At 35.7% G+C, this 54,479-nt stretch overlaps 4 protein-coding genes and 2 long non-coding RNA genes across 13 annotated transcripts; 4 read left to right on the top strand and 2 right to left on the bottom strand.

Annotated features, from left to right (window-relative positions):
- Positions 1-6,260: 6,260 nt before the first annotated feature.
- Positions 6,261-17,479, top strand: LOC147505878 (uncharacterized). Its single transcript, XR_015220699.1, has 3 exons — positions 6,261-6,399; positions 17,142-17,189; positions 17,319-17,479. It is a non-coding gene; the product is annotated as an uncharacterized LOC147505878 (long non-coding RNA).
- Positions 17,480-19,587: 2,108 nt separating this feature from the next.
- On the top strand, positions 19,588-26,574 carry LOC147505879 (PH, RCC1 and FYVE domains-containing protein 1-like). Its single transcript, XM_086558270.1, has 5 exons — positions 19,588-19,861; positions 20,318-22,303; positions 22,394-22,540; positions 24,896-25,365; positions 26,080-26,574. The coding sequence occupies exons 2-5, from the start codon at positions 20,429-20,431 to the stop codon at positions 26,276-26,278; spliced, it is 2,691 nt and encodes an 896-aa protein (XP_086414396.1). The 5' UTR covers positions 19,588-19,861; positions 20,318-20,428; the 3' UTR covers positions 26,279-26,574.
- A 144-nt stretch (positions 26,575-26,718) lies between these two features.
- LOC147505880 (mitochondrial ATP-independent inner membrane protease subunit 2-like) lies at positions 26,719-30,739 on the top strand. 8 transcript variants are annotated; one of them, XM_086558274.1, is made up of 5 exons: positions 26,719-27,161; positions 28,308-28,483; positions 29,593-29,776; positions 30,194-30,300; positions 30,397-30,739. In XM_086558274.1, the coding sequence occupies exons 1-5, from the start codon at positions 27,090-27,092 to the stop codon at positions 30,476-30,478; spliced, it is 621 nt and encodes a 206-aa protein (XP_086414400.1). In that variant the 5' UTR covers positions 26,719-27,089; the 3' UTR covers positions 30,479-30,739. The 8 variants fall into 8 exon arrangements, with proteins under 8 accessions (XP_086414400.1, XP_086414403.1, XP_086414399.1 ...); XM_086558277.1 differs by having other exon boundaries at positions 26,780-27,161; positions 28,223-28,483; positions 30,191-30,300; XM_086558273.1 differs by having other exon boundaries at positions 26,922-27,161; positions 30,191-30,300.
- Positions 27,577-28,104, top strand: LOC147505881 (uncharacterized). The gene is made up of 2 exons (XR_015193505.1): positions 27,577-27,696; positions 27,930-28,104. It is a non-coding gene; the product is annotated as an uncharacterized LOC147505881 (long non-coding RNA).
- Positions 30,740-31,189: 450 nt separating the features above from the next.
- On the bottom strand, positions 31,190-33,928 carry LOC147505882 (Tetratricopeptide repeat (TPR)-like superfamily protein). Its single transcript, XM_086558271.1, has one exon. It carries the CDS (start codon positions 33,809-33,811, stop codon positions 31,628-31,630), a length of 2,184 nt encoding a protein of 727 aa, XP_086414397.1. The 5' UTR covers positions 33,812-33,928; the 3' UTR covers positions 31,190-31,627.
- A 550-nt stretch (positions 33,929-34,478) lies between these two features.
- LOC147505883 (rho-N domain-containing protein 1, chloroplastic-like) lies at positions 34,479-37,066 on the bottom strand. The gene is given in 3 exon segments (XM_086558272.1): positions 34,479-35,524; positions 35,527-35,889; positions 36,923-37,066. Coding segments are annotated over 3 exon segments (1,224 nt in total). The 5' UTR covers positions 36,963-37,066; the 3' UTR covers positions 34,479-34,703.
- Positions 37,067-54,479: the final 17,413 nt, after the last annotated feature.

The following is a 54,479-nucleotide window of genomic DNA, read 5'->3' on the forward strand; positions in this document are numbered from 1 at the left end:
TATCTTTCTTTCTTTCTTTTATTATTGTTATTTTTTTATCATTAAATTTTAATTGACAGTGAACACAATTCCTTTTCGCTATAGATTGGTCATCTGTGGCTGTCTCTAAGAACGTACACTATTTAAAATCCTTAGTAACTTCAAGTAATTTAAACATTACATATCAAATCAGAGTTTTCTAATTCAAGTTAGGGTCTGTTTGTATATGTAGTTTTGGTATTTGATATTTGCATTGGCTATTGTTTTCGGTCGCCGTACCACACCATGCAAAAAAACGAACGCACCGTTCTTTACCTATACCGTACTTTAACTAGACGAAGGAAAGTATTATACTATTTTTTTTAAATCTCTGCTCTTTTTTAGACCACATCTTCTTAGATGTCCTTTTCATTTTATTCTTGTGCTACTTAAGGGCTTTGGTCAATTTTTATTTCTTTAATTCTTTCTTTGTTATTATCTTTTCTCTTTTCACTTTTTGGTTCATTGGCGTTCATTCTTATTTTGTGTCTCCTTACATATGTATGCTAGATCGCTTGGAATCACACACGGTCATAAAAGTCAAGGAGTCCTTTTGGGTGTGTCTAGATCGATTGGAAGCGCACACGGTCATAAAAGTCTAGGAGTGCCTTTGAGTGTGTTTTTCCTCCTAGATTTGTTGTGTGTTCATACGACTTTGTTTCTAAGCGTGTTTTGCGGTTGTCATTACATTTTCCTATTTAGTGCATCGTCAAGTTCTGTCGGGAGCCTATGCGCAGCAAAATTCGATCTCAGCTGCCCAAAGAAATTGAGAAGAATAACATTGTTGATAAATCGCTCTTCACACACGTTTATTGGTTTTCAGTTACTTATTTTTTTAAGTCCGAGGTCCACAGTCCAAAGTCCGAGGTCCACAGTCCAAGTCCAAAGTCCAAAGTCCAACGTCCGTATAGTCGTACGTTTTAGTCAAGTTACCTTACTCACGTGGGATTGGTAGGATAGGTCGAGCAAGGGATCGTCCAAACCTTAGGGCTCGGATAGGTTCACAACTGGAATTACAACTTGGTGAGTAGGATTTTTAGGTTTCTTTTTAGTTGGTTTTTAATTAAAATAACGGTAATGCAAATAATATAAATTACTACGGCGATTATATGTAGGTAAACAAGATGGAGAAACAGGGAGAGAGTTAATCATGCTCATGCAAGAATCATTTTTCAACAGTTTTTATTACCAAATCACTACATCTCTAGTTCGCCTCGTTTTTGAGACGGCGTCCGAGTATTGATCCCTAGTGCATGCCCACATCTCTAGGTCGCATTTCACTAGCATAAGGAGTTTCAATAATACCTCATCTATGGTATATTATTTAAGTTCCTGGCACAAGTTCACATCGGTGACCGAATTGGAGAGTTCGACGACACCCGGCCAGTCGCGCAGAGACATTTTAGGTCGTAGCGAGGCTCCCTGGAGCATCAGCGATCAACTTTGTGCGGTCTCAGTCATTTTGGGACCCGGATGTCAATTCTATGCCTAATTCCTAAGTAGTGATTCTAGAATATTAACGAAGTCAATCCGTTTTCACACGGCGGCCAGACCACTCCCCAGATTAGCTCATGGTCATAGAAGTAATAATAAAACTTGTTGTATACATTAAGTAAATAAATGCAGGGCAGAAATTAAACTAGAAAAGAAATGACTGTTATTAAGAGTAAAATAACTTACGATTATTAAAATTTCTTTGAAATGAAACCGGCGGAAGGTAAGTCTTGAAAAAAAAAAATAAAGCGTAGCTAAAAGCATTAATATCTTTGAAGCGGGGATATATGAAGGCCACCCCTCATATTTATAGGCATCATAGGATGACTATCCGTGAATTATTTAATTGGCTTTTGGCCTTATGCTAATTGAATGGTTCGAAACTTTGAGAATCAAAGTTTTGTTTTAACTGTTTTAACTTTTCGCCTTTTCTTTGTTTTTAAGTTTCGTCTTGTAGCTCATTTCAATTCAAACCACCTGGTTTGAATTGGTACGTGTCTTCTCTCTTGCCAGGTGGTATCAAATTGAAACCATCATTTGCCACCTGCCTATCCTGACTCATCATGCCTTACGGGCCCAGAGAAGTGTGTCCATTAATTTTGGCGTTTTACGACTTTTTGTCCTTTTTGGTACGAGTTAAATCGCCCGGTCGCTATGGCAGCTTCACTAGCCAACGCCGGCACCTAGATTTATCCGATTTGAGCTTCGAAGTTTCCTCGCTTCTTTATATGTGGGCTCGTTTACGCTGACTTTGTTCTCGTTCTTTTGGAAACTTCGGCTCTAGTCAGGCTTTGTTGGGCTTCACGGGGATTGAGTGGGAATTCCAAATATTCCCGTATTTCTGTACTTGGCAGCTTCACTAGCCAACGTCGGCATCTAGATTTATCCGATTTGAGCTTCGGAAGTTTGCTTATTTATATGTGGACCCGTTCCGCACTGGTTCTGTTCTTTTGGAAACTTCGGCTTCACGGGGGTCGAGTGGGAAACTTCAATTATTCCTGTATTCCTGTACTTCGATGCATGTTTTATCACTATATTTATTTTAATTGCGGAATCCTGCAAAAGTACGAAAATATAATTATTACATGATTATTAAACACATAATCGACCAAAATGCTACGTTTCTCGGGGTTTAATATTACAGTTTTGGGTGCTTATCAATTGTTATCAAACCCTTCTAAATGTAATGACTTTTTTTTTGCTTCGGCTCTGTTTTGGCTTTTACCGACCATGACTTTTCTTGATACACTTTAATTCATACGTTCCGTCTTTACATTTATGACATTTCGTTTGACCCTGGTGCCACCGGGGATTCTTTTCTTCTTGGTTGGTGGTTACTACAAATCGGTTTCTTTTGCTATTTTTTTTTAGAATTTGGTCCTTCGGCTGGTGGCACCACATTTCCTTGTTTGTTGTTACCACATTTATAACTTTGTCGACAAATTCGTCTCCATTACATTCCGATGGTGCTGATAGTTTAGGATGACTTTGGTTTCTTTCTCCTCACCTTTTTATTTAACTTATTTACTTTTTGGTCAGTTGTGATTAGATTTAATTATTACTTTTGTAACTTCTCAGAAAATCATGTAAGACTCGGCTGAAGGGCACAAGGTTCTTGAAATCGAGGTATCACGTAGACGGTGCAATTTTAGACCCTTGCTTTGTTATTAGTTCGAACAAATAAATTATTTTAATGCGTTTTTGAGGTTGTCCTTGCATTTTCACTGTGTAGGGGGGTGTGGAGATCTACCGGGCGACAATACGTAACCAAATTCGAAGTTGAATTGTCAAAGAAGTTGAGGTATGTGTGTAATTCTTATCTCCGCATTGTCAAGTGTTGTCCGATGCTAGCGTATCTAATCCCCATTACTAACTCAACCAATAAACTGTCTGCTTTCTTTTTTTACCGATAGTCGGGCTCACAAGTTCGTCGATCAGGGGCGTGGGCACAGCTTCGCACTAAAGCTGTTAACGAAATGAAGGTGCGTTTATATTTTTGAGCATGATATATTTTGCTTTTTGCTTATTCCCCGCACATGTATTTATTTAGTTTTCTTTTTCCCACCGTAAACTGTACAAGCGCAACACCCAATGGTGGGGGAGAACTTGCTGCCTTAAACTATTAATTAACCCATTGTGCGTGTGGCTTCCTCCCCGGCTTTTTAACAGACAAATAAACATTTGATCATTGTGTCGTTGTTAATACAATGTCTTATTACGACCATAGCATCTTTTATTTCGATCATAGCGTGCCGTTTTAACTGTGCTTATTTCGATTGATTACTGTTCAAAGCCCGGTGCAAACTCCAACGAAATGCCACGAGTGCAGCTCCAACGCCAACTTGCTCCAAGATCTGCTCCTCCTCTGCTTTCTCGCCGCACCATCGCACAACGTGCTCGGAGGGAAAGAGAGCGCCTTTCATCTTCATCCACATCTCAGGGAATGCAACTACCATCTAAAGATATTTGCATCCATTTGAGCCCAACTGTGACACCTAACCGAAAGACACTAGCGTGCCGTGTCCGAAGTGACAGGGACAAAATGGCCCGCCTTCCTAGCTCAACTTTAATCAACTCATTGGCCCCATTACTACGCACCTGTCGTTGAGGATTCCCCATCAGCGCAAAATGGAAATAAAAAAAATGGGAAGGACATCGTTTATGATTTGGCTCCGCAACCACGGCATTACACAATCACGTATTTGGTTGGGTCATCATCTAAAGGGGTCGCACACGAGAGAATAAAGTTCTTTTCCGAGAAAAAATTAAGGATGTTGGCACCTTTGATCCACCCCTGTGTGTTAGTCAAAGAAGATCATCCTCCTTAAATTCTTCAAGTACGTATTTTCTCTTCCGTTCGGATTGCCCCTTCAAAGCTTTATGCTACTTTGGAGAAAACGTATGCACTCAATACTTTTTCATGTGCAGTACCCGTCTGAGCGATGCAACGAAAGAGCCAATTGTACCACTGGAGATGCGTTTGGGGTTGAAATGTGACAGTAAGACGACAAACCCAATCAAATCTTAGTGCGTTCAATGTATACTTGGCATGACTATTTATAAGCATTTCATTGCTCTTTTAGTGAAGAAGTTTAGAGTTAATCACTCTCTTTCACTGTCATTGTTTGCAAATTAAAATCAATTCCCAGTGGTGGACTTCACATTCTCAACAGGTATTAACTCTTACATCTTCTTCTTCCTCAAATTGTGTTTTTCATCTTATGGGTGAATCATATTTTAAAAAAACTTTGGTTATCGAAATCGTATATCACTCTTTAAAACTTTGCTTAATAGTTCCTCCGAATAATGGCCCTTTTGGTCAATGTCTAATCCATACCAAATGGCCTTGGATTTTTTAGGTTTTGCTTTGTGTCTTTTTACATTTCATTTTTAAAGCTTTGGTTTTGAAATGCATACCAAATTCGCCTTGCTTCATTGTTGTTGTGTCATCATCCCTAATCATTTATTTATACCCTATACCAGTGCTTGGTAGTTCGTTTGATCGAATTGCATTTTCACATTTCTAACATTGTTTAATTATAAATTTTATATTTGTTTTGGAGTTTTGTAATGGAAAAGCATGAAGTTCTTCTTCCAGAATTAATTTGTTTCTTCTTTCGTTCTTATTGTTTAAGCGCAACACTTTTTGGTTGCTTTAAGTTTTTAACTTCAAGTATGCCGGAGCAAGTTGAAGCGCACAAGGTGATTGAAGTCATGGTATGCCTGAAATTGTTGATTGGTGTTACTATGTGCACATTCTTTAAAATGTGTTGTATATTTGTACATATATATTTATCGCTTAATGTGTTTTAAGTTTGTCATTCCATTTTACTCTGCAGAAATGTAGAAATGTATCGTGCAACAATTAAGTGACAAAGTTCGAACTCAAATAATTAGAGAACTTCGAGGTATGTGTATTATTCTTATCACCATTACTGTTTAGGAGGCATCCGCCAGACTTGCAACTTCATCAATCAACAGTCACACTACCCACCTTTTTTTTTAATTACACAAAGTTTGAGGCCGAAGTTCATCAATCAAGGTTAAGGAAGCAACTTCAAACTGAAGTTGTGAAAGAAATGAGGGTACAAGTATATTTTTGGGGTATGCGATAATTTTTTTTTTTACTAGCAAATTTGTTTTTGCAAAGCATGTCTTAATTTATTTTCTCACCACAAATCAAAGCATAAGTTCAACAAGCAATGGTGAGGTAGAAACTTCGACCCTCAATCTGTTAATGAAACCATGGTGCGTATATCTTCTTCCACGATTAAAAAATAATAATTGTGGATTTTTAATGAATCTTTATATATATATATATATATATATATATATATATATATATATATATATATATATATATATATATATATAGCAGCCCCCTTTGGAGCCGACCGGGGTGTCCATATCATAGGGGATTATGAGAAATCAGAAGAAAAAAAAACAAAAAACAAAACAAAATATATAGAGAATTCACGGCTAAAACCAACTGCACCTCGGCTCTTTCCAAAACCCAAACAATATTTAATCTTCTTCTCCCCTTCAAATTCTATTTTTGAAGTTCTTACAACGCCAATTATTTATAGCCTTATTTTGCAACTATTGCATAGGTTTGGTAGCACAACAGGTCATTAGTATTGTAGCTAGTATCCTTGAGTAAATTTTGTTGGCGCATCATCTTATAGTATAGGTTTGTTGCCGCAACATATTGGTCTTCAAGATTTTGTTCATGTATGCACTATATTGTCCAAATTTCTGTTTCATTTAATTTGGTTGTTTTGGCAAATTCACGAGTAATGATAGCAGCGGGATTTTCTTTAGATTTATGCACGTGAGATTCCATAGTTGCAATTTCTTGCCTCGCTTTGTTCAGTCCAGAAACGCCAGGTATTTTTTTTTTCTTGGAAAATTATATTAAATCACGCGCAGTTGTACAATCTATTTCATTCACCTTTATCTTCATATATATATGATCAAAACTAGCCTTTCCACCATTCCATTCACAAAATATGTATAGTTTTGATTAGAAATAGCAAATGGTTGAAATATTAAATATCGTTATGAAGATATAGTGGAATTTTGAAAAAGTATGAAATGGAAAGTTTCAGTTGAATAGCATGTGAATAACTAAGCATTTTGACTGTACAAAAATACAATGAAATTGGACATGATATTGTATCAGTTTACTACATAGATTTGTGTGAGATCATTTAAGGATAGTGATAAATATAAAAATGAATAGTTTACCTACGAAATGAACTACGAATCCAAAACGTAAGTAAACTAAACTTGGTACTTTTACGTGTCTATTATCAAAGCTTCTACTCTCAATGCGAATTGCACTAAATGGAGTGCGGTTCGTTCCACTCTAGTTCTCTAGCATGGATTGTTTTCTAAGTCTAACTAGTCGCTCTTAAGTCAATGAGAGCTTTTACTGAAGGGTGTTATACTTCACGATGAAACTAAAATGAGTCTACGTTGAATTTAACTACGAAAGTACTATGGAAATATGCTTGTTTTGAATCTAGATAAAGGATTAGAGGGAATTGAATCCACCTCGAATCCAACTTAATAACCTAGTATAGATTCTTGTATCTCGATTCTCACGTTCTTCTGACAGAGAAATTCGAGTTCTAATCCCTAGTGTTCATGGCATTTCTACCGAGTACTAACTAGCATGTGAAGTCGCCCACCCATTCTCATGGCTTAAACACGACTTTCTAGAGTGGAATAGATTCTACAACCAATTCTATACTAACCACTAAGTTTTCATCAAGGCTTCATCAACCCCTCTAATGGAGGTTTTAGCCTTGATTCATTAAACTAACATTTCCCATTGAATCTAAACTAGACATAATATAAAGATTCTAACTTTATGAAATTTAACTAATCTAAATTAAACAATAACAAAAATCTAATTAACAACTAAGCATTGAATAACAAGTAGTAAATGAAATTAGATCTAACAATTGTAATTGACAAATCGAAATTGAATCAAGAACAACTATTTTATTATCTAATTCAAGGGAGAACAATCATTCAATACTGAATTTAAAACAAGAATAAAACTAATTACTTTAATATAAAAACTAGATCTAGAACTAAGGTTTAATGGAGGCTAACTAATCTAATTTATTTTCTAACCTAACTATCTACCCTTAACAAAGACTTAAGCTTTTGTTCTTATACATTCAGATCCAAAATTCGTGCATGGGCTTGGAGCCATCTTTTGGGCCGAGAATCGTGCCCAAAACCCAATTCTTCAAAAAGGCCTCTTCAGCTGCAGTTGACTTCCACAGACTTTTCGTCCACTTCTGCTCCTCTGATTGGGTCAAGGCTTGGACCATTGCAAAGCTCTTTCCGAGCCGGTCGTTTTGACATAAGGTAGGCCTCAATCCGGTGGTCCGAGTCCAAAGATATGGCATTCGAAGTTCTCACGACTTTTGCTCCTTTATCTCGCTAAAAGTGGTACATTTACGCATTACAAATGGACTTTGAAGCCCTGAAATGCATAAAAACGCGTAATCAGTATTAACTCTTACTTATTATTCACATAATTGGTCTAACAAGATGATTATTAAGGGGTTAAAACTACAGTTTTGGCTCTTATCAAACCACCCCCAAACGAAGATTTTGCTTGTCCTCAAGCAAAGATGAGAAATTAGAATAAGTGACCAAAAATGGAGTTCTACTACTCGTTTATTTGAGTGCGATTGCATTGACCATATGCAACAAGGCCTTAAACCACTAGGAATTCCCTAGTGGGCCGAGTTATAACCTCGTGAGAGTTTTCCAGTGAAGGTACTCACAAACTTTATCTATACTACAACGACTAAGAAAATAAAAACTATTGTTTCCTTATTCATGCTCAACTATCTATACATCTCTCTAGCAATTGAATAAGAATAACCAAATCAAAACCTAAGTTAATATATGCATAATAATCTATCATCTACAATAAACATATACCTGATGAGTAGTACTATAAAATGTTTAGCGTTTTGTTTTACTCGGAACTTCGGAATAAGCGTCCTTAAGTAGGTTCTCACAATAATAGTCAAGAAACAACACTGATTTTTCCACTCAAGTTTCGCTACTCCGATTAATGCGACTGGGCACACTTTACCTTACAATCTCAATGACAACAAGGAAGCCGGGTCGATCAAACACATCTCCCACTTTACTATCACACTAACCTATTCCTAATTGAGCTAGAGGTCTTTATTAGGTGTTCACGGGGGATTAGGAGATGGTTTAAGAAGGAAGGAAATGGATATTCTAGAGAACAAGTCCGAGATAATAGAGTCTTCATATTATGTAACTAGAGAAAACCTTGTTATTTTCTTTTTTCTACACTTTGTTTCCATCCTTAGCCATATTTTTTCTTTTCTTTGGCCTTTGACTCCCTTTTTCTTCTATTTTTTGGAGTTTTATTTATTTTTTTTTTTCTTTTTTTTTTTTTTTTTTCTCTTTGGATGGAAACTTCTTTTCTTTATTTTCCAAGCAACTAACTAATTTTTGTTTACACGTGTTTTTCTCTTCTTCTTTCTTCCTCATTCTATTCTCGGACTTATTCTAAATTGGGTAGGTTGATTTATTCTTTTTTTTATTTTGTTTTTGTTTTTGTAACAGGGTAAAAGGAATTGTGGTGTATGGAAGGCTAAAGAAGAGGGCTCGAGTGGCGACTAGCGGAAAATAATTCATAGGTTTGAATTTCCGCTATATCGATCCAAAGAGCGCCTAAATTCTCACTTAGGATATGGTTTAGTGATCAAGCAAGTGGGCGTGTGATTTCTCTATCCGGATTTTACTTCTCCCTTGTGTCATTTCTCAAATGTTTAGCTCATATAAGGCTTTAGGCTATATTCTCACAGATTTGTAGAATAAGTACTCTAGCCTAGATTTGAAACTTTCTTGCTAACAATCATAGATACTCATGTAATATATTTATAGATAGATGCAAAGATTATTACCTACATATTAACCTAAGTTTCTAACAATTATTCCGATGCAAATGACTCACGTGAGACTTCTAGATTGTTAAGAGCATGGAGAAAAAAGAAAACAATACCAATATTCCTAAGTGTATAAAGCATACTTTTTATTTATATTTTTGAATTTTTGAAATTTTAACTAGAAAACAAGTGCACATTATACATATCTATATCCTAACAGATGTCTTAATTACACGCGTTTCTATGCCCCCAACAAAAAGCATGCTTTGTCCTCAAAGCATTTAAATAAAAAGGAAGAAAAAATACCATGGAAATGCGTGAAATTCGGAACATCTGCAAAACAAGGTTAGAATATACTAATATAGGAAATAAAAAAAAAAGGACGCTTTCTATAAGAGTTCCACCCATTATGGGGTTAACGGAATGAAATTGCTTGGGACATAAGCGCATACACTATGAGAAACTAAAACTTACCTCCACTCCCGGACATGCATATTATCTACCAATAGCATCATGGGTCTTGTATTTCAGGGCATGGCAAGTCCAACAACAATTGCTAGCAAGACCCATAAGCGGTTCCTAGCCTACGTGTGTGATCACCTCAAAACCAAGCACCATAAGTAGTGCTTTGGAACAAATCTTTGAAAGACTGTTACGGTATTATTATAGGAGATGTCATCTCAAAATTACGCCTCTGGAATAGCTATGAATGATCCGAAACTACCCGTGAAAACTGGAATTTTTCGGTCCACGGAAGTCGGTGGCTGCGCCAGATAGAGGCGAAATGCGCAATGTTAAATTCCAGTGTTTTAAGCGGGTCGCTTCTGAAGCGGGGCGCTTCTAGGTCCAGTAGATGAGGGCGGGTCGCTTCGGGCACGCGCGCCTTCGAAAGCAAAATTCAGAACAAAATATCTGAGGCCTTGAGCGAGTCGCTCTCTAGAAAGCCTTGAAATCGCTTCGGAGTTGCTGAAAATTGAAAAATGAGACGAAACGTGGGAGTGAAAGGTGAGTGATGGAAGTTAGGTGTAGTGTGGGTTGTGAGTGTAGAATGAATGAAGTTTATATAAAATCATCTTTGGAATAGATAACACCACCCCAAACAGTTTGGGAAGGTGGGATCAACATTAACTAATCACGCCTGAATGAAAATAACGACATTATATTCATATTGTCATTCAAACAACATTTCACTACAAAAGTCAAAATTAACTCACGGAATTTAACAACGTAACATCCTATCTACTAAAAATAATAAAAGACAACATCAAAACAACAAACAAGTAGAAATCTAGCTACTCTTCAAGGGGAGCGAGGTGGGGTAAGAATAGGAATTTAAGTGATCAAGAATGGAAAAACCAAACACCCCCAAAACAAATTTTTGAAAACAAAGGTTTGTAAAATTTGTTTTAAAAAAAGGGTCTTTTAAAGTCGATTCCCGACTTGCTAGATTACTATTTTTATATATCTTTAAACTTTTTTACTTTTTATGAATTAGGTTTAATATAAAGGAAAACAATAAGCAAGAAAGACATAATTCACACCATAGAAAACATGACTCAAAACCGAGAAAACATGCAAGAGTGGAAAAACGTGAATTATGTGAAGCGTGGGCTTAGGATCCGGTACTTACAGCCACACACTCCATAGGGAGGGCCGGTTACCTGAATGGTGCACTCAATAATATATTGAAATGAAAGGAAGTGCACCAAACACGAAAATTGAGTCGCTTTATAGTCGATACTTTCGAGACTTTATCTAAATATATGTATGAATATGCAGGTTTATCATATATCAACAACCGAAATAGTTGTGGATCATTCCATAAATAAATATCACAGCAAACATATCCAAACACAATCAAGCACCAAGATTTCCTAGGACCTGACCTAGTGGAATGAAAGCGAAAGCGGATAGACCTATAACATAACCCGAACATACACCTTAGGTTTCATCTTTGAACGAGAGGGTGTCCTAGTGAATAAATGTGGAAAAGTGAATGGTTGTGGAAGATATGGTGGATTGGGATAAGTTTTAGAGAAAAGCATGGAAAAAATGAGGATGTGGGTTTAGCACAAAACTCATTCATGGTGTAGTTAGGGGACCGCCTCAAGTATGAAAATGAAAGTGTCAAGTGGTTTATCCTTGGGAAGTATTTGTTTACTAGGTGGATTTAAAAATCATGAAGCCGCGGGAGAAACTAAAGGATCGAGTGCAAACTTCGAGGTTCCTTTGAAAAGGTGGAGGGTGGGGAATATTGGTGATGGAAGGTGAATGATTCTCGCCTAGAGCTCTCAAGTCCATATCATCGAAAATCTTGATATGTGCAAGACATTCCTCAATAGTTGGGTCAAAAGGATCACCGGGATAGAGATGGAAAAATTCATCTTCCGTCATAGTATCAAAGGATGTATGGTTGTTGGCAAGGGGACTCATGAAGTGGTAAAGAAGCGGTGCAAAAGAGTTGCGAAATTCTTCTTCTATTTAAATACTACCGTGGAGTCATTGTTAAAGTCGGAATTTCGAAGGAAAGGAATTTGTTAATCTGTTTCTCGGAAACATGTTTTTGAAGTAATCTTGAGCTAAGCTCTCGATCATGCTAACCTCTCCATTTGTAGATGAATCGGATATCGCGTGTCCTAGTTTTGAAAACATTTACCTCAACGAAAAGATGGCCAAAGGACAAGGACATCGAACCATCAGCGCGGTTTATGAGCCGCGTTGGCGATAACAAGAAAGGGCGCAAAAATGATAGGTACAGTCGTTAGTGACTTCGTGTCGAGGATAACGAAGTCGGTTTTGGGTAGTAAAAATTTTGGACTTTAACCAAAGACGCGTTCTCAACCACACCCCTTAGGATACTTAATAGGCCGGTCGATTAATTGCAATGTCATTTTAGTAGGTTGCATCTCCTCTAGACCTATTTGTTTATACAAATAAAATGGGAGTAAGTTAACACTAGCCCCCGTGTCTAATAAGCTGGCCGTCGTCGTGTGAGAATCTCCTAAGGTGCATTGTCGATAGGGATCGACCGGGGTCCTTGTACTTAACAATTCCATTATTTTTCGGATAAGCGTTGGGAATTGTTACTTTTTAAAAAGCGTCTTTTGGTATATTGGTCTTACGCCTAGTAGTACCTTTAACTCCTTAAGAAACTTAGCATGGTGTGGTAGCTTTTTAATAGCTTCGAGAAAGGGAAGGTTTATAGTTAGATTTTTGAAAACGTTCCTAATCTCCTCATAATTTGTATCCCTAGTTAACATGGCTAATTTTTGGGAAACGGTGTTTTCTCTCTATAATTAGCATATGGATCAACAGGATGTTTAACCTTGGCTTTTGTTTCTTAGGTTGTGGTTTAACCGGTACCTCTACAAAGGTAGGTTCTTCAGTTTCTATTTCGCATCTAGTTCAATATCCGGTGTAGGAGTATCTTGATGGGGTAACTATAGGCATAGTTACTTTGTTATCAACCACTCTTCCGAACAGTGGTGATGGCATTTTAGCTCACCCACGTTTGTAGTTTCCGTACTAATATTACCGTTTACCTCAAAGGTCGTGTTTTGTTGTTCTAGGGTTGGGTATCGCGGCCCGGAAACACGCCTTTTGGTTGGGCTTTCTCTTGGGCTAAACTGTTGGTTTAAATTATTAACAGATTGTAGAATGTGTTGGTTAAGATTGAGCCATGGTTTGGAAAAGTTGTTGGCTCACTTGTATGAAGGTGTCAAGACGATCCGGTTGTGTGGGTGTAATAGTCACGGGTGGTGGTGGATTGGCTGAACTATGTCGCGTTGATTATTTATAGCGGATTGTGATAGTTATTATTTACCTGAACGATACCTCTATTAGCATTATAATTATTATAACTATATTGACCTTGTGCTTGACCTTGTCGAGGTTGTGCTTGGTTGTTATAATTATTATAATTACCCTGACCCTGTCCTTGTTGTGGTGGAGCTTGGTTATAATTGTTTGCTTGCCTAACGTTTTGATTATTGTACCCTGGAGGTGTTACTTGTTGGTTATTTCTCCAACCGAAGTTGGGATTTTGTCTCCAAGGGGCGTTAGGTTCACTATTAATAGAACAAGAATGTTCATAGGCTATAGGACAGTGGGAGTCGGGATGCTCAGGACTCCAACAGAAACTACATGGATTTGAATTTACATTCATGACGGGGATAGGCTTTTGTTGTACCGAAATGGCCTCAACCTTTTTAGTTAGAGATTCGATTAAATTTTTAAGTTCTAGATCGGGTTTTATCTCAAACATACCGGCATAGCAGGCGGGGGATATCATGACTACCCCCCCAATTGTTATTACGTTTAGTTTGATCTTCTAAAAATTTGTAAGCCTCCGAGGCTCCTTTACTTAGGAAACTACCCCCATTCATTATGTCAAGGACTTCTTTATGATGATGTTGAAGTCCTTTGAAAAGGCGAAACTAACGTGTCTTTTGCTAGGTTATGGTGTGGACACTCTATAAGCGGTCGGTGAAACGATTCCAAGCCTCGAGAAAATGATTCATGAGGATTTTGGCCGAAAAAGTGAATCTTGGAAAGCATTTCATCCGTCTTTAGGGGTGGGTAAAAATGTTCCATAAACAACAACAAGTTTGGCCCACGAGTCCACAGAAGAATTAGGGCGGGGCGGTTAACCAAGGCGCCTTTATCAGCTAAGGTGAAGGGAAATACCCTCGGTTTAATGCTTTCCGCACCAACGGTAGGATGATGGAATGTTGTAAGGACTTGTTCAATCCCACGCGATGTGTTGGTAAGGTTTTTCATGGTCTAGACCATGGAAAACGGGTAACAATTAAATATGTTTGGGGAATTCAAAATCCCCGTTAGGGTCTGCTAGAACGATGCAAGACTTAGGGCTATCGCTCAAAGCTTTGTAGAAGTCGGAGAGGAGTCTCTCTTTCTTCACCATTATGTCGGTATGGTGTGTGTGATAGTAGTTAGAGGTGTAATGTGGGTGGTGTACTAGATAGACTTGTTTGTTGTGGTGTAATTACGTTTGTTGTTTTTTGTTAGACCGGACCTTAATCTCATGCAAGACTAAGTTGAGCTTAACTAACATGCAACACTCCAAACAATTCTGATATACTAGTATAAAACCTCTAACCGGAAAATCACGAGGTATGGAAGAAAGGAATACGATAGCGTCCTTGCTTCGCTTATGAATAAGCGTCTTGTGTAATGGCGTGTTCGGTGTATATAAGAGATTAGAACACTGAAAAACTTGACAACTTCGAAGTTCGAATCAAACCTTGGGAAATCCGAAAATTTCAAAAGGCTAAAGCTGGCGCTTCGGACTTAAGCGTGGCGGCTTCGGTTAAATTCGAAGTTCCATAACTTAGCGGGTCGGCGCTTTCTTTGAAGCGTGGCGCTGTAATAAGAAGAAAATTCCAAGAACTTAGCGGGTCAATCTCTTTTGAAGCGGCTGGCGCTTCGGTGTATTGTTGAAATTCCAAGAACATAGCGGCGGGTTGGGTTCGCCCGGTATTTTTCCCGATTTTTCGACAAAACGAATAACCACGGTATGAATCAAACAAGGGTGGGTGGGTTTAATGGGACTTAAAATGACTACTTCTACAAAGAAAACAATGCTAAAGTGCAACTAAGATGGCAGCGGCACCATTTGATAACTATAAAATGAATAGTTTACCTACTTAAATGAACTACTTAATCCAAAACGTAAGTAAAACTAAACTTGGTACTTTTACGTGTCTATTATCAAAGCTTCTACTCTCAATGCGAATTGCACTAAATGGAGTACGAAGTTCGTTCCACTCCTAGTTCTCTAGCATGGATTGTTTTCTAAGTCTAACTAGTCGCTCTTAAGTCAATGAGAGCTTTACGAAGGGTGTTATACTACGATGAAACTAAAATGAGTCTACGTTGAATTTAACTACGAGTACTATGGAAATATGCTTGTTTTTGAATCTAGATAAAGGATTAGAGGGGAATTGAATCCACCTCGAATCCAACTTAATAACCTAGTATAGATTCTTGTATCTCGATTCTCACGCTTCTTCGGACAAAATTCGAAGTTCTAATCCCTAGTGTTCATGGCATTTCTACCGAGTACTAACTAGCATGTGAAGTCGTCCACCCATTCTCATGGCGAAACACGACTTTCTAGAGTGGAATAGATTCTACAACCAATTCTATACTAACCACTAAGTTTTCATCAAGGCTTCATCAACCCCTCTAATGGAGGTTTTAGCCTTGATTCATTAAACTAACATTTCCCATTGAATCTAAACTAGACATAATATAAAGATTCTAACTTTATGAAATTTAACTAATCTAAATTAAACAATAACAAAAATCTAATTAACAACTAAGCATTGAATAACAAGTAGTAAATGAAATTAGATCTAACAATTGTAATTGACAAATCGAAATTGAATCAAGAACAACTATTTTATTATCTAATTCAAGGGAGAACAATCATTCAATACTGAATTTAAAACAAGAATAAAACTAATTACTTTAATATAAAAACTAGATCTAGAACTAAGGTTTAATGGAGGCTAACTAATCTAATTTATTTTCTAACCTAACTATCTACCCTTAACAAAGACTTAAGCTTTTGTTCTTATACATTCAGATCCAAAATTCGTGCATGGGCTTGGAGCCATGTTTTGGGCCGAAGAATCGGGCCCAAAACCCAATTCTTCGATCCAAAAGGCCTCTTCAGCTGCAGTTGACTTCCACAGACTTTTCGTCCACTTTTGCTCCTCTGATTGGGTCAAGGCTTGAACCATTGCAAAGCTCTTTCCGAGCGGTCGTTTTGACATAAGGTAGGCCTCAATCCGATGTCTGAGTCCAAAGATATGGCATTCGAAGTTCTGGCGACTTTTGCTCCTTTATCTCGCTAAAAGTGGTACATTTAAAATACATAATGGACTTTGAAGCTGAAATGCATAAAAACGCGTAATCAGTATTAACTCTTACTTATTATTCACATAATTGGTCTAACAGTATGATTATTAAGTGGTTAAAACTACAGTTTTGGGCTCTTATCAGATAGTTTCGCCAAGAACAACTATAATCAATTATGCCACCCTTTAGTTACCTACCTTCCCAAACTCCTTGCTATAAATGTTTTTTTTTCATGCGCTAGCTAACTCACTTTATACTATAAAAATGGGTTGCTTTATTATTCCCTAGAAAGACCTTAATTTCTTGAACGCCATTGAGAACATTTAAAAAAATTTCACTATTTTCTTAGTTAAGTGCATTGTGTATTCTTGAGTGATCTCTAATTTCCTTATACAAATTAATATGGGTTAAAATCAGTTGGTCATGAGTCCAATAATTGCAATAGAGCAAGCTCTACCATCCCTAAATGGTCTCATCTCTGTGCTCTTTGCACCCTCTCAATAGGAATAGGAAATTGGTTGACACTTTCTCCAAGCTTCTTACAGGTTACGTTTTGGATTATTTTTCTTTATTTCTAATGTGGTGTTTTCATTTGATAAAATTTTGTCAAGTCTATTAATATGATTAGGTTTTGAGGGTTTCTCATGTCCTTGGGCTGATATTTGTTCCTAGCTAAAGCTTTAATTTCGATTAAGTTATAGGCTTATAGCTCTAGGTAGACACGTCCCAAACATTTCGAGTGATTGCCTTAAGCACAAAGAATTGATCCTGTCTGGCTCAATGTGTCAGGATGGTGCCAAAAGAAGCAACGAATATTTCCTTGATAGAAAAAACAAAGTTGAGTTGTTTGGTAACTTATTGTTTATTCTTTTATGCAAATCTTTTTCTTTAATTTGAGTTATAAATTTAAATTTTATTATGTTAAACATCTCTCTTTCCCATCCCTCCCTCTATGTATTTTTGCAGCTATAGGGATGGTATTTGAACTCGATTGTGTTAATTGGTGGATTAATGGTGCTCTGCTATTTAGAGGGTATAAGGAATTTCAGCATGCGCTACGTATGTCAACTTGATAAGGCTTTCAAGTTTCAATGATGTAGTTTAGTAAACCATGTAGAAGTGAAAGGTTGAGCTTTTCTCAAAATGGAGAGTTCCGCTCAAGGTTTTAAAAATTGAAGTCTAAAACCATGAAGCTCCTACTTTGTAATGCTTATTATCTGGTATAAATAGCATATGAACCTTGAAAGCTATGTTGGCTTCTTTGAACTTGATATGGAACTATTTCCTTAACTATTTTCCCTCAATCCTTATATTTTAGTTTCTATTTATCCTAAACTTTACAAACATTTATTTTAGGTTGTATACATAATAATTCAAAGACTACATGCTTTCAAAGCATTTACATATTACCAAATGAATAGATGGACTTGCATAATCTTGTTTTTTTTTTTTTTTTTTTTTGATAAAGAATCTTACATCATCTTGTTGAACAACTATATTTGATCAGTTGATTAAAAAATGTCCAAATTAGTTCTCATTATCAAATTAGGCCCAAGTCGAGACTTAGCATAAATTTGTCGTGGATATATAATCTAAAATATTTCGTGCCGTAGGCACGGGCATTAACTAGTATATAACAAAACAAAACAAGATAATTTTTTACTTTCAATGTTAATTTTTTATAGTTTTCTCCATATGATAGTAGGGTTATATCAACTTATAATATTATAGAAAGCTAACAATTTGTTGAATTGTTGTAGATTATGTAAATAATTATCCATTGAACTTTGTTGAAGTCGACATCCCCGACCATATCAAAGAAGTCACTGAGAGTAAGATCCAATGTAAAGATTATCATGGATCTATGATTACTTTCTTTGAAACCTTGTTACGAACCCACTAAAAATCAATTTTTTTCTCAGAGACCATAAGAGGCATATTTCCAAAAATATTAAACAAGTACTTGTATGTAAATAGAACTTGCTCAATAAGAATATCATCCTCCATTGATTTTTCAAAATAAATGATGTTAACATTGAACTTCCTAATAAAAAAATGCAACCTTTCCATACAAAAAGTTTTGACTCGTTCATCATCAATTCGATAATGAGCAAACGGATCGTCACTACTATCATCACCACTGACCTTTGCTGAAATTCTATGTTGAATTGAGGACAACCTAATGAACTTTGTTTTAGAGTGCGACTAAAATATGTTTCATAATTTTTACCGAAAATAAATAAATAAATAAAGAGTAAAGCTCGAGAATGATTTTTTTTTTTACTTTACTAAATATTATGACTCATTTTTTTATGGGTCATCATAAAATAAGCCACAAATTTTAGAAGGGAACCACTTTTATAACTAAAAACAAACGCGCCCTCTAATAGTTATAAGGACGTACACCTCTGTTTTTCTTCCATTTCTCTCCGACTTCCCATAGATTATCATTGTCATTGTTATTGTTATTAATATCTTTTTCTATTCTATTTCTCACTCAACCAATTTCTCGGAAAAATCGCATAATCTCTAAATTACAAATTATTGTCAATGGCAATTTGATTGCAACCATAGGAGGTGAATCTCAGTTTAAACACGTTAGGCAAAACATTTTTGATTTATTTGAAAGTCATCATCAACCTTTTAATTAATTGAAATATTATTTTATTCTACATAAATAAAAACTATTTTTTTTCCCTTTCAATCGAAGGAAAGCATGATAAAGAAATATAGTAGTGGAGTTGTGGAAGCGAAAACTATAGCATTTGTTTGTTTGTTTGTTTTGTTTTTTTTTTTTTTTTTTTTTGGTGAGGTAGGGTGGTGTCTTTATTACTTTTAAAGGTATGTTTGTTTACAATAAGAAAAGTGGCGCTCTTGGAAAATTTGTGGGGGTATTTATGGAAAACCCTTTTTTATTTATTTATGTCAAGTATTGGCAATTTGGCAAACTTATGATAATTCTTTCTTTCTTAAGAATGATGCCACCCAGGAAAAATATCATCCACGGTAAAAAAATCATCACAAATAAACTTATAACAAATAATTTACCATATATTTTTTTTTCATAAAAAAATGGGAAAAGAAAAAACTTGTTTATCAAATTAAGCCCTGTTTAGGAGTGAGTGAAGTCAGCCAAAACTTCTCCCACGTATTATTTGGGCCTCTTTTTCTTATTCCCAACAATACCCTAAATGAGTTGCTGTAATTATAAAAAGCCATTAATAAAATAAAGACTGAAGAAAGGACAGTAATGTAAACTTGCTTTTCGGCTTGGCTTTGTAGGACCAAACACCTGCTCAAATCTCCTGAGTTGAGAAAAAGAATAGTCTCATTTTTCTCCATGCAAACTAATCATAATACTCCATGGAAGAAAAATGGCGTTTGATCTGAATGGAACATGTTGATTTGTTAGATCAAAAGTTAATACATTGCGGTATATTTTTATATTGGGTGCTGTTAGAAGTCATTGCAATTTGTTCTGTGAGATTCTGAACGTGATAATATAGCAAGTGAGTTCTCATTTTGTTTCTCTCATGTTAAAAATTAAATCTTTATTATGAATTGAGTTGATATTGTGATTTGTTAATGATGAACGTTATGTGTAATAGCATCAAATGCACATTGTCACCCAGTATATATGTACAAACTAAATCAGTGGAAATGAAGAAATGGACTAAATTCCATCAAGAATGGATATTTCACAAGGTGACTGCTGATAATTTAAGATTGGAGGAAGAAGAACCGAAATTCTATGATGGAAATAATAGTCTAGTACTTTATGCAATGACACCCTTCCATATAAAGTCATTTATCTTATTTTATCTCCACAACCACCACAGATTCACACAGTGCACTGAAGCCCCGATGAGTAATCACCAAAATCTGCTGATAATTGCAGTGTGTTTGTCTCTGAGTACGACTGCACTGTAGATGATTTAAGTTTTTTGTGCCTGTAAATTATTCAGGTCCTTGATGGTGGAGACATTCTTCAAAATGGTCGTCATTCCTAAGTCTTCCCTGTAGTCTTTAACACAAAGGACTTGACAGGCTCAGATGTGGGCTCAGTTCGTGCAAGTATGTCCAGAACAAGTACAGATGGTTTTCGCTTTAGTGTTTCAAGTCAAGGTTCAGGACCAGATGACACGGAGTCTTTGGGGGACGTGTATGTCTGGGGCGCAGTCTGGTCTGACGGGATAACTAATAATTCTGGGAGTCCTCACCTTTCAAAAACTGATGTGCTACTTCCCAAGCCCTTAAAGTCAAATGTGGTTTTAGATGTTCATCAGATTGCTTGTGGTGTTAGACATGCGGCTCTTGTTACAAGGCAAGGAGAGGTTTTCACTTGGGGAGAGGAATCTAGAGGGAGGCTTGGACATGGCATTGATAAAGATTTCAGCCGCCCACAACTTGTTGAATTTTTAGCAGTTAACCAAGTGGAATATGTTGCATGTGGTGAGTATCACACATGTGCTACATCTGTGGCTGGTGATTTGTTTATTTGGGGGGATGGTACCCTGAGTGCAGCTCTTGGCCATACCACTGACATCAATCATTGGTTACCGAAGAGAGTTTCTGGTCCACTGGAAGGACTTCAAGTTTTGTCCATTGCGTGCGGCACATGGCATTCCGCACTGGCAACTTCTAATGGAAAGTTATTTACATTCGGTGATGGAACATTCGGTGTTTTGGGCCATGGGAATCGAGATAGTGTTACATACCCAAGGGAGGTTGAAACTTTGAGTGGACTAAAGACAGTTAAGGTTGCATGTGGAGTATGGCATACTGCCGCAATAGTAGAGGTAATAGAACAAACTGGAGAAAATTCATTGAACAAATTGTTCACCTGGGGTGATGGTGACAAACACCGGTTGGGTCATGGAGACAAAGAAGCACGCCTGATCCCCACTTTTATTTCATCACTTAATGATTATAATTTCCAACAGGTTTCATGTGGACATAATGTTACTGTTGCTCTGACAATATCTGGACATGTTTTTACCATGGGGAGTAATGTATATGGTGAAGTTGGAAATCCAGCATGCGATGGCAAGATACCCTGTTTGGTAAAAGACAAATTAACGGGTCAGTTTATTGAAGAGATTTCGTGTGGTGCATACCATGTTGCCGTCCTAACAACAAGAAACGAAGTATTCACTTGGGGTAGGGGTGCCAATGGAAGATTAGGACATGGTGACATGGAAGATCGAAAAGCTCCAACTCTAGTTGAAGCACTAAAAGATAAGCTCGTGAAAAGTGTATGCTGTGGCTCCAACTTTACTACAAGTATATGCATCCATAAGTGGGTATCTGGGGCAGATCAATCATTCTGCTCTGGATGTCGACAAGCGTTTGGTTTTACTAGAAAGAGGCGTAATTGTTACAACTGCGGCCTAGTATACTGCCATTCTTGCAGTTCCAAAAAAACACTGCGAGCTGCATTAGCTCCAACTCCTGACAAACCGTACCGCGTATGTGATCCTTGTTATGCAAAACTAAAAGCAACTGAAGATGGTAACACCTCTGCTTTTACTAGGAGGAGTGTCACACCTCAACGATCAGTAGAAAACAGGGGGAGATTTGATGGGATTGATGCACGCTCTTCAAAAGTTCTATTGTCTCCCAGTGTGGAACCAGTGAAATACCTCGAGGTTAAGTCAGTAAAAGATGGGAAATCTGATTCTTTTTCCGTAATACGAGCTTCTCTAGTTCCATCGCTCTTACAGCTGAAAGATATTGCTTTCCCTAGTAGATTTAGTGCACTTCAAGATGCTTCAACACCGGTTTCTACTTCAATTCCTCAGCCAACACTGAACACAAGACCTGCTTCACCATACTCAAGAAAGCCAAGCCCTCCACGCTCTCCAGTTCATGCTTTTTCAAAGAGTGCTGTTGATACCCTAAAAAAGACGAACGAACTCTTGAACCTAGAAATCTTTAACTTGCAAAACGAGGTGAGTAACGAGATCTCTCTCAGAATTCTAATGCTGTTGGTTTTGTCTCTCTAGTCTTTATTGATTGCGTATTTGTGTTGTTATCTTTAGCTTAAAAGTTTGAGACAGAAGTCTGAAATTCAAGACGTCGAGTTACACAAATCCGAAGTTAGAGCTCAAGAAGCTGCTTCTTTGGCTGAACAGAATTCTTCCAAGCTCACAGAAGCCAAGGAAGTGCTTAAGTCTATCACAACCCAGGTATTTTATTCTCAATTCAATCTACTTAGTAACTTCTTTATATAGTTGGTCCATGTTTGATTCCCTAAAACATCCCCTGCTTCAAGAAGACAGATCATTAGATATCTCACATTTTTTTTTATTATTTATTTATAATAAATATGTAAGTGGAAAGTTTGCGTGATGTAGCAAAAGCATACAAAAAAAAAGCATCAGCATTATAATATCCATTCAGAGAGATATTGGAGAAGAGGGATTCCAACTTTATATAGGTTTCACACCCTCCAAGAGTCACCTCTGATCCATCTTAAATGTGTGGAGGAGTTGGAGGACTAGGAGGACCCCCGTCGTGTTTCCTTAATTTTGTCAGAGTCCCGAGACTCATTTGACAATGCTCCAGTGATTCAAACCTCCAGCATAAAGCACATAATGCTGCATAGTGCTCTGGCAAGGTGTTCTACCCAGGATTAACATTAGACAACTTTCACACCACTGATAGACTCAATCAACATTTATCACAGGGTAACGACTGATCCAGCAATTCCCAGTTTGTTGAGCACTAACCCTACTAACCTGAGTTCTCATGACATTAAAAATGATTCTTTTTTTTCCAGCAATCATATCAGGATCTGTAAGTCTAGGTTGGTTTACTTCTTGTCCCACTTTTGTCCTGTCAAAAATGAATTTTCTGTTCATTCCAGGTAGTTGGTTCCGTGATTTCCATCAGGTTTGACTAATGTGAGTTGAAGGCTTAGGGGGGTGTTTGTTTTTTGCTACTTATAAGTGCTTGCAACTTGTATGTTTGTGAAAGTCAAGTTTTTCTACTTACATTTTTGGCACTTATAAGTAGCAAAATATACCAAAATAAAAGGTCTACTACTTATAAGTAGCTGAAAAACAAACATCCAAAAAAAGTGGTCTATCACTTACAGTGATGATAAGTGGTAAGGGACTTATAAAATCAACCCGATTAATTTTATCCTTTATGATAAGATTATAATTCACCTCCTAGCATGTAGCAACATCGATTAAGTTTTTCCCTTTTTCTTTTTTAATTGGGAAAAGGGAAAAGACCTTCCAAGAAAGAGGAAGAGGAGGAGAAGTATCCTCCATCAAATTAGGTGGCGTTTTTGTGGATTCTGAATTTCAAACAATATCCTACTGATAGAAACCCTCATCCAGTGACCTTTTCTATATGTAAAAGAGGAGAAAAGGCAGTCCAAGGATGAAAAACTACAGTGAACAGGTTATCTTGTTGTAGGCAGTCCAATGATTTGAACATAACTCAAACACGAAGTGTTTGTGGAAAACTTATGGATCTGTTGCCACCTTTACACAGGCTATTAAAACCAACAACGTATTTCACCAAGCGAGGCGTACCACAGGGATTTTGTATGGTGTGGGTGCATCAATATGAAACCTTAAGGTTTCTAGTAATTGCAGGCCGCACTGGTAAGCTGAGACCAGCTTTTGTGAAGCATTGGTTTGGAGATAGAAATTATTTTTCTAGATCTCCCTGTTCAATACCAATTCCACATCAATCATATGCTGAACTGTATATAATCAAAAGCAGAAATAAGAAAGAGAAAAGATCAAGAATATGAGAGAATGGGATGAGCCATGCAGCAGTTGCATTATGATAATGCGGCCCTTATCTGGAGTTAAATACTACTTTATATAAGTGATACTTTTGAAATAAAGACAAACTAATCATTATAATCTTCACATCGTACATCTCATAGGATTGATACTTTTTCCTCCTAATTTACTCGAAGGCAGAGTTTATGAATCTACTCTTTTAGGTTTGTAGAAAATGGACGCCCTTACACAAACTTAAATCCTGTAACTAGCGTTCATGCAACTCAGCATATAAATAAGGGAAAACATATGAAGCAGGCTCCGCGAAAGTCAAGCAACCCTAGATCCTAATTGCCATCCACAAGGTAATACTGCAATGCACTTGCACATTCTTAAAAGCAGAAATGGTAGTCTTCTCAAGAATTAAATACTAGCATAAAGAAGAGGTTCACGCGAAAGATTTCCCATAGAAAGTGGATAACTTCTTTCTCAGAAGAAATAAACTTGCTAGCATACATGCTACATATCAATGCATGCTATTCAACTTTTATAGCCATATCAATAGCCACCAGTTATTTTTTCATCCTCGATATATTTTATTTGTTAGTTTATTTTTATTTTTTATATTTTCGTTTTTAAAAGCCAAATCCATATTGCTATGTAATTTTTGGTGGCTTAGTGGTGAATGTTATCCTGATGGATATGTAATCATTTTTATGTGTAACCCAGTTCCACATTCTTTCTGTTCTTTTTATACCAGCTCCTCCTAACTATATCATTTTCTTGCATGTCAATCAGTTAAAGGCTATGACGGAGAAATTACCTCCTGAGGTTTATGATGGTGTGAACTTCAAAGCGCTGCATATCAAACTAGAATTCTTGTTTAATACAAAGGAAAATGACGCTTCAGAAGTTTCTATTTCATTGCCAAGCGACTGTTTAGAACCTGAAGAAATTTTTTTGCTTGATAAACTTCAGCTAGTCAGTACATCCTCTGCTAACATACAAGTTCAGAAGATGGATGACACTGCTAATACTGCAGTTGCTGCTGACCTATCACAGAGTGCTGAAAGCAATGGACTGTCTGGTTCTCATAGCGAGGAGGCTGGCTCTCACCAAAGCGTTGAGAACAGTTCCAGCAAACCAAGAGTTCCAACCGCAAGCAATGAAGGACAAAGACCATTGATTGAGCAATTTGAACCTGGTGTGTATATAACACTTGTTCAACTTGCGAATGGCACTAAGTTATTCAAACGAGTTAGATTCAGGTACTTACTGACCTAATTAGTTTCTTCATCATTACAAAAGGGATACAGTGTTACCATGTGTTATAGTTGAGTTTCCTTACTTCTATACTATGAATGTTCATTGATTTTAGATTATGTTTATGAATGACTAATTCAATCCACTCGTATACCTATATTCTTCTCAATCCCAAACTGAAAGTTCCAATCCTCTTCGGTTGGTTCAAATAGAATTAATACCTTCTTGGTATCCTATGCTCTTTACAAACACGATATGTTTGATTTTTACTGATAAAACTTACTGCATATCGAGTGTCTGACTCTGAATAAGGAAAAACTAATGAATCGACTAACTAACCATTGGAGGCTACCACATCGTCCTATGATTCTGCGTCTGACCATCAAGTTTGGTGATCCATTTGTTGGTCTCCAAACCTGTGAATTCCATGAAAACAATTCAAGTTAAAAGTGAAAAAGGGAAAATAAACAAAGAGACAAGGGAAAACTTGTGGTTTATGGAATATGTGTTTTGTATATTTTCTTCATACTAGCTGTTGTGCATTATCAACTGCATAATTTTACTATTCTGAGTAGAGCTATACAAAGCAATGATACAAGTGTATTCAGTAATTTTGTGGTAAGCAATATTTTGATTAGCTCTTATTAGTGTTCATTTCTAGTTTAATTGATTTCCTATTTATCTGTAATTAATCATAAGCACATCCAATGTGTCTGTAGCAAACGAAGGTTCAATGAGCAGCAAGCAGGAGACTGGTGGAGAGAGAACAGTAGCAGAGTGCTGCAGAAGTACAATAACCAAGATACAGAAGCTTCTGTATCCAGATCATCTGTCAGTGCAGCGTCTTCGTCTTCGACAGCAGAAGAGTCAGTGACATCTTCTTTAATATCGGATCCTGACTTAAATGATAAAAAATAAGGGAGAAAAGGTTGGAATGAAAATAAAGCCACTCCCGACTACATAATGAATATAGAAACAACCATCTTTGCATTCTGAAAGAGAAGTTGAGGCCAGTCTTCATTTCTTTCTGAAGCTCAAGCAATTTTGTAGGACAAGCTTTTATTTAATTATTTAATTTTTTATTGCTTCATTCCTTATTGCCAATGTTACTACTGTAGTGTACAGCAGACGAAATTCCTGCACTGTCAGACATTTTTATTGGCGTGTTCATGTGACTGTAGAGTTCTAAGTAATTTGCTGTCTCACCTGCCAAATCTGCTAGTGAACGTAACACATAACATGATGGCAACTGGACATACTCACATACCCAAGTTATGCAAAAATGGCATATAGAAGCACTTTGATATTTTAACACATGCCATTTGCATATGAAGTTATTTTCCGAAAACAAAAAATTTGCCGAGAGAAAAAACAAAACCTACAAGTATGTATGACTTATCCTCACAAGTCACATCAGGGCATATAGATCTATATTTGTCCACGTGTCTCTCCAACCTCCCTTTATTCCACTCTAATAAAACTAAACGGTCTCGATTAAATCTCTTACCAAGTAGGACCCACACATCAACAGTCCATATTACTCCACATCAAAACTCATTTTGCTATACAAGTCTTTTATTTATTTATTTTTTTTGCTGTAAAACAGAAAGTTGTTTTCGGGTAATTTTGAGGAAGGAGAAATAAAAAGGGGGCTTTTTGATGTTTTGATTATTTTTTCATGGCAAGATTTTGAAGCTGATATTATTAACAAAAGTGTAGTGGTGGGCAAATGGTTTCTTATGGGACTTGGTTTCGGTACTTAGCTAGCAAGCTTGAATACTCTGCTTCTCTTAGTTGGAAGGTAATTTTTTTTTTTTTTTTTAATTTGGTTTTGTTCGGGGTGTTTTTTTATGCTTTGATGAATGAAATTTACTGTTTTGGTGTAAAGGGGTTGTTGATTTATGGTGATTTTCATGGATTGAGTGTGTTTTTGTTGATATGTAGGCTTGTTAGTTGGTGGGTATTCGTTTTTTTAGTTGATTGTAATGGAGTTAGATTAAAGTTTGGATTTTTTTTTGCCAAATGGGCATTTTAAGAGATAAAAGGGATCAGTCTTTTGACTGGGTGAATGTGAATAGTTGACATATATGATGAGTCCTGAAATGGGTAGGTTTTAGATTTCTTAGGTTTGTTTTGTTGGTTGAGTACAATCTCTCATTGTTTTTTGAAATGCGAGTTACTAGATGCAGCTTTTTTATGATTATGATTGGTTTAAGGTTTGCCCATATGCCATAGTCAGTGAAAGAGTTACTAGCTTTGTGGTACTTGAGATGATTTGGGGTGATGTGGTGTATTTGATTGGAATGGAACAAGATAAGTTTTGAGGGGGTGGCGGTGTGTGTTTGGAGTAGGTAATATTGTAGTTTAAGGGTGTATTATTTTTTGGGTCAAAATTCAAGTGGAGACGCAGGGTAATTCCTTTTGAGCACTTTATTTTCAGTTGGGTGTCGTTCATGAGATGAGAGAAGTCCTGATTGTTTAGTTATCATTTGATTACCTTTTTTTTTTTTTTTTTTCTCTTCCTTGTATTGTTTGCATCTCAAAACACACATTTTTATGTTTGGATAAGCTGTAAATTTTATTCAGTCAAAAGTCACAGTGGCCATAACAGCTCAGGGCCTCAGGATGACCAATGCCAATCTCATGTATGATGTATCTTCAATGTCTGAAATAGCATAGTCTTCCAATCTGTGTAACTTTCAATTGGCTATATATAATAAGATTATCTATTACTGTTTGAAAAAGAATGTGAAATTTTGTTATTAATGCCTTGCTCTTGGTTGATGACCCAAGGACTTATTTATTATTCTATCATGCCTCCTGCCTTTTGTTCATGCTGAATCATTTTACTGTTTATTGTAGACAGTGTGTTGTTTTTGAATCTCATCTTATTGGAGGTTACTGGTTTGCTTAGAAGTAGCATGACTAAGTCGTTGCTGTGATGCAGAGCTATAAAGTTGGTCAAATAACTAACAGGGACTTAAGTGACACGATCTGGAGAAATCTATTTCAGGGAAAACTGACGTATTTGCATCATTGGAACAAAGGAGAAGAGATGGCCCCTACCATAGGAGCACAGGGGGGAACTCTTCTTGTTAGGAAACTACCACATGCAGATCCAACGTAATTTCACTCACCCATTTTAATATTGAAAACAGAAATATCAGTTATTGTTAGATAGATTTATTCTTTGATTGTTCAACAAATTGCTAGATACAACGTAATGTGGTTGTGAAAGTTAAATATTCAGAATATTTGCTGTTGGTATAATATCTTCAACTGTGTTTTGAAAAAATTAAATGCATCATCTCTGCAGAAAATAAATTATACTGTTCTATTATAGTGATGTATATTACAAGTTTAACTTTTATTGTTTAAGGTGGCTCATCTTGGTTATGTCCTACTTTTCATATGGCCAACTCTAAGCTGATTATAGCTACTGTAATTCATTAAACAGCATCGATAAGTTGTTTCATTTGATGGTTGCCATCTCTTTCTTTCATTTTTCCTTTTGCTCCGTGAAACAAGAATTAGGTTATTCAAAAAAAAAGTTAGTCAAATAAACCTCTGAGTAGAAAGTTAAAGGAGAGAGAGAATACACCAAACCCTACCTGGTATCTGTTAGCAGCACCTGGTCCCACTTGGTTTCTAAGAACTCAAAAGTATACTCTCTGAATACTTTTAGACCAAGCTTAGAATATCCAATATATATATGAATAAATATCAGCAATATAGAACAGTTTTTGGGGAACTCGATACAGATATCTCCGATGTATCTCCACTCATATTATCTCCCTTTCTCAAAATCAGGACTGGCTTTTGATTTTTGGCAATTTTCTGATATAATTCGTTTTCAGGGGTCTATATCTTAGACAAATATGGACATTTATCTTACCCTGCTTTGGACAACCAATGCAATGGATTCTTTATAGCTAGATCAGCCTCTTCTTGCTTTGCACCAACACCTTCAAAACAACAACAATCCCACTGAAGTGTTTTTTTAAAGTTGGAACAACAAAAGCCCCTTTATACTGTTTTAATGTTTAAGCTGCAGAGCTGGCATTCAAAGCTACTTTAATGAGGATTTCTTGGTTTCAGCTGTCAAGCATACTTTGTCTTTCATCTGATATCATCAGATTATCCTATGCAATATTTCGAAGTTCGTTTTGCTTTTTGCTGGTTCATTTTTGTTGGTAGCTTTCCTTATGCTTATAGTTTTTTTTTTATAACAGGCGTGTTTTTGTTGGAGATGTTGTTTTGGTAAAAGATCCTGAGAAACCAGATGACTATCTTGTCAGAAGATTAGCTGCGATTGAAGGGTACGAAATGGTTTCTAGTGACGAGAAAGATGAGCCTTTTGTTCTCGAGAAGGATGAATGCTGGATTGTGTCTGACAACGAAGCTGTGAAAGCTAAGGTAGATGACAATACTTATTTCGGAATTTTTTGAGATAGAAATTGGATGAGTGTCATATCTTATTATACTACTGGTGGATGTACGTGGATCCATGTGATGTGCAAATAATGAAATTGATAAGTTTTAAGTAGTGATGAAATTTCATTTATTTAAAATCTCTTTGGGAGTTTGGGTAATAAAGTAATAAGAAAGATTGTTGAAGTGTAATAATATATCTATAGATACTTCAACGTATAGATTTACAAAAAGAACATATAGATCTACATTGGCATCCACGAACTCCATTATAGATCATATAAATCACATCATCATTTCTTTCCACCACCCTGAAGGATTGGATAAGATTTATGTGTATTTTGAGATGTGTATTTTGAGACATTTCTTGATGATCTTGTTCTGGACTTCCTTTGAAAGCAGGAAGCCAAGGATAGTCGGACATTTGGCCCTCTTCCTATGACCGACATTGTTGGCAGAGTCATATATTGCTTGCGAACAGCCATAGACCATGGCCCCGTGCAGAACAGGTAATAACTATTCCGTTAAATCTCTCAATTCAGCTCTATGTTTGTTTCTTAGACAGATGTATTAGAGATTGTTTAACCTTCATATGTTTATTCCAGTCAATTCAGCATGCGAAGGGATTCTCCAGTTATCGAAGTTGAATTGGATGTTGATGAAATGGCAAAGAATCACAAAGCATAGATTTGGTGCAGATTGAAGAAAACCCGCGCAAAATGTTAAATTCTCCTGGTTATACTTTGTTTAATGGTTTCTAGCAGATTCCCGAATTTAGGAGCCTGTTTTGTGTGCTCTACTTCAATCGAATAAGAGCGGATGGAAATTTAAGTTGCAAACTCGTGTGAGTTTGTATTGTCTTAATTTTGATCAGCTTACATTGTATTGAGATTCAGTTTTTGACTCATCTAAAGTAGTGAAAACAAGAGTTCATCTGCCTTTCTTCAATTTTGTGTTTGTGTATGCTCTGATGCTCTGTCTCCTTGTTGGATAATATTGCAAGTGTTACACGTTTCACATTTCCCTTCCTAGGCGGTTTCATAACTCACGTAGATCAAAGTGCAATAAAAAGTCCAGTCTTGCCATGTACTTTGTTTGAAGTCTTGTATGAATCGGGAAAGGTTCCCAAGAAAATTATGTGCGGGAAAATTTCGTATCTTAAATTTCATCAATTTTGGTTCTTTACACATTCTTTGTTAATAAAGCTAATCCCATCTCCTCTTTATATTGGACTTCTTTGGTGAGCCAAACAATTTTTTTTTACACTTATATTTTCTCAATCGAGTAGAATTATTATTATAATTTAATATACACAAGATTATACACGGTGAGGGAGCTCGATCCGCCTCTCCTTAAAAACTCAGTGTGGTTCTTTTACAACATCATCCCAGCAGCCCAGCTCAATAAAGATCTTTCATATGGTTCTCCTCCTTTCCCAGTAAGATTACAGCCAACGCCAAAGATGAGCTTCCAGTATTAACTATGAACTATCAAATTGTTATTAACAAAACATTTGTTGTGTACCGCGTGTAGTCGAGCAGGCTTTCTAAGGAACAAGCAGCCAGATCAATGCCTCCTAACCGTATTCACTGACAACTTTCACACTATTTTCACCTGAAAAGAAGGTGATTGTTCTTGGTTATATGCTGAGCTCCAATCTCCCCTGTATAAAGAATTAACTTTGGGAATGCCACTCTTGATCCATTACCATTCAGATATTCACTCTATTGCCCAACCATGCTGTTAAATTTGGCCACTTAATTCATTGTTCTCCAAGTCGAGACGGCTCAACTTTCATCTGCCTTGTACCATGAATCTATGCACTTGATTCTGCGACTAAATCCAACTGCATCCAGGCTGTTTCAACACCCTATTGTTCAACATCAGTTCTCTCACAGTAGCTGCTTCTTCCCATTGGCCAGCAGCTGCATGGAGATTTGATAAAAGAACATAAATAGCTGAGCTATCTGGTTCAGACTCCTGAAGATATCCAGCCGCCACCTTCCCTAATCTCACATTAGCATATGATATGCAAGAACTGAGCAGAGCCCACCAGATAGTTGAATCTGGTCGAAATGGCATAGTGTTTATTAAACTTTCTGCTTCATCAAGATGACCTGCTCTTCCTAGAAGATCTGTAATGCAAGAAAAGTGATCCATTCCAGGTTTTATCTTGTGATCTTTTACCATCGAAGAGAAAATCTGACGACCCTCCTTAACCAAACCAGCATGGCTGCATGCAGAAAGAACTGCAGTAAAGGTAGCCTGATCTGGCTTGGTAACACCAGATTCCTGCATTGATTCAAAACAGTGTATGGCTTCGCATCCTTCCCCATGCTGCGCATATGCAGCAATCATGGAGTTCCAAGAGATTACATCCTTTTCATTCATCGCTCGAAACACATTAGAAGACCAAACTAAAACACCACATCTAGCATACATGGTAATGAGTGCATTTTCCAATGTAGTTTCTGAATTGAATTGAGATCTTAGTATGTAGCCATGAACTTGTTTCCCAATCTTCAAAGCTGATATGCTAGCACAAGTGCTCAATATAATGCTGAGTGTATAAAAATTCGGTTGAATGTCACAGATTTGCAATTTACTGAATAGCTCTAATCCTAGTTCTGGCAAGCCATTAAATAAACATCCTGATATGATTGAATTCCAAGAGATCAAATTTCTAGAAGACATCTCAGCAAAGACCTGATAAGCACGCTCAATCTTACCATGCTTAGAAAACGCACAAACCAATGCATTACAAACCTGGATATTTAAGATGAGCCCATTCTTAGCCACCAATCCTTGAATCATCTCAGTGACTCCCAACTCTGAGCACGATAACAGACTTCCTATGGTAAATTCATCAGGTTTAATCCCCACCATCTGCATTTGCAAGTATGTTTTGATGCCTAATCTGCAGGAATGCTCTTGAGAATAACATTCAATTATAGAGTTCCATGAGATAAGATCCTTCTCTTCCAACAATTCAAAAACCAACCAAGCAGATACCAAATTCCCACAGTTAGTATACATGTTTATTGTCGCATTGCTCACTAATGTAAAACCTTCAAGACCTATCTTGATAGCATCTGCATGTACTTGTTGTCCAAGTTCCATCATTCTTGCAGACGAACACGCGCTCATGACACTCACAAAAGTAAGCTCAGTGCGCTCATAACCAACTTCTTTCATCTCCCCAAACACCATCAAAGCCTCCACATCTTTTCCCAAGTTCACTAATCCAGCTATCATTGCATTAAAAGTAATCTGATTAGATGTCCTACCTTTAGCTTCTTCAAAAACTTCATAAGCCTCCTTAAACATTTCAAACTTAAAATACATTGAAAGCTGAGCATTCACCACAGATACTATAACCAAAAACCCACTCCTAATAACCAAACCATGCATCTGTCTCCCAAAATCCAGTAAACAACACGACGAGCTCAAAACACTCGCAAAAGTATAATGATCAGGCATTACACCATCCCTCAGCATTCGTCGAAACATCCCCAAAGCAATATCATCCTCCCCCTTCTCCACACAACCCGTTATAACCGCATTCCACACAGCAACATTCCTCAGCGGCATTCTCTCAAATATCCCAATCGCGTAATCCACCTCCCCCGCCTTGATATAAGCCGACAACAAAGTAGTCCATGAATAAACATCAGGTGCAACAATTTCTTGAAACAGTTTGTTCACAGCATGTAAGTCATTATCCTTTGAGTAAAGGGATAAAAGTGTGTTGGATACATGTGAGTAAGTTTTATAACCAGTGAGTACGGTTTGAGTATGGACTTGGTTTCCAAAATGTGTGTTGTGTAGGTTAGCACATGAAGTTAGTGTTGTGGAAAATGTATATTGGTCTGGTTTTAAGTAGTTTGATGAGTGTATTTGAGTGAAAAGTTGAAGTGCTTTTGTGCGTTGGTTGGAATGTGTTAGTTTTGAAAGTAATGTGTTGAGGTTTATGAGTAGTTGAGTTGGGTTTTGTGTTGACGCGGCCAAATCTAGTTTCATACTCGAAATTGATGTACGTAAAATGGGGAGTTGCAAATTTTAAGTTTTTAGCATGCAAGTTGCCTTTTCATTTCTTATACAGCTTTTATTCACGCTACATAATTCAAGTTGCCTTGTCATTTTTCATACACGCAGCTAGCTTTGCCAACTTTCCGTTGGTCTCAGTGAAAAAATCCCATTTGCATCATCTGTGATTTGGTGAACAATTGATGAGGAGCACAAGCAAAGTCAGGTATATAAACCTGCTTGTGCTCTGATTAGGGAGTCAGGTGGAACCTTAATACAGAGGAAAGCAGGGTATAATACTTTTTTAAGCACAAATGTCTCCATCCATCAGCACAAACAGAAGCTCTAACTCAATTGTTTTCACTTTACTAATTTCAAATGTGTCCTGCATACTTTGGATCATGAGTTTGAACAGGAATATGAGGATTTAATCTCAACACACGTATAAAAATTGATGCTGCATATGACACGGCATTGGGACAAGGAGAAGCGGGAGTGGTGCTTTAGCTGAATACTTGGCAGGTGAAGTGGCATGCAGACTTGCTGAAGAGAGAAGAAGTAGATCTCCAACCAGAGCATGACTGCAGTATTACTTTGTAATTGAATAAAACTAGAAACGGAAACTTGTCAGTTGTAACGGTCAGTTACTTCCGCTTGTGAATACTCAGAAACTGCAGTATTACTTCGTAATTGGATAAAACTATAATAAGTAGCAAAATCTTCACCTCATCAAGATGACAACTGACAACTGACTCATTACGGGGTTCAAAATTCTTAAAAAACCATTACATCTTCTGCTTAATGTGCCTGAGAATTAAAAAGAACCGAGTGAAATGACATCAAAATAAGAAAAACAAGGTATAGACTCTCAGCTTGTAATGCCAGTCTAATCATCTGCTTTTTCCTGAGACATACCATCACCCCGAGCCCCCGAGTCTCCACTTAAAAGCACAACAAGCTCACTTTTCTTCAGTTTGTAGAACCCTTTCAAGCCACGAGATTTTGCAAGTGCCCTCAACTCCGGTAACTTCAGTCCACTCAAATCAGCCTGTTGGTTCAATGAGGGCGTTTCAACTACTTTGTCATTATACGCTTCATCGGTATCAGAGAACTCTGCTTCTGACTCCGAGTCTGACTCTGACATCACATCAAATTCTTCATCATTCACATCTGAAGATGCAATATAAGGCTCAAGGTCTGGCTCAGTCTTGGTGTCGGGTTGAAGCTCAGACTCGAGCTGGGTTTTAGGTTCAAGTACAAGTTCAGGTTCCTCAATATCCTTCTCTCTCTTTCCCTGAGAGTTCAAAATTGAGACAGAACTATCATTTTCTTCCACTGAATAAACAGGTTGGTACTTGACCCTTGGAACAGGAGATTTACGCCGAAAGTTTGATGGTGGCCTTCTGAAAGGATTCATATTGGGTTCCTGGGATTCCTCTTTCGCTCTAATATTCGTCTCAAAGAAGCTTGTGTTATGCTCTTCATCGAAGGTGCTATTTTGCTCTGGTTGGTCCAAAGGAAAATCCCCACTGCTACTTCCGTTTCTCCTCTTACCTTGCTCAACGGAGTGCTTCCTTAGAAGTTTAAGAAGGGAATCAACTGTTTCTGTCTCCCTACCTTGTCCTTGTGGGGTTTCCATTTTCTTTTCCTCCTTTATTGCTGCTCGCTCTCGGAGCTGGGCTTGGACCTTTCTGAATAGTTCAACATTTCTTTTTCCCTTGGCCCAGGCGTCGCAGTGGCCTGGTATCTTGGGCTACTGGAAAGTGATAGCAATGGTCCATTTTTAGAAGATAAATACTCAGATTCATCAAGGTTTTCAGACTTCTCTCTCTCCATATTTGACCTGTTCTTGTTGCGTGAGAAACTATAGTTTTGTCTGTTTTGCCTGGAGAAGTCGGGATTTCTTCTATGGTTGTTGGAGTTTGCCGAACAGGTTAGAGATGTCCTCTTGGAACCATAAACTGGGCTCTCATTATTGGAAGTACAGTCGAGACGATATGAATATGGGGATAGAGCTGCTGCTCCAGAAGTTTTGGAGCAGAGAAGGCATCTCCCATCAGATCGCCCATAACCTGCAAGAAAACCAAGGTTCATACAGCATTAGAAAACTTAGCCTTGCAATATCCAAAAGAATTTGGCTCCCACAAAGTTAAGATGAGACACCATCCTCCTTGTTGGAAATTGTTTGGCACGCAATTCTATTTCAGTCAGCCTAAAGTAAGACTATCTCATATAAACTTTGAGAGAACTTATATAACAAAAAACTAAGCAAACCAAAATATTGGCCATCTGCCCATCTCTAATATGATATCCCTATTCCCAACCCCAGAGATGGTGCATTTTGCAAGGTTGATGTGAACCTCTGAGAACAACTCAGTAAAGGAAAATAAGCTTCTATTGCTTTTTCCGTGGATGCACAGAATGTTGTAGTAAGGTGATTGCCAGGAAAGTAAAATGGACCCCAGAGTTACCTTGTTCAGTTCCCTAGATACCAGAACTGACACAAGAGTGACTCACAAGGCTTCTGTTGTCAAAGTTCACAATTACTGCTGAAAATTTACTTTGCAAGTGAAGTTAAATCTTATGCCCTCACCATTAGTCATTTCCATATACAAACAGCAGCGAAATATCACAATATCAGCCAAAATATGAAGAATCAGCACGACTCTTTACAGTAATAGTCTAAACTGTATGCTAAGATCTTGTAAATGCCAACATTTCAAGGGTTAACAACTAACCCGGCATCGACTCTTTCCAACCCAAAAACAAGCTTAACTTGTCATGTAGATAAGTACGGATATTACTTCACAACACTAGGAACCATCAATAATAACTAAAAACAAAATACAAAGACTTCATTATCCACTTAAATGAAATTTTCACATGCCCATTCACCAATTCTCAGTTAAATGCATAAAAACTAATGAAAACATGCCAGAACATCAAAATAAATAACACCCGAGTCGAGAAACAGCTCATAAACAAAAATTCATACTTTATGAACATCAAGTTAAAGACTTTAAACACTAGTACATCAAATTTGCAGAAAACAAACAAGTTAAAAAGATGAAAAGAAGAAGAAGAAGACATTATTATTATTATTACCTGGAATGGTATTGGAAATGAGATGGATTCCTTGAGACATAGCCGGTGAAATGAGGGGGCAGCTTAAAACTTTATGTGTTCAGGGTTTTATGGGTTTTTGCTCCCACAAAACAAAAAGGGTCTGTTTGGTTAGTTTGCTGTAAATGATAAGATTTCCCCTTTTTCTTTTATTATTAAACTGTTTTTTTTTTTTACTGTTTTATTAAACTGGGGTTAAAAATGACCAAAAATAATGTTATTTGCAACTAAAAACTTGAGACAAAATGAGTATTTTTTTATTTTATTTTTTCATTTTAGTGGGAATCAAAACTTTTTATTTATAGCATGTCGAATATCTACATAACAAAACATGGCGGTCTTGATAGCCAACGGCTGAGATTCAATTTAAAGGGTATAAATCAAGGGTCGAGACAAGTGCCACAATGACAACGCATGAGTTGAGTTGGATTAGAAATTAATTAGATTCTTAATTGTGAAATTTAAAAAAAAAAAAAAAAAAAAAAAAAAAAAATCCTGTCAATTTTCTCACTGATCCGAATTAGGGAAAATCGACACTTTAACCTATGGATGTATTGATCTACAATTGGTCTAAGGGGAGGCATGCGTGTGTTGATGTAACTGGAGCCTCTCCGTTGGTAGGGATTGAGAATAGAGTCTTTGAGGTGGGTGACACAGCTAATAGAGCAGCAGCAGGAAAGATTGAGAAACACGAAGAGGCTTGTAAGGCTAACCAACATTGTTTCATTCCGTTCAGTTTCGATACTTTTGGTTTCTTGGCACAACAGTTTGTTGAGCTCCTTAAGAGATTGCAAAAAATTGTGGACTGCAACGTAATGACAGCTGATTCTAACAAGTTTGTATTTAGGAAGACATGATTTGCCATTCAGAAAGGACTTGCGGCGCAGCTTGTTGCACGTTTGTCCTAATTTTTTGTAAAACTCGTTATCATTATCAATAAAATTTATACTTAAAAAAAAAACAAACAAACAAACAAACTATGTTTTCTCTATAAATGATTAATTGCAAACTTTAAACACAATTAAATTTTTACGTGTGCCGATTTAACCACTATGACAGCCCAAGAGTTGGATTAGAAATTAATTAGATTCTTAATTGTGAAATTAAACAAAAAAAAAAACCTCCTTTTTTTTCTCTAAAATAACTAATTGCAAACTTTAAATACAATTAAATTTTTACGTATGCTGATTTAAATTTCTTTTATACATCCAAACGCTAGACTGGTAAAATCTTATTGAAGGACCAGGGCATGCACTTACGTTAACCCCCTCTTTATTTGTAATTTAGTACTCTTTTTGCAATTAAGAGCAGGTTTTCATCAGTTCTTATTTGCGTAAGACTCATGAAGACATGAACAGGCGCAACCATTTTCTTCTCTCTCTCTCTCATAAAACAGATGATGAGTTTTTAAACCCAAAAGCCTCATTTCTACTATTTTTGACCATCAAAGGTTTTCTACAAACTCATGCATGTATTTTTCTTAGCAAATTAATTATTAGTCTTTTTTCTATTTTGACTGTTTTTGTATCTCTTCAAACTACTGATTTCTAGAATTTTCTTGACTTCCATATTGGAATGGTTACAAGGTTGCTGGAGAATTGATAAGGAGCAATGGACGTCACAGCAAAGACAGCGAACCCGAAATTCATCACGAATGATTCAATTTCATCTAAATCATTCAACTATTCAAGGATGATTCTATCAAATATACACGCACTCATCTATATTTATTTTGAATGCAGATTCCTAATTGCATCGGAGGCGTAAGTTTTGGTGATTGGGTCGACAAGTTATCATAGTCAATATAAGAGGTGAAGCAAAATTTGTTCTTTAGTATCTTTAAAATATTAGTATCATTTATATATATATATATCCCGGCTCCTAAAATGACTTTAAATAAGTACCAAATCTAAAACACCCACAACTTCACCTACAAAATGATTTAAAATCTAATTTTTTGTGCATATGATCTACTAACCATAAAGAATTAGCGCATCAATGCTACTCTTAATAATCGATTGATCAAAGCAGCACTTACATGATCTTACAATTTCCTTTTTACAACATTCACTTATTAATAAAAACTCTTCTAAAATCACTTTTAAGCAAATGTTGTAAAAAGGAAATTGTAAGATCATGTAAGTGCTGCTTTGATCAATTGATTCTTAAGAGTAGCATTGTTGCGCTAATTCCCTTAAGTGTGCTGCATTTCTTTGAAGGTTCTTTAATCTTGAATAAGAAAAATGTATTACTATTGATTCATTGTAAAATGTGTGCTTTCTTCTTTCAAGAAAATGTTTATTGGTTTTATTCCTAAATTTTATTAATTTCTCAGTTGAAAAGTTCATTGGACTAAATAGATAATTGATATTATATGATTAATACTCATCAGATAAATATTTCATGGGGATTATTCATATTTAAATTTTCACAGTTCATCTCTAAATATATTTTTTGTTATTTTGGTTCCACCAAGTTTCTTACTATGGAAAAGAACTTGATGGAATGTTGTACTCAAGACGTTTAGATTTTCACAATACCTAATGGTTTAGGATGTCTTGGTTCCGCAACATCTTTAGGAAATAGATTATAGATAGCTACTTACAATTGTCTGTCGGTTCTACACCTCAAATCTTCTTTTTGTCAAGCCAAATAATTTTTAGGCTTCGTTTTTAAGCGGAAAAAGATGAATATTATTTCCATTAAGTATGTCAAAGTTTTTCCATATTCTAAAAGCTCCATAGATGCTCCAAGGGAGCCTTTTAAGTTGATCAAGTGCTCTGTTTTAATGAGGATACGAATGCATTAGTTCTATTTTAATGGGGAGACGAATGCGTTTCTTCAATCCTAGAGTGAAAAATACTCACTTGAATACACACACACAAAATTACTGACTTAGTAGTATAGAAAACAATGATTTGGAATCAATTTATTCTCACGGCCTATATATGTGCATTTGAGTCACCGGAAAGTGACCCTTCTGCTTTTCAAACTTAAGCATCCACGTTAAGTATATAGTTCTGAGTTTCTAAAGGAGTAAATTAAATGTCTAGGTACAGTCTATAGTTACATCTTTATCATGATCAATGTTCCCTTAATTCATATGCATAATAGCAGCATTAATATTAGACTTTGTTACGTATACATGACTTTCCAATAGGATACTCAATACTTTCCAAAGCTAGCATTACCTGAACTAAATGTTTTTTTTTTTTTTTGAATTAAAATTGTATTTGCTGATAGTGTATTGGTCATTATTTTGGCTTTTGAGTTTGTGTTTTAAAAAAAGTGTTATACACCTTTTATGTTCGATAGAAACTTTGCAAAGTCTTATTTTAGGTTGCAAGATGGTATAAGTTAAGCTTTTTGGTGCTTCAAGTTCACTAAAGGTAGTACTAATGCCAACCCGCATAGCTTTTGAAATGAAATATGCACTTGGTGGATAGCTTTTGTGGCATATATATGCAATATCGACTGCTTCAGTGAATATGACGTCGGTGATCTAGAACCCTCAACCTCCCGAGTTTATGTGCATTCAATTGGGTTTTCTTTGTTTTGATTTAGTTGTACACCTTTTTATTTATACATATACAACCAAACATGCCAAGCACTGATCACTAATGATACGATGTTCCATATTCAAGGCGCAAGTCATACTTGCATAGAGTGTTGTGAAAGACTGTATGTACTTGGTGGTCAAAGTCTTCACTAGACTTCATATTGTCCTATTGAAAATACACTTTGAAAGCAAAGGGTAAGTGTACGTTGGATTGTGGTTTTAGATCATTACGTACAATTTGCTCTCAGACTTCTTCTCATGGTGCCTCTTTTTTTGGGGTGAAAATTTTTCATTTCTTCCATTCACTCTTGCAACGAAGAGGGTGTATGTACCAACCAATACCTCCACTCCAATTCTAGGTGATTTGATGGGATTTTTACATTAGTGTTGGTTGAGTGACTGTGGTATTGTTAGTTTTGAATTTTTAGGTTTGCAGGTCATAGCTCTAGTATATTATATCTGACAAGGACTTGGACAATTTCTAACTTGAACAGTAAGTTCATACATTAAACGTTGTAGTTCATTTTTGTTGAATATTTGTTTGGTGAAGCAGCCCTATAGTAATATTAATTACCAAAGAAAGTGAAGGAATGATGAAACTTTAGGAATATTATTATTGATGGTCAATTTAGATGTTTTTCATTTGTACATTTCCAACATAGTTACTCGCAAAATGTATTGTTTGTTGTTTATTATTTATTATTTTTATGTCTTTTTTTTGTGGGAATTCTTCGACACTATAAGGGAATTTCCTATTCTTCGACATTCCTATTTTCATCGAGTTGCCTACTTATCAATTTTTATTTTTCGGCTCTATAAGTGAATTTCCTATTCTTCACACTCCTATTTTCATCGAGCTGCCTACTTATAATTTTTTTTCCATCACAATAAATGCATGTGGAATTTTAAATCACATTATCTATGATGTTTCTTTATGGAATCCGTGCCGAAGGCACGGGCATTAACTAGTATAATATCAACATTAGAGACTCACTAATACTTGAAACACTTAACAACATACAGAAACATAGATTCACATTTACTCAAACACTTAAACAATAGACTTTCATATAGTGAAAATCCAACCTCTCTTATGCCACAACTAACTAGCTTAGAGATCTGACCCTTTTATAAATCAATATTAGGACACCACCTAAAAATTACTACAAAAACAATAGAATGAAACAATAATCTTTCCAACAGAAACCCTAATAAGGACAATGTAAATAAACATGCTTCCATAGACTTTCTTTTCTTTGTGATTTCTCTACAATTGTTGAAGCGATTCAAACTTGATACGCATTTTTCAAATCGACATATTGCAACATAATAAAACTTCAATTGTATTTCCTTCCTAAATAGGAACAAATTTATATTGTTTTTTTTTTTTTTCAAATATACACAGAATCTTGATTCCATTTTCTACAATGCTTCTCTTATCTTTTTTTTTGATAATCATCATATATATATATATATATTAAGGACCAAAATTTACATGAAATGTATCGATTCTAGTTACATAACCAAGGGGTGGGTTTTGAATCCATTCCACAGGATGAGATCTACCCCCCTAAACTAGCAACCTTTTCCAGATCTGCTTACCCATTTTGTTAGCTATTTACAAACGTCTAAAGCATCAAAAAGTAGTAGTTGAGAAGACCATGATATATTTGCATTCTTCTTCTCCAAAAAGATGCTTTGGGAGTCGGTTTCCATTCCAAGTTTTGCACTTTGAACTTTAAGCTCCATTTAATGCCTTGGAGCACTCCTCTCAGATTCTTCTTATTGCTATCTCTGCCATGTTTTGATCCCGCACCCAAAAAACATCTATTAGAGTCCCTTAGAACAAACCCATAGCATGAGTCTTTCCCTTGTATGTATGAAGCGCCAACGTTTAACTTGACATGATTAATAGCAGTGGACTCTAGTGCATTTCCTTCTTGTGGTTCAGTTGTGTTTCCCTGCAAGTTAAACTCTCAAAGAAATATTTAACAAGCTGTGAAATTTTGAACAAATTAGGTCTTCTTTTTTTTCATGAAAGAATCTTTCCAACCAAATTTTCCAATTACAAGTACAAACAGAATTTTGTCCAAATTTTTTTATTTATGGGCCACTTAGAAGGTGGATTAAACCACAAGTCTATCCACTGTTTAACCTGCAAGTGCTCAAATTGAGATAATCTGACACTCCAGGGGATAGTAGCCCATATTCTCCTAGTGAAATGGCAAACTAACAATATATGATGTACAGACTCTATAGGCATTCCACATAGTAAACAAGATTTGTCATTTATATGCATAATATGAGCTAGGTGTTCCCTAGTTGGTAGAATTTCATGATAACATTTCAAGCAAAAAGAGATTCTCTTGGGCAGTGGGTGTTATTCCAGAAGGCTAGATTGGTTGTTGGGATGATTGATTACTATTGTGAGAACTTCAATAGGTGATACATAGACTTGACTGAGTCGCACCTTTCTTTGTGAGAGACCAATGAAGTTTGTCTTCTAGTTGTGATCTAGGTAGGTATATATGTTGTATGTTGAGGCTTGTTGGGTGATCAAATAGTTGATTGAGAAGGTTGATGTTCGTGTTACGGTGTGGTGATTAATGAGTTCGACACACATTTGTAAGATTTTGGTATAGTAGAGTTAGGTACTCTCCCTTTATGCATACCTGGAATCCAAGAGTCTGTCCACATGTTGATATTATTGCCATCTCCGGTTTGCCAGATAGAGTTTTCTTTGATCTTATTATGAATTTTCTGCATACCATGCCAGAACCAAGATATATTATGTACATGTGTTGAGTTTAAGGCAGTGAACTCCTAGAAATAACTATTTTTGGTTCACAAGTTTGGTTAAAAATATTTTTACTTATTATCCATACTAATTTCTTAGCACTCAATATATTTTTTTTAAACAACCATCGCACCTTTTCCCTCTCTGCTTGAAACAGCGCGCCTCTATTCGCCCTGGTTTCCTTCTAAACAATCCCTCTCACAAACACTTTTCTATTTTCTATGTGTTCTCATCTCTCTCTCTCACCAAATCAAATTTTCTTTGATCTTCCATCTAAAGACACCTATCACTCCACCGACAATTTGCAAATTTCTTTAATTTCTTATTTTTATGTAGTCAACGATAAGGTTTTCTGATTTGATATTATTTTCCTAATTTGTATCAACTATCAGAATTTATAGAGATGTTCAATCTTTTATTCTCATTCTATCAGAATTGTCTGAGAGAATAAAAATATATATATTGTGTCGTATTAACTGCTTCGTCTGTTACCAAATTCACACAACTAATCTAGGATGGAACTCGGTGAATCGGAGCTATTCATCATTTTCAATTGAACTATTGAACCAACTGAAAGTCTTTAGAACACCATCCAAATTTAGTTTATGCCCCTAGTTTTTGTTGGAGTAAAAAGTTGAAATTCCGTGATTACCAACAAGTCTCATATATCTTATTTTTAATCACTTTTATTTATCCTCGAATTATTTGAATTGTACATAGATTGTTTTAGATTTCTCAAAGAGGATGGTGGATTTCACCTTGCCTAATCATGTTGTACTAATTCTATATAAGTTTTTGGAGTCTTAATTGTGTTGTTGTACAACATTTATCAATCAAGTAAGAGTGTTAAATCTGCGTTCTCTTCTCCTCTCAAAAGGTATGTCAAATTATGGGATGTCAGAGTAGTATTTCATTAATTTTTGACAATGTACTACTACTTGATATGAAATATGCATTTAATAAAAGGTATGTCTTTCTTTCATCGTGGTCGACTTTGTAACTGACATAATTTTATCATTTTTAACTTGCATTATTTACTGAAGTTTCTTGATTTCATTATCAAAATTGGTGCACATTATCACTAAACACAAACTCTATTGATGAGTGCCAACATTGTAACTTGGAAGTAGATTGCGACCAAGATAAGGTAGTATTCCTCTTCTTTGCCAAACCAAGTGCTATGTTAACGTAGTTGATGTCGATTTAGGTTGGACATTTCGTTGGATCCATATTTCTTATGTAGGAGCCTCAAGATATCTTTAGGAGTTTGCCCTTTTAAAAAATAATCAATTGCTCCTGCTAACAGTGGGTTTGGGCATATGTTTTCCTTAAAATATTGTTTGACACAGTCATTGCTTTCATATGTTTTCCACCAATTTTTGAACATTTATATGTTGTTTATGATAGTGTATATATTTGAAATGGCTTACTATACTGTTAAGGCTTAATGAAACTAATAGGCTTTCTAGTTTCCTTTCGTTATACATCTGTGTTGGGTAATGTGAACTGTGACATAGTTGTACTGATTTAGAACTACAAATCTAATTCCCTGATATAGTTGTTTTCTGCCTTTGGCTTTTACCTTGCAACTTCCAAATAATTAAGTTATCATAAGCAGTTCATCTTAATGAATTGAAATAATTCAAATCCATCATGGTTAATGATTGAGGTGTGTATTTTTCTCATTGACTAGCTAGTGATTAGATTACTGATAAATAATTTTAGTTGCGTGTTATCTGCAAATTATTGTTTGTGCAATTGCTCTTTGTTTGCTTGCGAGTCTACATGTTAATAGTATGCACGGTGCATCTGACTTTGGAAACTGTCATGTTTTCTCTTATTAACAATGTATGTCAAAAATGCTCTTTTCAAGCATATACTACTTACATATTATTTAGCTCACAGTCAAAATTTCCAACTATATTTGAAAATTGCAAAGAGGGTATAAGGTGTACGTGGTTTCAAATATATATATATAACTTGGCTCCTAAAAGGATCTTAAATAAGTACCAAACTAAATACCAAATCTAAACCAACCCATAATTTTACCTACAAAATGAATTAAAACCTAATTTTTTTTTATGGATATGATCTACCGACAATAAAGATTATCTCTACAAAAATTCAACTTATTTGATAATTCTTAACATTGGCAAAAGATGATTGCAAAAACTTGACATTTCTGAACCGTTATATATTTTTTCAAAAGTGGACAACAATTTTTATCTAAGTTAGAGGATATCAAACGAGTTGAATTTTAGTAGATATATTCTTTCTGGTTAGTAGATTATACACACAAAAAATTATGTTTTAAATCATTTTGTAGGTGAAGTTGTGGGTTATTTTAGATTTGGTACTTATTTTAAGGTCCTTTTAGGAGCCGGAAATGTTCAAAGGACCCAATTTTTTATGGAGGTCATATCCATGGTGAGAACATCTTATCCACAAAAAATTAGCCATTAACACATCTTGAACGGTCTTATGGGGGGTATTGTATATATATATATGGGGCAGATTCTGTTTACAACATTTTATACAATACCCCCCATAAGACCATTCAAGATGTTTTAATGGCTAATTTTTTGTGGATAAGATGTTCTCATCATAGATATGACCTCCATAAAAAAATTGGGTCCTTTGAACATTTCTAAGTTTGCCAAAAAATGGTTACAAATTCGATATTTCTGAACCGATGATAGAAATTCATAGGTTGAGAGCAATTTTTCTCATGGTTAGGAGTTTTCAAATGTGCTGAATTTTTGTGGAGATGATCTCCATGGTGTGAAGATCATATTTACAAGGAATCAAGGCTTAATTCATATTTTCAATGGGTATTGTATAAAACGTCATATAAAAAATGTTGTAAACGGAACTTACCCATATAGATAGATAGGGATAGAGCCACTCCCATTATATGCACTCTTAAAACATACTGATAAGTGCCTAAAATTGTATATTTTATATATAGTTTATAGGCACTTTATACTATCATTTATGCAGTGCCGGCTCATCCATTAGGCGACTTAGGGTTAGGCGGCCGCCTAAGGCCTCAGATTTGGAAGGCCTCAAAGTTTCCTTGTTTCTCCTTGCACATGTTTGATATTACCATTTTTTTAAAAGACAAACAAAACACAAAAAAGGACAATGTCGTCTATTTGTTTTCTCTAATTCTCCCCACCGCACTAAATTTCGGGAATTGAATTGGTTTAAAGGAAATAATATCCAATGGTCCACTACATAATTTGCATCTCAAAACTATATGACAAATCTGATGGCTACAAACCCATAGTAGTCTCATTTTTTGTGGGAGTGTCCTCATCTAGTTAGACCTCTTAACTGGAAAGAATAAATGAAAATGGTAAATCCCACGGTTAATGCAAAATCTCCACATTCTATGGCGTCTTTCCCACTTTTTCTTAAGTTAATTAAAGACAAATTTACCAATTTCTATATCAATTATCTCTTTCTCAACGTCTCTCTCTCTCACTACTTCCATGTTTCAGTCCCAACCATTGATATCTTAAAATCACATTCTCACAATCTCACAAATTGGTATTTAATACTTTTGTATTTGGAAGGTGATCAATTTATACTCTTTTATGTGAAATTGATAATTTTCTTTTTTGATATGAATCTATTATTTACATATTATTCTCTGTTGTCAATTTCAAAAATTCTTTGCATTTTGGCGCATATTGACAGAGTTACACACTAAAGAAATTAAAATGGCGCTAATTTTCTCATAAAAATTAGGTGATTTTGTTCTTTTCTCTTGTTCATTTTTTTTATGTCCTTTTATTGTAAGTATGTCAAGAAAATTTGATTCTGGATATACCAAACTCAAAAGAAAGAGAAAAGAGGAAGAATTGATTCAATCGCAAAAAGGGGCTCTTCTTAAGTATGTCACTAAAACTAAAGAAAATATGACAACTAGTTCTACTGAAGAGTTAGTAAATGAGCCACCAAACAATTTAACACAATTAGAAAATAACGAAAGACCTGAACAAATTGATGGAGATGAAAATATTAATGATAATGAAATGCATAGTTCACATATTTTTGAAGAAAATGAAGGTCTTAATGACAATCCAGAATTTGGACCTTCAAATATATATGATCCAAAACATTGGAAAAATGTTAGTACAAACTTGAGAGATTTTTTTGGTTGAAAGAGCTCCAATTAGGGAGGAGTCTGGTTTTAATTATCCTAAAGATGAGAATGCTAGGCATTTTTCCGCAGTACATTACACTCAAAAACCATATAGTCGAGGCACGCCTGAGAAGACATGGCTTGTCTACTCAAAAGACTTTGAGTGTTTTGTTTTTGTTGCAAATTGTTTAGTTCTAATAGTAGCATGAGTCAATTAGCTAGTCAAGGAAGTAAAGATTGAAAAAATATTAGTAGTAGTCTCCAAAGACATGAGTTAAATACGGAACACGTTAACTGTATGATTGCTTGGGCAGATTTAAAAGAGAGATTGAAAAAAGGTAAAACAATTGATAAAAAGGTACAAGAGCAAATTGAGATAGAGGGCAGCATTGGAGAGGTGTGCTATTGAGAATTATTGCCTTAGTGAAAACTCTTGCAACAAACAACTTGGCTTTCCGTGGTACAAACGAAAAACTCTATGAAGAAAATAATGGAATTTTTTTAAGCATGATTGAAATGATTGTAGAGTTTGATAGTGTAGTAAAAGAACATATTCGTCGTTTTCAACATGGTGAAATTCATACTCATTATCTTGGTCACAATATACAAAATGAATTGATAAGTCTATTTGCACTTGAGGTTAAAACTATGATAGTTAAAAAAATTAAAGAAGCAAAGTACTTTTCAGTAATCCTTGATTGTACTCCTGATGTAAACCATCAAGAACAGATGTCTCTTGTGCTACGGTGTGTGGATATTTCATCAATCCCGATAAAAGTTGAATAACACTTTTTAGAATTTTTAGTAGTAGATGATACATCAGGGAAATGACTTTTTAATGAACTTACAAATGCAATAAAGAATCTTGAGCTCGATATTAATGATGTAAGAGGGCAAGGCTATGATAATGGAGCTAATATGAAGGGGAAAGAACGAGGAGTACAAAAAAGACTATTAGAAGTAAATCCTACAGCATTGTATACACCTTGTGGTTGTCACAGTCTTAATCTAGTGCTTTGTGATATGGGTAACTCTTGTCCAAAAGCAATTTCATTTTCGGAGTTGTGCAACGTATTTACACAATTTTCTCTTCTTTGACAAAGCGTTGGAAAATCTTAGAAGAAAATTTAGGAAAAGACAATGTACTAGGCTTCACACTTAAGTCATGGTCTCCAACACGATGGGAAAGTCGTGTTAACAGTGTTAAAGCAATAAAATACCAAGCTCCTCAGTTAAGAAATGATTTATTGCAATTAGCAAAAACTAGTGAAGATCCTAAAACAAAGAGTGAAGCTGAGTGTCTAGCAACTTATGAACTTGAAAACTTTGAGTTTTTATTGGGCATGATCATTGGTATGATATATTATTTGCTGTTAATTCTGTTTCAAAAAGCTTGCAATCTAAAGACATGCAAATTGATATTGTTATAGCTCAGTTAAAGGGTCTTATTTCATTTTTTGAAAAATATAGGGAAAATTGTTTTACTTCTGCTATGATTTCAGCTAAAGAGATTGCACTTGAAATGGAAGTAGAACCTGTATTTCGTGAAAAGCGTAAGATTCGTAGGAAAAAACAATTTGATGAAAATGACAATGACGAGGCAATAAAATCAGCAAAAGAAGCTTTTAGAATTGATTTTTTTTCTATATATAATTGATTGAGCTCTTTCTTCCATTAAAACTAGGTTTGAACAGTTTCAAATGTATGAAGATGTATTTGGTTTTTTGTATGATTTAAAGAAGTTGAAAGCATTGGATGAGACTAGTTTGAAAAAATATTTTCTAAATCTTGAAAGTTCTTCAAGACATGACATGGTTTCTGATATTAATGGTCTAGATTTGTTTCATGAGTTAAACATTGCGAAAGAGGTTTTACAAACTAAAAATAATTTGCCTATTGAGGCTTTAAGTTTTTTCCAAAGAATTAATTGTTTTCCGAATGCTTACATAGCATATAGAATATTATTGACGATATCCGTAACTGTTGCTTCTGGTGAAAGGAGCTTTTCAAAGCTAAAATTGATAAAATCCTACTTGAGATCCACTATCCTATGTCACAATAAAGACTTAATGGTTTAGCTATGCTATCTATTGAAAAGAATATGTTGGAAAAACTTGACTATGATAATTTAATTGATGTCTTTGCAGCTCAAAAAGTGAGAAAAATAAACTTTAAATGATGCCTTGATTTGCTTGGGTTGGTTCATATTTATTTCCGTCTTCTATTTTGCTACTAGTGCTATGATATGTTGTTGTTGTTGTTTTTTTTTTTTTTTTTTTTTTTTTTTTTTTTTCCCATTTTGCAGCTGTGTTGTTGTATGTTAAGTAGACTTTAAATGATTCGAAGGTCTTTTATCTCAAAATGAAGGGTGATTACCATCGTTATCTCACTGAGTTTAAAACTGGTGCTGAAAGTAAAGAAGCAATTGTGGAGCTGGATACCCTAGGGGAGGAGTCATATATACAAGGACAACACTTTAATTATGCAGCTCCTGAGAGATAACCTCACTTTGTGGACCTCTGAGATGTAGGATGATGGGCCAGACGAGATCAAGGAGGTAGTTTGTTGTTTTTATGTGCTCTGATTGTCAGAAATATGAAGCATATGTCTAGTTGAGCTCGTTGCTGCTTCATTCTTTCAAGCTATTGCTCATCAATACTTGTCTTTTATTGAAATTATTTGTGAATGTATTGAAACCGTGAAATCAGCTTATTATCATTGATTTATGGTGTTTGCATGAATTGGATATGAAATGTTGGAATAAAAATTAAAAAAAAAAAAAAAAACTTGTCAATGAGCTTGGAAAAAAAGGCCTCACTTTGGATCGTCGCCAAAGGCCACATCCACCCTTGAGTCGGCCCTACATTTATACTTAATTGCATATTTTAACGTAAAACCATACATTTGCTTTATTCCATGACATTATGTACATTTTTTTGTCATAAAAGTCCCATGCAAAATATGTTTTATTAATTTGGTTTAATATTTTTTGTATGAAATAAAAAAAAAAGTTGGTCAAAGCCCAAACCCATGAGCCAAAGAGAATTATTTAAATAATCAATAAGTGAAAGCTCATGAAATAAATTATGTTATCAAGAATGGAAGAAAATGTTAGAGAATTGATAATTATGGAAGAAAATCAAGAAAGGATAATTGCAACTATCACCATATATTCTTACTATTTTCACCATATTAAATATCCCCATTCCCATTAATAATTTATTTCCTTGATTTTATCATATCAAATTATTCCTTAATACCTTATATTTTTGCCACTATATATATTTCCCCATATCCTCCATATTCTTGTCAATCACTCCATTCCTAATTCAAAACCATATCATTCTATTTTATCTTTTTATTTTATTACCAATTTATATTTCATTCCCTCATCATGCCTTGATAATATCTCTTCTATATTCCATTTCCAAAACGTCTTTATCTTATATTCTCTTCCCATGTCACAAATATTGTTTCCATTTCATGTGAAGATATTATGCACCAAGATATTCTTTGTAGTTGTGCAGTTTAAGTGTTAATCGGCAACAAATCATTCCAAGACCTTATAACGATTAATAGTAATAATCGGAATTAATTAGGGATTAATCAAAAACTAATCGTGGATAAAATATTTGTCTATTTATTATTTTTATATAAAAAGTTTAATTAATATATAGGAAATAAAACATATTTTTCACTAAATAATGAAAAACATTGTTTAATACAAGTGGCTATAATATAATAAATATCATCAAATAAGGATGTCCCTTTAGAGCATTTTTAGGAGAGAAACAAAAAAAAAACACCAAAATTTTGAACCAAACCAAACACCAAATAAAAAAAACACAAACCGACTTTAGGAGAAACATCAAATGACACGATTTTTGATAAACCGCGCCATATAGCCCACGCGGTTTTTCCAAAACCGCGCCACTAAAGCCCATCTGACAAGCCCAAGCAGGAAAACCGCGTGATGTGTCACACATTAACTTTCTTATTTATTTCTTCCCAAATCTCTCACGCGGTTTTGGCAAAACCGCGCCATAGAAGCTCGCTTAGAAGCCCAAGCCCATGCGGTGTTAGAAAAACCGCACGGTTTTTTCAAAATCGCGTGAGAGATTTGATACAGCACCAAAGCTGGAATCAAATTTTGGCTGATTTGGTGTTTGGTTTGATGTTTTTTTGGTGTTTTCATCAACATGTGACTCTCTTGAATAGGGGTGACTTCGGATCGGATAAAGGGCTTTCGGAAAAAAATTCAATTATTTTTGGATGGCAATATTCTTTCCAAATCCAATCCAATTATTTTTCAGATGACAATTTTTTTTCCGAATTCGGAAAGTTCAAAAAATCAGAAATTTTTCAGAAATTTCAGAATCCACAAAATACGGAAGTAAATCGGAAATTTGAATTATATAATCGGATTCTCTTTTAGGATATCTATTTTTTATCTAGTTAATACATTCATTTAGCAATCATTTTGAAATGTATTAATTCAGTAAACAAGTTAGACCTTTTAACACGTTCATTCAGCAAGTTTTTTCTTCATGTTAATGCATTAATTCAGTAAATAGGAAGATGGGAGAAATTGAGACATGTACTAGAATGACAATATTGATTTTTTAAAATTGTATGATAGATAATTTTCTACTTCTCTAGGGTTTTTATTTCGTTTGTAAACTATTTACAGTTTTAGTTTAGTAACTATATGAAATAGACCGCTATATGTTAAAAATTCGGAAATTAATCGGAAATCGGATTTTGAAAACACATCCAATTCCGATCCAATTATTTTTCAAAAAAATCAGATATTGAAATTTCAGATATCGAAACACAAATATCATGGCCAAATTTGGAAAAATATCGAATCGGAATTCGGAAAAATTGGGTTTTCGGAAAAAAGAGGCACCCCTACTCCTGAAGATGAAAAAACACCAAATTGTTGGAAATTTGGTGTTTGATGTTTGATGCTAGGAAAGTATCTCTCCTAAAGATGCTCTTACAACATCAAATTTTAACTTTCTAGTTAAAACCCTTCGTTCTCAAGAACCCATTCTCCATTTCGTTGTACCTGTTTTGCGGTTTCGTCATCTTTTATAAAATATTCTAAAAAAATTCAATCTAATAACTTTAGAGATGGGTTTTTAATGGTTGCTTTACACAATAAATTTAATAATACAATCAAGGTGAGAAGATGGGTTCTAGCAGGTTTGAAACAAGAGATCGACAGTGGAGTTTCTACCTTCAACTATTTCAAATTGTTGGATCCCAAACTTTTGTGAAGCAAAATAATACTATTTTTCATTATGTTCTTCATCTGCTAAGGCTGCTATTCACTTGGAATTCATGGTGTAAAACTCAGAGCTATTAAGCGACGCTTTTTCGAAGCGATTTCTCGAAATTGGCCATTAATCGGAAGAAATCGCCCGATTTATTGCTTCCGCTCAGACCTGTATATTTTTGGTAAATTAGATCGGTCAAGTAGCGCATAGCGCCTACTCGCCTATTAATCGCCGATTAATCGGCGCTTAGACTTTTGATCAACATCTCCACAATGTTCTCCAGGGTATTGTGGTTTCTGATGGTTCTGGCTTCGGTGATTTACAGTGGCGTTTATCGACACTCCCATTACGTCTGGGTGGTTTAGGTATTTATTGTGCCACTGATGTCTCTACATTTGCTTTTGTGGCATCCCGTTTTCAGACTTTTGAGCTTCATAACCACAATTCTTAAGAGTTGTGGTCTAGTGCCTTTAGATGAGATTATTGATGTTGCTAACAGTGCATTGAGTCTCTGCTTACCCAAATTTGATCTCAATTCTTTGGCTGTGAATGCTACCGTCCCCTCAAAACCACAAAATATTTTGGTGGAAGTGTTCTACGGTAGGATTGTTGTTGGTCTCGAGAGGGAGTTTGATTTATCTGCTCGTCAAAAGGCAGTCATGGGATGCTTACAGTCAGAACATGCAAAGGATTTTCTACTTGCTATACTATTCCAATGGAGGGACTTGGATAGCGTATGTCACCGATAGAGTATTGTTCTATTCTTCGGTACCGCCTCATGATTGCTTTGTACTCTGACGGTGGTTTATGCCCTATTTGCAAAAAGAGTAGATTGGATGCTTTCAGGGACCATGCAACCCATTGTCGATATTTTCCAGGTTTCAAATACCGACATGATCATGTTAGATACATTTTATGCGATACATTTTGGAGGGCTGAGGTTCAAGTGAAGAAGGAGGCTCCTGTTAATTTTCTCACTGATCCGAATGAAGGAATATCGACACTTCGACCTGCAGATGTATTGATTTACAGTTGGTCTAAAGGGAAACATGCATATGGTTATGTAATTGGAGCCTCTCAATTGGTAGGGCTTGGGAATGGAGTCTTTGAGGTAGGAGAAACATCTAATAGAGCAGCGGCAAGGAAGATTGAGAAACACGAGGATGCTTGTAAGGCTAACCAACATTATTTTATTCCGTTCAGTTTCAACACTTTTGGTTCCTTGGCACAACAGTCTGTTGAGCTCCTTAAGAGATTGCAGAAAGTTATGGACAATAATGTAATGACAGCTGGTTCTAACGAGTTTGTATTTATGATGATAGGATTTGACATTAAAAAAGAACTTGCAGCACAACTTATTGCACACCAGTCCTAATCATTTGTAAAACTTGTTATCATTATCAATAAAATTTCCACTTTCCAAAAAAAAAAAAACTACCCAAAAATATATCCAAACTCATACCCAATCACTCAATGGCTTTGGTTGTCCAATGCTCCACCGTATTACCAAACTCTGTCCGTTCACCTCGCTCATTTCCCACACTAACTAATTCAATTGGTCAATAACTTCGCCCCAAAACTACCTAGCGCCTAGCCCATCTAGGTGATGCCTAGAAGGCCTAGGCGTTAGGCGCTCACCAACCGCCCGACTACCGCCTAGCGTTTTTTAGAACATTGATCACACTAAAGTATAGTGATTCTGATTATGTACGCAGTTGCTACAATAACTACAACACAACACTATTGATCCT

Source organism: Coptis chinensis, chromosome 4, assembly GCF_015680905.1.
Source record: "Coptis chinensis isolate HL-2020 chromosome 4, ASM1568090v1, whole genome shotgun sequence".
Lineage (NCBI taxonomy): Eukaryota > Viridiplantae > Streptophyta > Magnoliopsida > Ranunculales > Ranunculaceae > Coptis > Coptis chinensis.

Bases quoted from the DNA above. Each gene is read 5' to 3' on its own strand.
- LOC147505879 (XM_086558270.1), top strand. From the start codon at position 20,429: ATGTCCAGAACAAGTACAGATGGTTTTCGCTTTAGTGTTTCAAGTCAA. The intron at 22,304-22,393 runs GTGAGTAACGAG...TGTTATCTTTAG, and splicing joins TCTTTAACTTGCAAAACGAG to CTTAAAAGTTTGAGACAGAA. The intron at 25,366-26,079 runs GTACTTACTGAC...ATGTGTCTGTAG, and splicing joins TTCAAACGAGTTAGATTCAG to CAAACGAAGGTTCAATGAGC.
- LOC147505880 (XM_086558273.1), top strand. From the start codon at position 27,090: ATGGTTTCTTATGGGACTTGGTTTCGGTACTTAGCTAGCAAGCTTGAA. The intron at 27,162-28,307 runs GTAATTTTTTTT...GCTGTGATGCAG, and splicing joins CTGCTTCTCTTAGTTGGAAG to AGCTATAAAGTTGGTCAAAT. The intron at 29,777-30,190 runs GTAGATGACAAT...TTCCTTTGAAAG, and splicing joins ACGAAGCTGTGAAAGCTAAG to CAGGAAGCCAAGGATAGTCG.
- LOC147505882 (XM_086558271.1), bottom strand. From the start codon at position 33,811: ATGAAACTAGATTTGGCCGCGTCAACACAAAACCCAACTCAACTACTC.